Source organism: Dipteris shenzhenensis, chromosome 4 (assembly GCF_047967505.1).
Source record: "Dipteris shenzhenensis isolate YYH24624 ecotype China chromosome 4, Dip_SZ_1.0, whole genome shotgun sequence".
Classification (NCBI taxonomy): Eukaryota; Viridiplantae; Streptophyta; class Polypodiopsida; order Gleicheniales; family Dipteridaceae; genus Dipteris; species Dipteris shenzhenensis.
In genome coordinates this window covers 13903971-13976059 of record NC_141599.1, presented here as the reverse complement: position 1 = coordinate 13976059, position 72089 = coordinate 13903971, and the positions used below count along the sequence as shown (strand labels likewise).

General features: G+C 41.5%; 1 protein-coding gene across 1 annotated transcript; it reads left to right on the top strand.

Annotated features, from left to right (window-relative positions):
• The first annotated feature begins 21741 nt into the window (after window positions 1-21741).
• On the top strand, window positions 21742-56985 carry LOC147902494 (protein TORNADO 1-like). The gene is made up of 4 exons (XM_087373250.1): window positions 21742-22900; window positions 23075-24390; window positions 24709-25831; window positions 56639-56985. Exons 1-4 carry the CDS (start codon window positions 21742-21744, stop codon window positions 56983-56985), a joined length of 3945 nt encoding a protein of 1314 aa, XP_087229376.1.
• Window positions 56986-72089: the final 15104 nt, after the last annotated feature.

The window sequence follows — 72089 nt, the reverse complement described above, 5'->3', positions numbered from 1 at the left end:
TCTGGCAGGTATTCTTCTCTAGCAAGGAGAGGATCGGTTCATGTATCTCGTTTTGATTTGCTTCTTGACAATTGCTCGAAACTAAACGACTCTACTTTGAGGCTGACAAGCATGCTTTGTCTTTGGTGTTCTGCATTGAGAAATTTAAGCATTATGTTGCTGGAAAGTCCTTCATTATAATCTGTAGCAATGGTCTTGCAAAGCAGGCTCTTCAATCACCAAATCCCATAGGCCGGTTGGCCAAATGGTTGGCAGTTTTAAAAGAATATGATTTTTCTTTCAAAATTGTAAAAGGGGGTTGTTCCAAGTTGAAGAATGGTTTGATTGATTTAGAGGAGTGCCTCGATGTAACCCTTGTAGCGGCCATAGAAGTTGAGGATCCATGGTATGGTGGAATCTACAGGTTTTTGACCTTTCGTCCAGAAAGTACTAGCTATGAGAGAAAGAAAATCCATAGAGATAGTAGGCGCTACACTCTCTTTGATGGGGTGTTATACCATCAAGGCCTGGATGTGGTACTAAGATGGGCCATTGATGCAAATGAAGTACCTAAGGTATTGAAGCATTATCATGATGGATTTTGTGGAGGCCACTATGTCGGTGACTATAAAGCTAAGAAGATTTTACATGCTGGGTATAATTGGCTGACCTTGTTCAAGGATGTCACAATGTATTGAAAAACTTGTGAACCATGCCAATTCTTTGGTAGGAAGGATTTGCATCCTGGGCAACATCACCCAGTGATGTCCATCCACCTGTTTCAGAAGTGGGGAATAGATTTTGTTGGGACCCTACCCATGACTACCCGCAAAAAGAAGTATCTTTTGGTAGCCACTCAGTATGTCACTAACTGGGTTGAAGCTATCGCCCTCCTCGCTGCAAACGGTAAGGCAGTTTCAAATTTCATATTTGAATGTATCTGCACAAGGTTTGGGACACTGATGGAAATAATATCTGACCATGGGAGTCCATTCTTAAATGAAGCAGTGGAGTTGCTCATGGATCGCATGGGTATTGATCAGCGCACTTCTAGCATCTATCATTCAGCATCCATGGGACAAATGGAGCAGACCAATGGCCTCCTTTGTAAATCCATGGGAAAAATGGCCACAGAGAACAAGAGCCAGTTGGATCGGAAGGTCATTGAAGCTATGTGGGCTTACAACATCACTCATAAAATGACTATAGGTCACACTCCTTTTGAGTCGGTGTATGGTACTGAGGTAGTTTGATAGGTTTGTTCCAGGGGTAGACTATGTGATGCTTACTGATTGCGGGGAGCGGGCCCGTTTGGTCACTGAAGGGTTCAAGCAAGAGAAGGGTGTGGAGTTTGATGAGATATTCTCTCCGGTTGTGAAGATGACCACACTTAGATGCATGCTTGGACTAGTGGCATTAGAGGATATGGAGCTTATGCAGATGGATGTTAAGACAGCTTTCTTGCATGGGGATTTGCATGAGGAAATTTACATGGTGCAGTCGGAAGGCTTTGAAGAAAAGGGCAAAGAGCATTTAGTTTGTAAGCTGAAGAAGAGTCTCTATGGTCTTAAGCAAGCACCTAGAGAATGGTATCAAAAGTTTGATACTTTCATTCGGTCCCAGGGTTTTAGAAGGAGTGAAATTGATCACTGCCTCTACACTAAAAGGGCTAAGGATAATAGCCTGATAATCCTGGCACTATATGTGGATGATATGCTATTGGCTAGCAAAAATACCTATGAGCTAGATGCATTAAAGGCCAAGTTGCATGAGGCCATTGATATGAAGGATTTGGGACTTGCAGGTCATCTTCTTGGTATGCGCATCACGCGTGATCGGAGTAGGAAACTGCTTTGGCTTTCACAGAAGGAGTATGTTACAAAAGTATTGCAGCATTTCAATATGGAGGGGGGGAAGGTAGTGAGTACTCCATTGCCTCCATATGTGAAACTGAGTCATACAGATAGTCCCAAATCAGATGAGAAAAGGGCCATGATGGCCAAGGTTCCTTATGCATCAGCGGTTGGGAGTCTTATGTATGGTATAATAGCTACTAGACCAGACATTGCATTTGCAATGGGAGTTGTTAGCAGGTATATGGCTAATCTAGGAAAGAGGCATTGGGAGGCAGTTAAGTGCATCATGAGGTACATGAAGGGTACCAAGGAGATGTGCATCTGCTTTGGTAGAGAAGACATGCATGTACTTGGGTACACAGATTCAAATCCACTTCTGGTTATGTGTTCACCTTTGCAGGTGGTGCAATGTCGTGGATGTCTCATGCACAAAAGCGCATTGCTTTGTCTACCATAGAGGCTGAGTATGTTGCAGCCACAGAGGGTTGCAAGGAGGATATATGGCTTGATCAGCTAGTGGGAGATTTGGGGATTCATACAGGTGTATCGACATTGCATAATGATTCCATGAGTGCTATAACTGAATCCGGTCTTTCATGCAAAGACTAAACACATTGAGGTCAGGTACCATTTCATCAAGGAGGTACTTGAGGACAAGCGCATAGAGCTTGTCAAGGTTCATACAGATGGTAACCCTGCAGATATGCTGACGAAGAGTGTACCTAGTTAGCGGTTTGAGTATTGTCGTGTATTGATGGGCATTGGATAGTATGATCACTTGTTGTTCTCCCTTAAAGGCACACTGTCCTTTAATTGGGAGGTTGTGGGGGTTAAAGGTCACTGTGCCTTTGCCCCGGTTATGTACAATACTCAAACACATATATAAATGAATGAAAAAGAAGATTAGGGGGTTTTGCACCCACCAAAACTAGTGTGGCTCTCTGTCTCTCTCTCTCCCTCTTCTGTTTTTGCTTCCGTTGAGAGCACTCTCAAGGTCTACACAAAATTCAAATATTCACCTAGAAGCACATCGCATCGTGACTCCAAAATGGCCCCAAAAATAGTTTTACGATTGGCTACACCCATATGTGATAGGTTATGGACTAGCTGGCTTCCAAGGATGTCATAAAGTGTGCGTGCATAATCATACCATTAGACCTGAGTGTTAGTGAGTGGTGAGGGGGACCGTCCCTCTAGAAATCTTTGCCAAAAGTCCTGAGAGTTGTTACTAAATAAAATGTTCAGTAGCTCCTCCTCGTTCCAACAAACGAAGTCTAGTTTCTTTTTGCTACTAGCCGATGATACTCGTGTAGCATCTCTGGTTTACTCGAAGGACTGTTTTTGGTTTCAAATCTGAGCTGATGGCATAAAGCCTTACACTCATCATTTTCCAGCTATTACAGGGTACGGTCCTAGGGGTTGGTGGGCGGGTGGAGTGGGTGGTGTGAGGGAAAGCGTGAAGCAGCCTGGTGTAGTGAATGGGTGACCAAGGCAACACGATCCTCTAATCGGGGTATGAAGTCAATATAAGTGTACAGATGGCTAAAGTAAGTAGGTGAGTGATAGCGGTCAAAGCATATATCATGGTAGGTGAAGTAAGAACTCAGTGGGGTGGAAGGTGATGTGTGACAGGGAGTGGAAATGCTAAAGAAAAGATAGATATGATTAGCCCCTAGAGGGAGAGGTGCTACAATAAAATCAGTGATGCAAGATGTGAAGGCAAGGGATCCCATGATGTAATCAACAATGCTAGAGCCTCCCCCATGTGCAAAGCATGGGAAACCACTTGAGGTGGACCATCTATCAAGACCATTATAAATAATGAGATCATGCATCCTGCCAAGGTCTAATACGGCCTACCCATAAGATGTGATCGGACCTTGTTTGTTAGTCGAAACCCATAGCATACCTGCATTCTCAAGGTAATGTCTAGCAATATCGAGGAATCATCCCTAAAGTTAAGAGGAATCATACATGATGGGCGCTTGTCCTCGCATTGAAGTCCCCAAGTAGGAGAACTTCTCCGTGGTTAGAAAATTCAATAATGGATTGATAAAGAGCAGAAAATGGAGATGTCTCATCCTAACCTCGAATATCTCTAACAAAGTGGGAGGTCTTAAGGGGGAAGTAGCAAACTGCAACAACAGATCCCGGCTATCCATATGCCGAATCTGGATAATCTGGATCCAGAATCTGAATCCAAAATGGTCCCCAAAAGTGTGGATCTGTGAAGGACTGTGACTCCATCTGACCCTCGAACTCCCCCTGTATCCCCCGTCTCATCTCAGGCAGACTCCCATGTATACCTGCCGCTGACTACTAGTAGTGGGCGCTCTGGACTCTGATGTGTCTCTGTGTAAAAGACTATGTTGTGACCGGCATAAGATTCTGAGGAGTTCCCTGGTTCTGACCATAAGGTACCATTACAATTCCAAATGGTGTAGGATAGGGTCTCGGATATCTGAGTCTCATAGACCTTGCTTCCTTATGTAGGGGAGGGGGCTAGTGCCCTACGGGAGCCTGATCCAGCTGCTGCAACAAAGAGCATCTCTCCTCAACCTGTAGAGAGGTGAGGTCCTCATCCGTGGAGATCGTTGGCTGATCTCGAAGGACTGACCTGCGTTGTAAAGCTGAAAGTCATGCCTGAGTGTCACAGAACCGTATGATCAAGGGTTGCTCTCGGTTGGGGCCTCTCCCACCTGCCATGCCCTCTTGATCCTGTGCTCAACCACATTCAAAGTAGCATGTTGAGGGCCTTATTGGCTCTCTGCTGCTGTTGCTCCATGAGGGTAGCCAAAATGGTACCCTTGTGGGTTTTCGTTTGGCCACGTCAACCCATCTAGATGTCTCCTCAATAACATATTGCATGCTCGCAATCTGTGCCTCGAAAATTGGCATACTCCTTGGGACTGTGTGTATGGTTGTGACCTCCTGCCAGAGCTATGAGACATCCTGTCTAAGTTCTTGAATGAGACCATCCTACTCCCGAATGGCATGATCCTGTTCTTGTATGATGCGGCTCTGCTCCTGGTTGAAGCGGACCTGCTCCTGTGCAAAGTGTGTCAGCTCCATCTCATGCTCATGGATATTGTGTACCTTCATTAGTAAGGTCTCCTAGGCCTCTGGTGTGTCAGCCCACCCATGTCCTAGTAGCTAAAACTGGAATGGTTGTGACATGAAAGTATGGGGATGAGTCCAAAAGTTAGGCGGTGACTAGGTGAGCTAGGTGAGGTATGGGGATGATAGAGGGATGGATTAGGCAGTCCCAATGGGATGTGGGAGCAAGGGTTGACTAAGAGGGAGAGGGGAGAGAAAGGTTAAGGCGTAATTCGAAGCAATGTATGACACCTCCGAAGTAGGTGTCATAAACGGTGAGAGACTTGTAATAGGAGAGGAAGGGAAGGAAGCAACCGACGTCATGGGTATGACTATGTCACTAATAGTGGCTATAGTTGTAGCTGGGGATGTAGAGGTTGTAGCTGAAACTAGTGTTGAAGTGGAAGCCAAAGTCGAAAGTGAGGACGTAGAGGGAGCTGAGACTAGAACTGAGCGGGGGCTGAAGTTGAAGTAGAGATAGAGGAGCTGAGGCTGGAACTGAGACTGAAGCAGGGGTTGAAGTTGAAGTAGAGATAGAGGTTGAATGGGCCTTGCCTTTGCTTTGTTGTCAACCTTCACTTGTAGCACATGCTCACATCCTCAAGTTTCAGTTGTGTCATTTGCTTTTTTTTGTTGTTGTCATCTTTCTTGGATTTTTCCATCTCTTTCTCAGCTTTTCCCATTTATTTGGACTGATTTATGTCCCCTTGGTATAGGTCTTAGTGCTCGATCGAGAGTGGGAGCATAGGCTCCCCCCCCATGCCAAGAGGCACACCCAGGGTGAGGAGGGTAGTCGAAGGTAGGTAGGAAGGTCTGTGGGTGGAAGGGATCAATGGGAGGGAGCAATAGAGGCATAGCAGGAGGAGGTGTAGACGTGGAGTGAAGCGGGAGCTACAAGGGCAGAGTTGCAAGGCATAGTGGCAACCGGAGGTGGAGAGGATGAAGCGGCATAGGAGGGTGGGAGGTAGAGAGCCTAGACATAGGGGTGGGGAGCCTAGGCAGAGGGGCAAAAGGGAGGTGTGGAGGAGCAAGGAGCCTAGGCAGAGAGGCCTTGGCAGGAGGGGCAGAGTAAGGAGCTGAGGTGAAGCAAGGAGGCAGGAGGCAAAGGCAGAGAGGGGCGGAGAGCCTAGGTGGAGGCAGAGAGTCTGAGGGAGGTAGCGGGTGGAGCAGCGGTAGTAGTAGCACAACAGCAATAGCAGCAGTGGGAGGCACAGTGGCAACGAAAGCAGCAATAGCGAGCGGGCAAAGCTACAGTAGTAGCAGCGGGAGGAGGAGCAACAACAAGGGGAGGAGCAGTAGTGGGAGGAGCAACAGCATTAGGAGGGTAGTGTTGAGATATCGAGCTCCACTCGCGATATGCCAGGGTGACCGTTGTGTATTTATGTCATCGACTTGTTAGCTGGAGATGCGGTTGGTACACCGCCCACGAATGATAGCTATCCTTATCTACTCTAGTTTGTGGCTCAGTTAGTATGCCACCTTAGTTAGTTGAGTTTGGTTTGAGACCCACATATAGGGTTCTTCTATTTTCTTTGTACCAGAGTTCTTTTGGCTTTCACAACTAAGAAGAGAAAAACTGTTTTCAGCCTCCACCTTTGTGTGTATTCCCCCATTGTGATTGTGAGAAAGCCTCAAGTGAGACTCCTTCCCTCTCTCCCACTATCTTCACATGGTATCAGAGCCTTGTTCGTGGTAAGGAGCTCAAGAAAGCAAACCAAGTTCGCAGTGTCCTGGTAAGAGGACAAGTGTTGCTTTCCTTTTTCGAGTTTGGGAGCAAATCTCTGCAGGTAGCACAGCCGGAAGTGCAAGAGTGCACTGTCTCAGATTGAGACGCCCTTCACGGTGTGGCGAGAGGGCATTATATGCTGCGGGCCCCGTTTTGGAGGCGGAAGTTCTCCGCAGGCACTCAGAAAAAGGCCCTGTTTTTGCTGTGCGACCACTGTTCTGCAGGTCGGTGAAAAGTTGCCGCAGAAATTGCATCGTATGCCTGTGCGCAGAGACATTGGGAGTTGCAGATTCATGCTTGTTGCCTGTTGATGCAAAATCGTCACTAGGAAGTGACTGTGTGGTGAAATACCACTTTCGTCAGTCTTGCAGATCTGCCCGTGTGAGGCAAAAGCTGTGTTTCTTGCAGTGGCAGAATATTTTGCAGTGTTCTGTAATGGCATCTGATTCTCTTTCACAGATTGTCACTGAAAAGCTTGACAAGAATAACTTCCAGGCATGGAAGTTTAGAATGACGAATTTCTTGATGGGAAAAGGCTATTGGGAGTTCATTACAGGAAATGAAGAAGAACCTGTTCTTCCTAATGTTCCCAATCAACAGGAAATGCAGGCATTCAAAGGATGGCATGAGAGAGCCAGGAAAGTTATGTACTGGCTGTCTATCAGTATTTCGGACTCCATGATTGTGCATATTCAGGATGCAAGTACGCCAAAGGTGGCATGGGATACGTTGGCTAAAATGTACAGCACAAATATGCACAAATATGCAGGCCAGGAAAATGCAGCTCAAGCAGGAGCTCAAGCAGGAGCTGCACAATGTGCAGAGAGAAAATATGAGCAATAATGACTACCACATGAAGGTGAAGAAAATTGCGGATGCACTTGCTTCCATTGGGTCGCCAGTGGATGATGACGATTTAGTTTCTGTGACCTTGAATGGTCTAGGAAAGGATTATGCATAGTTCTAGACATCCATTGCTGTCCGTGAAAAATTTCCTGATTTTGAGGAGTTGATTGCTCTTCTAATTTCTGAAGAGCAGAGAAATGGTGGTGCATCTTCTTCAGCAGGAACTTCAAAAGAAGCTGTCTTCTACTCAAATGCTGGCAGAGGTAGAAGCAGAGGTAGAGGAGGCCGATCTGCAGGCCGTGGTAGAAATCATAATATGCAGCAAATGCAAGAAAACCAGTCCTATGCAGGAGGACATGGTAACTCTAGAGGCAGGGGGAGCCAAAGAGGTCGTGGTGGATGGCAGAGAGGCCAAAATGCAAACAGCAATGTTGAATGCTACTACTGTGGCAAAATGGGGCATATGGCTAAAGACTGCTACAAAAAGCAGAATGACATTATGAATGGAAAATTGCAGCAAGGCAATTATGCATCCTCCTCTAGTAGACAGGGTGATGATAGAAATGAGCATTTGTTTATGGTGCAGCATATGACAAATTCTGTGACAAGTGCAGAAGAAAGCAATGATGTGTGGTATGTTGACTCAGGTGCGTCAAACCAGATGACAGGTCATGCTGAATGGATGTAGGATGCAAGGAAAATGGAAAAACCAGGATTTGTGGAGACTGGTGATGATACTGCACATCCTATTGTGCAGATTGGCAAAATTCCTTTGTCTATGCAGGATGGGAAAAAGAAATACTTGTCTGATGTATTTCATGTCCCGAACATCACCAAGAACCTGGTCTCTGTTGGTCAGATGGTTGAGCAGGGCTTGCAGGTCAGATTTAATCCTCATGGATGCTTTGTTGAGGATATGAAAAATAAAGGTCGCTTGATAGCAAAAGGAAAGAAGAAGGGCAGGATGTTTACGTTGGATGCGGACATGCCTGAATTGAGTGCAGCAATGTTTGCACACAGGACCGGTGTAGTTGCAGATATTGATATCTGGCACAAACGCATTGGTCATGTTAATATACAGCGACTTAAATCAATGCAAGCCCAAAATATTGTTGCAGGATTGCCTAAATTCAGGGTTGCAGAAATGCACAAGGTTTGTGAAGCCTGTCAATTTGGGAAACAGGCAAGGAAACCTTTTCCTAGGCATGTTCAAGAGAGTAAAAAGCCATTGGAATTAATCCACTCTGATGTGTGGACTACTAAAGCTACATCTATTGGTGGCTGTCACTATTTTGTCACATTTATTGATGACTTCAGCAGAAAACTTTGGGTGTATTTTATGAAAAAGAAAAGTGAAGTGTTTGGGCACTTCAAAGCCTTCAAAGCTATGGTTGAAAAAGAAACAGGCCTGCAAATAAAATGCCTAAGGTCAGATGGAGGGGGAGAGTACCTCTCAAATGAGTTTGCAAGGTTCTTGCAGGAGCATGGTATAAAGCAGCAATATTCATGCAGTCATACCCCACAGCAAAATGGAATTGCAGAAAGGAAAAACAGGCATATTGGAGAGGTATCTCGGGCTATGCTAAATGAAAAAGATCTACCAGATTATTATTGGGCTGAAGCAGTTGCTACAGCAGTTTATATAATGAACAGGACTCCCACTGCAGCAATACATGGCATGACGCCAGAGGAGATGTATACTGGTAGGAAACCAGATATTTCTCATTTGAAAATTTTTGGTTGCATTGCCTATGTCCATGTGCCAGATGAGTTGAGGTCCAAGTTGGATCCAAAAGCTGAGAAGTGCGTATTTATTGGTTATTCTCTGCAGCAGAAAGGGTATAGATGCTATAACCCTTGTAGATGCATCAACTTCAACATAGATAAACATGGAAAAGAAAATATTTAGAAAGTAACTTAGCAAATGACAGTTGGTCAATATGACAACTTATGTGCCTTGTAGCACAGCTCTGGTAAGACCCTTAGGCAATATATTCTCTATATAATTTCTTATGCTTTGGAGGAACCTTGTAGGTTTTCTATTTCAATGTAATTTTTAATTTCAACCAGAGGACTTTGATCTTCCACTACATCACCTTGTAAATTTTCATTTTCTTTGTTTATCTTGCCTTTGGAGCCACCTTTTAGGCTAGCTATGTCATTGAAATATTTGATTTCATATCACTAAATCACCTTGAAATAATTTGATGCATTACATGAGAATATATATTTTGAAGAGGAATCTAAAAATTTCATGTTTTCTTAGTCATGGAGGTTGGCTATGTCCATGTATCTTTTATTTTAATTTTTAGGTTGGCTACGCCGTGGTCAAATTCCTCCTACATTTGCCAAAAATGGTCACCAAAATTATGAGAAGGAAAAGAAAGAGGGAAAAAGCTCCTGTAGGAGAGCAAAGAGTTGTTGTAGCAGAATCACAGTGAACTTGCCTATGAATGATTCAACTGGTTCCCACTCCTCGAGGTCCAAAGGGAAAACATCTGCCACCATGAATAAGAGCTCTTAGAAACCAAACACAAAATTTCCAAATGGACTCATTACACTTACAGGTGAAAAAGGTACATAGATAGAAAGGCTCGCAGTGTGATGGTATCCTAGATTGATTGAATGATGAAGCCGCATATCTTTTCCCATATAAACATGTTGCACTTTTGTGAGCCATCCTTTCTTTCCAAACTTGAACTTCAAGATGCACCCCATCCACTCATGCAAGATGTCACCTCTCTTGCTCTTGAGAAGCTTATGTGGACCTTTGGCTAATCCTTTCATCACTATCCAGTCATTTAAGATGTAGGTGCAAGGGATCCACTCATCCAATGCATTTTTGGTGTTGTGGAAGACACAAGAGGTCACAGCATTGTGTGGTCTTATAGCCTTTCTCCTCACCATGCTTGTAGAGGTTGCAACAGCAAGAATGGGACTCCTACACAAGGCAATGTAGCTCCAACAAAGGCACAAAAGAGGGAGAAGGAGAGGGACAGAGTAGCAGCAACAGAGGCGCAGGAGAGGGAGAAGGGCAAGGATAGAGTAGCTCCAACAGAGGCACAAAAGAGGGAGAAAGAGAGGGACAGACCAGCAACAACAGAGGCATAGGGGAGGGAGAAGGAGAGGGACAAAGCAACAACAATAGAGGCACAAGAGAGGGAGAAGGCACAAGAGAGGGAGAAGGAGAGGGATAGAGCAGCTCCAACAAAGGCATAGGAGAGGGAGAGGGGAGAGAGAGAGAGAGAGAGAGAGAGAGAGAGAGAGAGAGAGAGAGAGAGAGAGAGAGAGAGAGAGAGAGAGAGGAGCTACAGCAAGCAGGAAGGAGTAGAGAAAGAGGGGGGAGAGGAAAAATGCATGGGATTTGGTTCAAATCTGAGTGATTTGGCAGGTTGGACCAGAACAGTGGAGGGCAGAGGCCCTAGAAAGAGGGAGGGGAGGAGAAAAACTCGCCAGAAGGGCCCTACCATCACATTGAAGTCAGTTTTGGGCTCATGTGGGGGAGGTGCTTCTGGTAGGAGGGTCAAACATGGGTTAAGAGGGGGGGGATGGTTTGGGTGGTCCCTAGTGTAAGGGGAGCAACTAATAGGGGCTCTCTGCAGGCCTGCCCACCCTCCACCTCAACATACCATTGCCCCACACCTTCTAGCACTCTCATTGGTACACCGCCCTACTCTATAATCTAGATCAATTCCTAACAAGAGTTGTCATGGCTTATTTTTTGTGTGTGTGTGTGTGCGTGCACGTGCACGCATGCACGCACGCACACACACACACACACACACACACACACACATACATACATATACATATACATCTCTCTCTCTCTCTCTCTCTGTATGTATGTATGTATATGTGTGTATGTGTGTGTGTGTGTGTGTGTGTGTAGAAAGAGAGAGAGAGAGGGGACAAACACTAAAACAAAATCCTAAACAAGACCCTTGGGTGACATCCAGTGCATATTTTGACTCTCATTTGACATAGGAGGTGATGACTCTGATTATAATTGTCTTGAATTGGATTCTTGCCTAGTACCCAAATAAAATCCTTCAATGGACTTCAATACAAAGCTTTAATCATGGACATTCTTTTTTTATTTTTCCTTCTACCTCATATCCCATGCGCTTCTTTGATTTCTTTGCCCTTGAATGCCAAGACACTATGATTGTCTCCGTCGAAACTTGAGACGAGTCAACACTTATCCACTACCATGTGGCATAAATCTAAGGTTTCAAAACCTTAGAATGAAAAATGCATAATAGACAGAAGAAATCCAATACATAGAGATCTATTACTCTGAAAATACTCCACCGAATCGTGCAAGAACTGACAAGTAGGGGTTTTTGGGCGTTCGGAACGCAATGGGATAGACGGTTTTAGAAACCGTGGTCTCAATCACTGGGTCCAACACATGGACTGAAAAACGTTTTTGGAAACAGAGCTATTTGTAAACTCCACCGGAGTGCAAATGATAAGCAACATAGAAGTTTTAGGACCTCCTAAGTCCACCGGAATTGACAGATCTGCAAATGGTTGCTCCAAACTTGAGTTCCAACACCCGGGCAGAAAAACACAGAATTTGACACAGTGAGTTAGAAATCCAATGAAATGATCCCAGATTCAAGAATGAAGGTGTTTCCAAGCTCTTGAAGTGAAGTGGACACCAAAACAAGCAATAGTTGCTTCTACAAGTCAATATGGAGTCTTTGTCATCGAACGGAACAGGAAAAAGTTCAAAAAATGACTTTTTCTTTAAAAACACTTAACAGGCTCTCAAAACCACTTCGCAAAACCAAAGTGACTTTTCCAAAGGTTCCTCCAAGGTCTCTACACACTTGGATGCAAGTAAAGTCACCCACAAAGCTTCCCACAGAGCTTCTCCTTCCTCCCATAAAGCTATTGAGCTTCCAGGCATTCACGCATGCTCAGCTAGATCACCCGGGCTCTAATACCAGTTGAGAGTGCTCTCAACGGAAGCAAGAACGGAAGAGGGAGAGAGAGAGACAGAGAGCCACACAAGTTTTGGTGGGTGCAGAACCCCCTAATCTTCTTTTTCATTCATTTATATATGTGTTTGAGTATTGTACATAACCGGGGTAAAGGCACAGTGACCTTTAACCCCACAAACCTGTGCTCTCGTCGGAAATTTTCTTGATGTCATGAAGGCGCACTGGCGTAATCATGAGATGCAATCTATTTGTTTTGAATACCACATAGCTCGACACATAGCATGTTTGTACTGCTTTGCGCAATGCAATCTCTGGCCTAAGCTGCTTGAACACTTATCATTGCGTAGCCATTTATCGCAACTTTGCCACCTGTCAGTGACCCTACCCATGCAGCTTTGCCACCTGTCATTGGGCACCGTACCCATGCAGATCATTAAAATTTAAGGTTGGCTTGGAGAGACCACCGCACTGGTTCTTGGCGTAGTAATTAGATGCAATCTATCATTCTGAACACCACCACAGTGTAGTCTCTGGCATGATCACTTGTCATCGTGTAGCCTTTTACCGCATCTTTGCCTACAGCCCATGCAAATCATAGGTTGGCTTGGAGGGACTACCGCACTGGTTTTTGGCATAATAATGAGATGCAATCTATCATTCTGAGCATCGCCTCATCAACGCGCTGGCAAATAGAAGGAGATCTAGATATGATAGCCACTGCACTAGTTCTTGGAGTTATATATTTGTGTACCAAGGAAAATGTATTCCGTTGTGCAACCAAGCAAAATGCAATTGACGATATGGCCCTTTAGGGATCCCCTCTATGGGCAAGGGCCATATCGACATGCCATTTTTGTCTAGTGGCATCCTTGATATTGTATAATGCATGTCGATATGGCCCTTGCCCCTAGAAGGGACCCCTCAAGGGTGATACGTCAATTGCATTTTCTGGAAGTTTAATTGTATTTTTCTAGATGTATCTCCATGCAACCACAACGGTGGGTCATTGGAGTTATTTTAGCACTATTTTGGTCATAAACCAAGGAAATTGTAGTCCTTTCCTAGCATTTTAGTCCTCATTGCAGTAAATATAAATGAGGGAAAAAGTACAATTTATGGAGTGAAAATTGAGCAAAAGAGATTACAATGTACATCTACATCCAATAACAGGTTATATAAAAATTAGCAACTTATACCGAGCAAAAATTGAATAGAGGATCTTACATTTATAAAAACTCGGCAATTGCTGAGAGCCTGAAAGGCGAAAAGATTACAGCTAGTGACCATAACCATTCAAAGATAAAAGTTAACAATAGTGCATACTGAGAGCCTCAAATTGAACAAAGAGATCACATAAATGTAACAATAACTCAGCAATTGCTGAGAGCCTTAGAGACCAAAACATTACATCCAATGAGCCAAAAGATCGTTGAGAGCCTTGGAGGCCAAAATATTACATCCAGCCATTACTGAGAGTCTCGTCTCAGCAAGAGGGAATTTTTACAGCTCAGTTTTTTGCCAGTCTAGCTTGTTGCATTACAATTTTTTAGGGAGCCAAAGGAGGATACGATGGAGAGGCCGAGGACCATGCACATTGCTAGGACTTAGATTACACCCCTCCGAACAAGTCAAGAGTACTCTGCTCTGAAAAAACTGAGGCCTTCATCGACATCTAGGGGGAACCCATATAGCATAGTCATAAAGAGGCCCTTTGTGAGCATGTCATCTAAGGTGGTGACATGCAGATGTGTGGGGAATCGACTGTGGGAATGAAGGGTCTCCAGTAGTGCTAGCATTTCTACTCCAGGTGAGTGCAATGCAATCACCTTATATGAGAAGGCAAATAACATTGGGATCATAGAGCATTGAGGGGGGGTGGTAGTACACATGGTGAAGATGAGTGGGTGAGCAACAAATGAGCACAGGAGCAGATGAGTGACGAGAGTTGGAGGAGGGAGCATGGGGCAAAGTAGAGTAGGGGCAGAAAAGAGCTGGAGGAGGGGTGTGGAGCAAAGTAGCAGAGCATGTGGAGCAAAGTAGTAGAGCAGGGGCATATGAGAGCAACGTAGTAAAATGTCAAATACCATGGATCTTATAGAGATCTTATATATATTATAAAGTTCGAGCCACCATGGTGGCTAGAGCCCGGGGTTCCATCCATATTAATTGCAGGCCACCACGGTGGAATCTTAGGTGCCACCCCAGATGAATCCTACATGCAAGCCCGGTGGTGGTAAACTAGAAGTTGAGTAATTGTGGGCCACTACGGTGGCTCGTAATTAACTGCTAGACCGATGGGTCTTAGCCGCCACCATAGACGTGGTTGGGAATCTTAGATGCCACCACCTCTAATCACTCATTACCATGCAAATCAGTATTGCTGCCTTGAATTAATCAAAATTTGGGCCAACCACCGTGGTGGCTCTCACCTTGACAGTGTAGTTGGGCTACAAACCGCTATTCCATTCCCTTAACTATTTCATCTTCTATCCCTCTCGACCATTTCATTCTCCCTTGCAATCAAACTGCAAACTCAAGCCTCCACTATTCCATTCCCTTCACTGTTTCATCTTTTATCCCTCTCGACGATATCTTTATCCCTTGCAATCGGACTGCAAACTCAAGCCTCCACTATTTCATTTCCTTCACTGTTTCATCTTCTATCCCTCCCGACCATTTCTATCTCCTTTTCACTCTTTCGACAACTTCTATCCCATCTCGTAATGGACCCTGCACAGTCTAGAAGCTCCTCACACAATCTTTCCTCCCCCTCTACAGCACAGAGTACGAGAGCCCCTCTTCCCTTGATCTTGAGATTATGACACATGGGAGCTCCTCTCTTGCTCTTCAAAAGCCCAATTTGGATGCTCTCCAGAACTTTGCTAGGTTGGTACAGGAGGTGAACGTGAAGGAGGGCCAACTAGTCTATCAAGGTCAGAAGATTACCATCAATGAAAGTGTGATTGAAAATGCTCTAGGAATTTTTGGACATAGTTTACAAGCATACTTTTTCAAGAAGTAGTGGAAGAGAGAGGATATTCTAGATGTATACCCCAACGCTCAAATTAGCAAAGATGGTGGATTCAAGATTTTGAGCTTGCCAACAGACCTCCAAGATGTACTGAAGAAGACCATTCACTTCTTTCATGATACGAGAGGAACTTGCAAGTTCTGGCAGGTTCAAGCAGCAGTAGAGCAACTGAAAGGACATGATGTATCTTTCTCAAGGGCGATCTCCAAAAGCGTGTTAACCAATCTGAAGAATTGTGTGGATGCCAAATCCCAATTGTCATCTTAGTTTGCTGGAGTTGCAATGTAGTTGATGGCATCTACCCTCAAAGGGATTTTTGAGCAATACGATAAGCAGATGTCTCAGTTCAGTGACTTTTCTACAAGAGAAAGCCACTGATGCAGCAAAGGCAGCACAACCTGAGAAAAGTCTCAAGAAAGGTGCAGAAGCCAAGGTAGAGGAGGCACAAGCAAGGGCCTTGTAGGCACTAGAGCAAGCTGAGGCCGCTACAAAAATGGTCGACATGGAAAGGCATAGAAGAGAAGAAGCAGAGAAGCGCATGAAGGAGCTCCGAGATAGGCTCAAAGAATGGGGACATGGTGGACAAGGAGCTAGAAAAGATGTGAAAGGATCTTGAAGATCAGAGATCCGAAAAGGAGGGTCTTCACAAATGGCTTTGCAACATGTAGAACGCATTGAACATTGAAAAAGACCAGATGATGGAGGAGCTGAAAAGGCAACTATCTAGGCTAGGAAGGATGTAGAGAGCAGCCGCGGTGGAAGAATTTGCACCAGCCACGGTGGAGCAATTTGCAACAGCCACGGTGAGGGTTGTTTTTTTTGAAACACTGTTGGAAGTCCAAAGAATAAGCTACAAGGCCCTACGAGAAGATTCTGATAGGGCTGTGCATGAGCTTGTCGTGACTTTCGATAGTTATGAAAAGCAGTCCGTCGTCCTGAGAATTTCCAAACTAGAGTGAAAGTCTTGGAAATCACCCATGAAGATGTTTTTGAGCAATTTAAGCAGCTTCAATAGAGGCTGAGGGATTCAAATGAAGCGTTCGTAGCCTTAGGAGGAGGCAGGAAGGAATCAAGAAGTAACTTTGTCATGTACAGAACAAGACTGTGGTATTGATAGCCATAATAGTTAAACTGGATGTCTATCCTGCTATGCAATAGGGTTTGAAATGCATGGTCTGCCATACCCCCATCATAGATGACTGCTGTGTCTGATGGCCTATGTGCTACCACCCTGTGCACACTTTTTGCTTTGGGGTGTTTATCCATACAAAATCGCTATGTAGAGAATGCCATTTGCCATTTCCTAGGTCATGGACAAATCAAATGTGCCTGCTTGCTACAGCTATCTATGATGAGAAAGTAGATGCTGCAGCTTAATTTGCCATTTGGGCAAGGAGCTCAAACTGAAGAAGGCCAAGACTGAGCCTGACTGCGAGAAAAAGGAGCTTGAAGGGAGGATCCAGCCCCCTTCAGGAAAGGAGCAAGAAGGGCCAAAGCTCAAATCAAGGAAAGAGAAAGCGGCATGGAGGGACCGGGCCCCTGTAGGAAGGAGGGCCGAGCCTACAATTAGGGAGCTCAACAAGTAGTCCTTGAGATGTAATTTGAAGGAAAGGAGTCTTTGAGATGTAATCTGAAGGAAAGGAGTCTTTGAGATGTAATCTATGTGTAATCTATTGAGTTGTTAATCTTCTCCAGAGTTTACTTGGGCAATGTTTTCTTAGCTATGTGACTAGATAGTGTCCTTTGATCCACACCAGCACAGTGATAATAATGAGATGAAAGATTTTGATTTGACAAGTAATGTGAGACAAAAGATTTTGATTAGATTACTAATGTGAGACTAAAAGATTTTGATTAATTAACTAATGTGAGACGAAAGATTTCAATTAAACAACTAATGTGAGACAAAAGATTTCGATTAGACAACTAACATGAGACTTAAGAAGGTCGGGCTCAATGAACTCAAAGATTTTGATTACCAAACTAACATGAGATTGAAGATTGAGAAGGTTGGGCTCAATGAAATTTCTCCCTGTTTAAGTGCAGTGTAGACACAACTAAGAGCCCATTATGAAATCTAGCCCCAAAACTTTGTACACCGATCCAAACTCTGTACACCGATCCACCTACAATGAATATATGGCATACCCAAATAACTTTGGAATGATTTTGTTCTATTTGAAAACGATGTTGGATGGCATCCTTACTGAAACAAACCCGGAGAAGGAGGAGAAAAATAGCTACAAGGAGGACATGCTTCGGTGGTGGGTGTATTACTTGGAGTCGACAGAGACAATGAATATTAATTTCCTTGACTATTGTTTTTCCTGCTCCTTTAAGGTACTTGTCAAGCTCATGATGTAGGTTTCTTTTGGTAGGACATGATAGAGGCACGAAGATGGATAGAGGGCAAATACTTGGATGAAGAGGACCCCCAGCAAAATGAGGAGTTATTATGGGCGTACAAGTCGGTAGAGTCAAGCAAGCAGTGTATAATTTGAGTGTGTGAAGAGGTCTACCATTGTGCATTCTCTGTGCATTAGACTGGTCTAAAGAGCTAGGAGATGCTTGCTATAGAGAGGCTGATAAGATAGTTGGGAGTTTGGAATTTGCTTGAGCCGCAAAATGTTATTGTATTTTGAAAAAATAAAAATCTTGCAAACATTTCTTGGACTTGTGGACTTTCTCATGGTACTCGTAATACCTGATTTTGTATCGACCTGCTTCCATGTTAGTGCTTAAATGTTTTAAGTATCCTCGTGGTTGAAATTTAACGATTAACAATAACCAATCTAAAGGACGTTGTTTTAGTATAGCCTTGTGCAACAAATTTTAGGATAGTACGACAGTAGTATAGGGATAGCATGGTAGTAATGTAGGATAAGTTATCACCAGTGTGGTGGTTAGTTGCACTAGGATATTAACAACCACCAGCAGGGTGGTTTGCTTCTATTATTACAAGATGAATGGATTTGTAGGATGTGTGGATTTGCCGTTATGAGAAACCAATGCGGTGGATGTTGGGATATACTAAAAACAAGCATGGGATGAAATTTGACGATTAACAAAATGATAAATAGTTTAAAGGGCACTATTTTAGTATAGCAATGTGCAATAAATTTTAGGATAGCATGGCAGTAGTATAGGGATAGCACGGTAGTATTGCAAGATAAGTGATCGCTAGCGCGATGGTTGGTTATGGTAGGATATTAACAATTAGCAGCGTAGTGGTTTGCTTCTATTATTACAAGATGAATGGATTTGTAGAATGTGTGGACTCGTTATGGGAAACCAACATGGTGGTTGTTGGGATATACTAAAAGCAAGCATAGGATTTACCGTTTGGGATTTACAAAAATAATTTAATAAAACTAGCACGGTGGTTGTTTGGGATATACTAAAAAGAAGCATAGTCTCAACTACAAATTCCATTTTCTAGGACAAGTGGACATATTGTTTCCTTGCAATGAGACTACATACATTTTCTTAGTACTATCTCAGTCGTCCTTTTCCACTGCTCCAAGACACCCCAAGATGTGCTCATGCATGTCTAAATCCAATTTGAAGACACTCTTTCCCTTTGTATACTTTTTTGTATTTTTTAGTCTACACTTTGTATACACCTTTTTAAATTGAAATATAATTTTAGATGAATTTGTAAATATGTATTTTAAAAACATGTTTGTGAATGTCACATTTGGCTCACTAATTTGGGTCCATAGGAATGGTTTATAGGGGAAGGTTTGGAAATGTCTCAAGCCATTTTTGGCACTTTTCAAAATTTCAACTTTTGGGGGCGAGTGGTATCAATGCAAGAGTTTTCAAGAAGGGGACAATCGTGGTAGGTATAGAGGGGTAGCTTTTTAGGTAGGGAGCCCCTCCAAATAGGAGAAGAAGGTGGTTTTTTTGAGGGATGCTTGAAAACATGTAATTGTTGATCCTAATGTGCCTCATTGAGTTCACCAACTTCAATCATAGAGATCCTTTAATCCTACAATCTTGGGGGTATTGCAGTACATGTCACAAAATTTTGAGGATAACTATGTATCCATGTCTCTCAAATGGTTAACATTAGGTCTCGAAATTGACATCCTATAGTGATAACCTTTCACCTTGTTCTATATTCTCTTTTCCTACTTTTGCACCACTTTGTGGGCTGCAGTCACTCATCTAGGGCCTTCTAAGTCCTTAGTAAAACTACATATGATTTTGGGAAGATCTAGACATTCCTACCACAACAAAGATAATCCTAAAGTGAGTCCTTGGATGTCAATGGCATAGCCGCTACATGACACACAAGTAAACACACCATTTTGATTATGGTTCTTGTGGATTCTAGTTTTGGACATCCCATCAAATTGCCTCCAAATTGCATAGTGGCTTTATTAAGAGGTTAATGGCCCCTTAATGCACAAAACAGTCCATTGCACGATCCACCAAATGTAGGAATGGCTCCAAGAACTCTTTTGGCATCAAAAAACAAAAGGGGTAGGATGTAAGGGGTGTGCTATCTGCAAAGATGGTTTGGACCTTATTAAGCATCTTCACAGCGGATTTAAAATGTACCGAGAATGTATCTCCTCAATCTTCTAAGCCCCAAAATATTCATCTAGAATTTATATCTTATTGTTCAATAATGGGATAAGATGCTTGTATAGATGAGGATTGATGCACCCTCATGTCTTTTTTATTTTCATCCATGCCCTTGGGTAGATAGTATCCTCTTAGGAAGCTTCCATTGAGAAAATTGTTGAGTTCATTTCCATCTAGTTGTCCAAATTGATTGCTCCATAGTGGGTCATCTATTTAATCCAAAAAGGTCCCAAACTCCATACTTGAATTTTCCTTTGTGCTTCCTAGTGTTGTATAGTAGAGCCACCTAACCTTCCTTGAATTCGTTTTCTTAAGAATTTCTATCAAAGCAAGCATTGCTTCTCATTTTCTCTATGAATGGCTAGCAAACAAATCTAATCTAGATTTTCTAGCCATACCACTCTATTTTGTCATGGCATGGACTTCTAATCTCTCCTAGATTGCTATTGTAAAACTTGGAAGTGTGAATTCCATTGAGATGACAACTCTTTGAATGCATAAGTGAATCTAAATGGATTATGAGTTGTATGATGTTCTATACATGCACAAGGTAATGTGAAGCTTATGTCCTCAATCCTACTTTGTATGCGGGCCTATGTACTTTTGGTGATTATGTTGGAGAGTGTTTTGTTGGTGGCTTTGGGGTAAGGATTGCACATTTTTTATGGACTTCCATGATCTTTGAGAGTCAATGTACATTTTGTAATATTTGCTTATGCAAATTTACTGATCAAAATGTTGCTAATTAGTTCCCAATTGTATTCGATTCCTCTTGGTTGTTTTGAATACTATATAGGGGCGTTTTAGCCAAGCCTTCCTCTACCAAGTGCAGTTAGTGTGCTCTCTATTGCCGACCTAGTTATGGAAAGGTGCAATGTTGTCAAAAGAGTTTGGCCAAGAAATGATGTCTTCAAGTGGTAAGCCTTGGAAAGGCTTTGGTTTGACTTTTGGACATTGTGTAATAGGTGAAGAATTTTGCCACGGCAATAGGAAAACCAAGGTTTGACTCCTAATTCTAATTGAGTGTGAAGGTTGCATGTGAGGGGAGAATCCACTTGCATCATGAATGTGGTTTTTTTTCCAATTTTTCATATATGCTAGACCAAGACTATGCATCTTATTGGAAGTGACTCCATCCAAATGCTAACTCTCTACTACTATTCACCATCTTGGAAGTGATTGGATCCAAAACCCAACTCTTAGGTTCGTCGTCTTCGTTATCCTTTCTCTCTTTATTGAGAGACTTGAATACAACTGCTCTTCTTTGAGTGGCCTTTACATTAAGTTCTCTTCACGCTCATATTAAAGTACCCTCCATCAACTATAGAGAAAATGCTAGCGATATGGAGATATGATAACTAAAACAGTAATGAGAATATGTAGATAAAGAGGATAACTTTACTGAAGCTTTCGTGTTATTAGTCACTTTGATACAATTCTTTCCGTCTTGGATGATCCAATGCAACAGCTTAGCTTTACTTTACGTAAAGTTGGAATTCCGACTGTTCTCTACGACTACTAGCATCTTGTTCTCAAAGCAAGGCAACCAAAACTAGTTCATAAGCAAATTCAGTCTGCTGCAGCATTCAACTTCTTGATCAATTCTGTGAGAATACCATACAATCAGTATTGGCGTACTGAGCTGCAGATTTCAGAGCAGTGGCTATGGACGAAGAGAAAGCATTGATAAGCCCACAGTTAGGCCTGAATGAGGAGCTCTCTCCTCCCGGCAGCCCCCCTTCTCCTCATCGAGACCCTTTCCTGCATGCATTCCATGATCTCTGGGTGCCTGAAGATCACTTCCCACAGTTTTCTTCCCCCACTTTTCACCCCCTCCACATTACCTTGCTCAGCAACACCCATCCTTCCCATCTCCTCCAAGTTGTAGCCCGCCTCTCCTCTCCCACTTCTGCCTTTCAACGCCTTGTCTTCCTCAAAACTTCCTGCCCCTCCCTCAACCATGACGCCGCCAGCCTATCTGCCCGCTTAGAGTTTCTGCATGGCGTTGCCACATCCCAGACGTTGCAGGAGGTCGACCTCACGGGAATGGATCGGCTGCAACCGGACGAAGTACGAGCATTTTGTGATCATTTGAAATCTAATCACGTCATTGAAAAGCTCATCGTCTGTGACCAATGCACTGTAGGCGACGAAGGAGCCAAACATTTCGCAGACATGCTGTCCGAGACGCCCAAATCTCTTAAGCACCTGGATCTCCGGCATACAGACATTGGACCTGAAGGAGCTAATTGCATCGGTAATGCTTTAGAGAGGAATCATACGCTCGAGCATTTGACACTGTCGGATAATCCTATAGGCGCAGGGGGCATCTCCGCTCTATGTCACCCGCTTCTTCCCGACGCAAGAGGGGAGCAAGCTAACGTTTCTTTGAAATCTCTGGATATAGGAGGTGGCAATAACAGGATGGGTAGTGCAGGCGCGAGAGAAGTTGCTCTGCTTGTTTCCACAAACTCCACGCTTCAGAGCTTAAGCTTGGCCCATGAGGATAGCTTAGATTGCTCTGATGTTTGTGTCATACTTGAAGCACTGAAATTGAACAGGTCGCTTCAGTCCATAGATCTCTCTTTCTGCGGTGGTGTTTCCGGAAAATCAGTATTCAAGGCCTTCCTAGACGTTTTGTCGATCAACGTTGATTTAAAGGAGATTCTGGTAGACGGAACGCCAATGCACGACAGCGATCATTGGGTCCCCATACAGTGGCGGTTGAGAGGAAATGCGAGACGTTCAAAGGAAGTGCTTAAAGACTTTCCAAGGAGGAAGCCGACGTATGCGCGGGTCTTCATGTGCGGTTCTGCTCTTGCAGGTAATTAGAGCGTAGATGAATGGCTCCAAATTTTTGAGAAGAATGAAAGTATGGCTCCTATGTCATACAAATTATAGCTGAAGTCCTTGAAGCTTAAAATTATCAAAGGCATTGGTCTCTTATCTTGCAATCGTTTGAGTTCTAACGTTTGCGGGGAATCTTCTGCTCATGTAGGAAAATCGACTTTGAGGAAGTCCATCTCGAATTTCATGGAATCAGGTCCTTCTTCTGATCGGTGGAGTAGATTCCAAGCGTCTTTGACGGAAACCTGGATCCATGTTCTTCTACTGCTGTTCCATTGTGTGGGAGCCGACTTTTTCTGTCCAGGCGGAAAAAGCATCAGAGGCGTCGAGATAGGCTCTTTCCAAACAGGCCAGGTAAACGTTGCTCTCTGGGACATGCCAGGCAGAAAAGATGTTCACGGTTTCCTTGAGTACACAGTGCCTAGATCAAGGGGATCGGAGAATCCTGCTGCATTTTTGGTCGTTTTTAGTGTCCTTAAGACTACGGGAGAGAAAAGCAGAGAGGATGTGAGGAAGGAACTGACGTACTGGTTGCGCTCTATTGCTTCAAGTAACAGTTGCTCCATAGCTGGAGGGTGTAAGCCATACATCATAATTATAGGTACCCACATGGACCACTTGAAAACGTCAAATTCATTGGAAAAGGTGATGGACGACGTGGTTAGGTCCTTGCAAGATCAATTTCGAGAATTCTTGAACATACAATCCTCATTCTACCTGATGGATGCTAGATTCTCATCCTCTGTCAAACCACTGGTACGATCTATCGAGGAAACCACAAGATCAATTCTGCAAAGTGCACCAGAAATTTATGAGGCATGTGGGGAGATCCAGACTATGTTAGAAAATTGGAATGCCAATCATCCTGAACAGCCCATGATGGCATGGCAAGACTTCGACAGCCTTATGTGTGCAGCAGTGAAGAGTTTAGAGGATTGCACATTAGAAACAAAGAAGGCAGTAGCAGGGTGCTTGCACGATGCAGGCGTTGTGCTTCACGTTGCGCAAGCAAATTTTGTAGTTGTGAATCCCAAGTGGTTTTGCAACATCATGGGTCAGTTCTTTAAACGGAGTTCCTTAAAAGAAAACACAGAACTGGCAGGTTCTTTACAAATGAATACTGTGGAAGAGATTCTGAATGCTTCCTTCAACAACCAGAGGGCCCCTAAGCTACATCCAGAAGTCAGAGGCTTCACTGTAAAAGATGTAATAGAGATAATGCTAGGTTTGCAGCTATGTTGTAAGAATGATAACAGGAATGCGACTGAGATTCTCATGCCAGCATTACTAATATCAGATGTCGGCGCAGTCAGTAGGGACGTGCAAGGACAAGCACACAGGTTAACGTGGATCAGGGCAAACACACAGAGCAACCAGGCTGCGAAGTACAGGTACATCGGAAGGCGGCTGGAATGCGAAGATAAAGACTGCACCATGCTCACCTCCGGTTTCTTTTCGTACGTCCAGGTACCAAATTGATCTACCTGCAGGTGGAGCCTATAAATTCTTCGCAGCACATTGCTTTAGTAAGAGTAAGAGTCATCTTTCTGCTAAATGCTCGCTAAATTTTGCAAAACAGAGCGTATAATTAGATCTTCTTCAGAAATGTCATTAGATCGGAAATCTAAAGAGAGAGGACTTGAGGGGCAGAAAAACAATCGGTGTAAAGACTGAATGTTTCACTGTAGAACCCAAATTACCTTCAAGGAACGATACAAAGCTTGTATTTAGAAGCTTGGAATAAATTCAAACTCTAGTTCTTGCGCTGTTGATTCTGGTTTGCAGGTATCAACGTGGAACTGCTTTACAGGATCTCGAAATTTTGGCGGTGCAATATGCATACTGAAGAAGGACGTGATTTCCATTCTATACAATGGCATAGAGGTAATAATCGAATTGGAGAGCGAGGATCGCCAAAACATGGACGTGCTGGTAAGATCCTCCAAGGGATTGTCAAGGACGGTGAAGTTCGTGGAGGAGGAGATAGTGAGAAGGATCCAGAGACTGTGTGCTGAACGACAGCCGGGCGTGATTCTGAGGGAGGGCATAATAAGAACGGAGTGCGTGAGGCGGCTGATCAACTACAAGCAAAGGAAGGACCAATCAGTACGAGTGGACGATCTGAAGGAAGAAATACTGGCCGACATCACGTACGAGCATGCATGGAAGGAGGTGAGGGCAGGCAAGCAATTGATAATGGGCTACGAAAGCGAGCTAGGGGTGAGTGTATTGGGGGAGGAAGCGGTGAGGGTGATGAAGAGGAAGGGGGAGTATATAAGGAAGGTGGAGGAGGAGGTGAGGGAGATAGGAAATGGGCAGAGGGGGGGAGGAAATGGGCGGAGGTTGGAAAGTTTGGAGGACGTAAATCATGGCTGCATGGAGAGGCCAGAGGGGCTGGGGTGGCGGAGGGGAGTGGAGGAGGAGGAGGAGGTGGGATTAAAGCTGGGGAGGCTGGGAGAGAGAGTGTTGGCGATGGTGGAGGGGCTGAGACGAGAAGTGGAGACGGTGGTGCCGGAGATTTGTAGTATAATGGAGGCGACGATGAGGGTGGTGGTGGAGGGGCAGCAACGCTGTGTGCCCTATCTTTTGGTGGTGAAGGGCGACGGCGCCAGCTTTCCGGCGGCGATGCTCAGCCAAATAGTGCCCGGGCTGCGCGGGCAGCGCCTCCACTTTTGGTGCGAGCACTTGGGCGGTCCTCACGAGGTGGCGGAACAGCCAGGTTTGGAGGTGGTTTTGGCCACCCCCGACGCCCGCCGCCTCCAGTCCCTCGTCTCCCGCAGCCTCCGTTTTATCGGCATCCTCGCCCGTATTCTGCTTGCCCCCTCCCCCTCCGCCCGCGCCGCTGCCTCGCAGCTCAGCCACTCCGTCGACCGCTCCCTCGCCCGCCTCGCCTCCTCCACCCTCCCCCGTGAGCTCCTCCTCCCCCGCCGCCAACCCAATTCAGCTCCCGCAGCAGCTCTCATCGCCTCCTCCTCCTCCTCCTCCTCCTCTTCTTCTTCTTCTTCTTCGACTTCTTCTGCGTCCTCGCCCGAACAGTGGCTCGTCGACTTCTTGAAGGGCAAGAGCATCCCGCGCCTCTTCCGCCTCCACCGCGTTGTCTACCGCGTGAAGCCCCACATGGGCCGCGTCGCTTGGGTTTGCTCCCAGCACAAGGAGCAAGGCCTCGCCCTCGGCACCATGGAGCTCCTGCCCGTCATGCTCCCTTCGTAACTCTTCCTTTTCTTCCTTTCTGATTATAATATTATATTATCTATCACCTTTAGGAGTGTCTCTAATTGTTTTGGGCCTGGCGGGATTTTATTTAGTCCATCCACCATGGAAAACAAAAATAGGGTTTCCTTTTAATCTCTTTAGTGTTCAGAAGGCAGACCTCTATTCATTTGCTTTTCCTTGTTTAAATAAGATTCTTTGTATGTGAAGTTAAATTAAATCATAAGCTCTTTTTAAATGTTCAGATTATTCACATCATCATGTCTATCACCAATTTCTACCACACCATAAAATTGTCACATCCAACAAAGAAAACCAAGTTTACATTAGTTTCAAAAAACGTTTGCTTTGACATAATGCTTAAAATTATTACAATTTAGAATAACATCACCACCTAGCATTTACCTACCCACACTCATGTCAAAAATCAACACGACAAAGACACACATAGCTTCTTTAGATCTCACTTTTCTTATTATAATTATTACAATTTAGAATAACATCACCACTTAGCATTTAACTACCCACACTCATGTCAAAACCCACACTCATGTCAAAACTCAACACCACAAAGACACCCGGGAAGGAGAGATTAGGCAATGGGCAATGGGGAATGGGGGAATGGGGAAAAGGGGGGAATGGGAGAGGGAAGTTTGAATTTTAGAGCGGGAAGTTTGAATTCCTTGAGGGAAGTATATTGACTGTCACCTCTCCCTCTCCCTTTTCAATCAGACCCTCCCTCTCATCGTGTTCCCCTTCCTTCCTCTCTCCCTCTCCCTCTCCCTCTCCCTCTCTCTCGTGTTGCGCACCCCTTCCCCTTTCCCTTTCCCCTCTCCCTCTCCCTCTCCTTTCTCCTCCCTTCTCTCCCTCCGTCTTTCTCCCCCCGTCTCTTTGTTTAGATCTCACTTTTCTTATTACAATTATTAAAATTTAGAATAACATCACCACCTAGCATTTAACTACCCACAATAATGTCAAAACTCAACACCACAAAGAGACCATATAGCTTCTTTAGATCTCACTTTTCTTATTACAATTATTACAATTTAGAATAACATCACCACCTAACATTTAAATACCACACTCATGTCAAAACTCAACACCACAAAGACACCACATAGCTTCTTTAAGTTCCCAACTACAAGCTTCTAATTACATCTTTCTTACTAGATTACTTATACATTAAAAACAAACAAAAGTGTACAAAAATCGTCCTCATAGATCCAATTTCACACACACCTACACATACAAGTGTGCATACACACCTACACATGTGCATGCGTGCACACACACATGCACACAGATGCACACATTCACACACACATGCATGCATTCACACACATCCTTAATACACTTAATAAGAACAACTCATCCATGATTTAACACAAAAACACATTGTTTGTTTGATGCATTCTTGATCCACCAATGAAGAAAGGGACACATTGCCCATGGCCCAATTGCCAATGTAATAAATGAAAACATGGCTTACATTGCCAATTTTACTCCAATTTTATAGCAAGGAATGTAGTCTACTTAATATATTCTCATTTGCAAAAAAATTATGAAATTAATCTAATACCATATTCAACAATATGCAAAAATGTACCTTTAAATTATTTAGTAATATTCAACCATTTATTGAGGACTATGAGTTGACCATATTCAAACAATATCCAAATGTCATAGTCTACACCCAACTCAAGGTCGATGAATCTATTCTACACGCTACTTCTTTTTAAACTTCACTTTAAGCACCCTTCATAGGGAGGATATTTTTCTTTTTCTTCTTATTGGGTGGAAGTTCATAACTTGCCTCTCCACTAAAGTGCCTAAACAACTAATACTTATTGAGTCTTCTTAACTTTTTGCCTTCTTATTGGGTGGCAATTCATATTGGCGCTCCATCAAAATTTTTTTGAAATGTACTCTTAAGCAATGGAATATTTGAAAGTCTACATTTTGATGTTGGCTTCACAAACACTCAGGCCATGTAAACACATGAAAAGGGTGGCACTATGCCCCTTACGATCTGACAATTCTATCTACCAATATACTAATGCATGGACTCAATTGAATTCATGGCAAAATCCACCCTAGACACGACATCGAAGGGAAGTTCTTCAAGTTCTCCATTTATATAACATGAAGTTGTATCTAATGAGCTTTCTTGCATAATACCTTAACATGAATTTCTATGCACCACATCTTTCACAATCTCCCATGAGGCACTTGTAATCATGGAATATCAAGTCTTTGCAAGTGGCACAATAAGGCATGATTTCCACAACTATTTGACCCCATTAAATGCATGCTCATGTGCTACACATTCGCCTATTCTTGTTGATGAAAGCACATTTTACAAAGACAAGAATATCTACTCCATGTAAATCAAATGAGGCTGCGTTTCTATGTGTAAGCTTGCATATGAAGAAGGGTTTCAGCTTCTCAAAGGATCAAGACAATATAGACACCTAGATGTGCAACTTTGAACCAGCTCATAAAGAAATCCGCCTACATGAACAAACAAACATGAGAATATCAAAACATGAAATTGCTATGTAGCACACACGTCATAAGATTGCAGCAATGATATTGACACATAGCACAAGATCACAATAAATATATAGCACATATAGCACATGATCACATTCCAAGTAGCTATGCCAAATACATTTGACATAAATTATTTTATTGTATTGCAAATGGTTTATGTAATGCACTATGTTGTAATTCTATATTCCTGCTATGAAAATCATAAGTTGTACGTGCCCTCAAGACCCTATCACATCTCAAGAGGACAACTTTTGGTTTTAACATATGCTATTGTGAGGATCACTCTCTCATTTTGCTCACTAGCTAGAAGTGCTTCTTCATTGTTGCCTCCCTCAACCTAAGGGTGTCGTATTCTCCTTGAATTGGTCCATGTGATGCTCACTTTGAGAATAATTGTATTTGATTGATCTAGTAATTTCTAAATGAACTTTAAAACTTTTAGCAAACTTCCATGTAGGCATATTCTACTAAGAGAGTTGCTCTTCCCTCTCCTTCAAAAGCTTTGGAGGACTGCTTCTACAAATTACCAAGAACCTTACAAGCTCTTACATAGTGGTATTGTATTGGAATTTTATTACACATAAAAGAATTGTATCGGAGTTGTAGGGAATCATGCACATCTTGCTAATATTGCACCTCTCCATGTACATCTTGGTTATGACTACTCCCTACCCACCCTCTATGTGATTTGAATCCTGGATGCTTTGATTGGCTCTCAAGATTTCTTTTAGCTCCACCTCATTGCTTTGGTTTGTTCCACCACCACAACTTTACTTTTCCATTATTGGGTCCTTACCTTTTTTAAGGTCTTGGCAAAGCACATAGAGAGATTGTATAAGCATACTTATGCATAAATAAGAGACTTTGCGAGTCAAACCAACTATTTCATTTAAAGGTTTCTATAATCTTTCATGACCATAGAGCACATAGAGTTATGGTCTAAGCATACAAATGCATAATTGTTTTGCAATTGTGGCATAGTTGAAAATGAGAAAATATGCATGTCCCACTATAAAAGTTATGTCCAATCCTTATGAAACTTTGTGAGTGTACGGGACTATTTTATTTGAAGGTCTTTGTAAAGTTTTTTAAACCATTAAACCCATAGATATATGGTATGAAGATAATTATATACAACTTTTTAGAAAATATACACCATGCATAGTTGAAAATGAGAAAATGTGCATGTCCTACCATACAAGTGATGTTTGATCCCTTTTGAGACTTTGTGCATATAGGGGTTGACATTATTTGTTAATTTCTATGACCATCAGATACATAATGGTATGGAATGTGTGTATTGATGAATAATTTTTTGAAAACTATGAGCATGGCCAAAGATGAGGAAATGTGCATATACCACCTTATAAGTGATGTCCAATGGTTATCAAACTTTTCAAATATAGGGACTACCTAATGAGAAGGTATACAAATTTTCATGACCATCGGGCACATAGAGGTAGAGTATAACCATGTTGATACCATAGTGACTTCAAATCCCATAGGTATTTCTAAGTATGATTTTTTCCCGAGTTCAAACCCACGAGCTTATAGTTTTGAGATTGATTCCAATGACCTTTAATGATATACCCTTTCCTAGAGAAATGGTGTTGTGCACCCTTTTGATGCTTCCACCCCATACCCTCTAGGTTTGTCTCTAAGGTCTGCACAAATAGTTACCAACCACATAGCTGCACCAAAAATACAATACCAACATAGAATGTGCACCCAAACCACAAACCACAAAACACTACAGATATGGTGTTATTCTTGTCATACCACAAGTACATTCCTTCAAGCACATACCAAAGATGTAAAGCTACATATTGTAGTCATGATCATATTTATGCTTCAAAAACAAGCAAACATATCATAGTCAAAGTGTTTTCGACAACATTCAATGTGGGCCACTACATTGGTCAATTGAAAATAGCATAAAACCATAACATTAGAGATGCACCATAGGGTATGGAGTTCCCACACACCTTAAGGACTACTACATACCACCTAACCCTTGAATGAATGATTGGTGTGTGTAAGGCTATTCAAGGATATTAATTTGAATTAAAAACCCTCCATTTGCTAATGATATCTCCTTCCCTTGCCAATTCAAACTTGGCATAATTGGCCTCCAAACCAATGTGATCCCCACCTCTCTCACTATCATCTACATACTTGAGGCTTGCTCTTCTCCTTCTCATCATGATGTTGGTCTTCCCCCTCAATATAATGGAGAAGCTCTTCATGTGTCCCACGAAATCTCTCGACACCAATATTTTGGCTAGTTGAAGACCTCTTGCCTTCACTGTTATTAGAAAATATAGTATTTCCTCCTCCTCTTCCTATTCCTCTAGAGGAAGAGTCTATTTTGGTGCACCGCATCATGTATATACTCATGTTTGGCATGGTAATCCTCTCTCTCTCTCTCTCTCTCTCTCTCTCTCTCTCTCTCTCTCTCTCTCTCTCTCTCTCTTTGTGTGTGTGATAATTTGGGAGGACCAATTTTTTTTAATAAAATTATATTGATCATTTGGCTAGATAGAGTTTTATAAATACATCATTTGTCCTTTTTATAGTTCATCAATCTGAGCTATAGTTTGAGAGTTATGATCATCATCAACCCTTTTGCTAGTGGAAGGGTCCTAGAAAGATGCCAAAATTTATTTTTGAGTACACATTCAAATACAACACAAAAATTACATCACAATTTAATTTTACATCTCCGCAATCTAAGCTACGGTTAGAGAGTTATGAGCACTTTTGGTAACCATCATTATGATAACTTTCCATGGTTTTTGAAAGGTCACCTCCATTTGAGATGATGAGGTGAAGGTCAAAAGGGGGGGTGAAGTGGATGCTCCAAAAGAGAAGCGATGCAAGTTGCAATGGAGAAGGGCTAGTAATACATTAAGAGCTGATCTTAAATTAACGTCTTAAAAATACCCATAGGATGCTTTTGTTGGCCAAAGGGTCTCTTGGACTTTTTCTTTGTTGTATTGAGCCTCGAGAAATTAAACAAATTTTGGTTTGAAAAAAGACCATAGGACCATTTGGTCAGCAAAAGGGTCCTTTGTCCTTTTTTTCTTGCATTATGCCTCTAATTATTAAAAAGGAATTGCTCATAGGACCCTGCCACTGGCTAAAGGTTCACTTGGACTATTTAAGAACTAAATTTATTGAATTATTTTTTATTTTAATGCAACAAAAAAAAGCTCATAGGACCCTTTCATCCAATCTCAAGGGCTTTTTAAGGACCAAAATTCATTTATTGATTTTCAATTTGAATGCATCCAAAAAAAACTCAAATGACCCTTTGCTAGCAAAAGGGTCCTATGAGCTTACTTTTTACTACAAGAAAAGTGATGTAAATTTTTTTCTCTATCTAACTGCGTAATCAAAAGTAAATTTTTGCATCCTTCTAGGACCCTTTCACTAGCGAAAGGTTCCATAGAGATGTGATGAACATAAAAAATGGGTCATAACTCTCAAACTGTAGCTTGGATTGCTGAGCTGTTAAAAGAAAAAGTGATGTAATTTTTGTGTGCCATCTAACCATACATTTAAAAATAATATTTTTCATCCTTCTAAGACCCTTTCGCCAGTGAAAGGGTCCATGGAGACGTGATGATGGTGAAAAAATGGTCATAACTCTCAAATTGTAGCTCAGATTGACAAGCTATAAAAACAAAAAAAATGGAATTTTTGTGCTCTATCTAACCATGCAATCAAAAGTAAGTTTTTAATAAAGGAAAAGTATGTTTTTATTTTTCCTATGTAGCCATGAAATCAAAATTAAGTCTTTGCATCCTTTTAGTGTCCTTTCGCTAATGAAAACATCTTGATGAGAAGTGTGTGTGTGCGTGCGCACACATGCGTATGTGTGTGTGACACACCCACACGCATACATACACACAAATTTGAGTATGTGATTTGAGTTTTGGACTCATCTTGTTCCAAAGACATCCTATGATAATTACAATAGTAAAGGGTGATTCTTGGACTTGGGTAAGACTCCAAGACTTTATGACTCACATTGCACATGGTTGAGTACTTCCTTCAAAGAACATTCCCAAAATTCTTTATAGAGCCATCCTCTCCTAGATTTCACCATTGACCATTGCTTCGATAAAATTTTTCAACTTCTAAAGAGTTACTGTTGCATCCATGTGTATCTTTTTAGTGTTAGAAAGGACTTTAAACCTCACTTAACTATCGTTATCTCTAGCTTCTAAATCTGATAGAGTTAGATCTCTCTCTAGGCTAAGAAGCTTGGAAAAGTGGTTAAAAACCAATGACAAGCATCATCACCCATTAAAAGGGAAACCTCTCTTGGATGTTCTTCTTTCTTATCAATCTAAAACATTCTCTTGTGGGTTTTTTTATTTTCCCTACCAATTCCCTACCAACAACCAATCCTTTTGTGAATGTTATTATGCTTAATCTTGGCTTCCTCCCATTTCCTCAATTGTGGTTTGATCTAGACAAGTTTAGATGACCCCCAAGCCTACCAGCCAATCGTTTTGTGAATGTTATCATGCTTAATCTTGGCTTCCTCCCATTTCCTCAATTGTGGTTTGATCTGGACAAGTTTAGATTGAGCTTGAGGAGAGACTAACATAGAAACATTCTCTAGCTTCTTAATCTCCTTCTTGATTATGTCATATGATGTTAAGAAGACACATACATCGGTTGGAACCAACCACCAGGTTGGTTCCAACCACTAGTCTATTGGTTCCAATCACTAGGCTAGTTTGTTATATAACTACCAAGCTAGCTACCTAGTGCCAATAAGCTTATTTTTTAACTTTTGTGCTAGTTTCTAACCATTAGTCTAGTTGCTAAACTAGATTGGTGCAACAAACAACTTGGTGGGGTTAGAACTAGCATGGTGCTTATAATGAGCCTAATGGTTGGTCTAAACTAGCATGCTAGTGGATTAATCAAGAAGCTAGCTTGCTACTTTAAACATGGGGCTCTATTAAGGCAAAGGATGATGTAGTTAGGAAGAAAGATCCTCCCAATGCAAATGGGTTTTCATTAGTTTAATGGCACTTCAGAGGTTTCCTACAATAAGTAAAATCAAGACGGGTACATCATGTTGAGGTTGCAACATGAGCCAAATGCCCTATTAGTTTGAATTTTGGAGATGAAATGCAACAAGGGTTCTTTGTTTTAGAGAAATTTCTGGTTGATTGGGTATGTTTTTTGGTGTATTGTCCATTGAAGAGGGGGGAAAGAGAATTGCCATCTTGGCAAGGGCAAGCCTTTGAAAGTGAGGAAATTGATGAAGGATGAAATGGGATGTATGATTGCAATAAAAGTTAAGGGGGAAACCTCTAATATCTATTTGTGCTCCTAATAGATACAAAACGTGAATGTGCCACCATGCAAGTTATGTTTGATCTTATGAAGCTATGGAAGTATAAGGAAATTTCTCATTGAAAGTTTCATGTGAATGTGCCACCATGAACGTGATGTTTGATCTTATGAAACTTTGGAAGTTTCTCATTTGAAATTTTCATGACCATTAGACATATAGAGGTATGGGATAAGAAACTAAATGCACGATTTTTTAAAATTATGCACCATGCATGGACAAAAATGCAAAATTGTGCATGCCTCTTCATGCTAGTGATGTTCGATCCTTGTGAAACTTTGCTAGTATAGGTTCGATACACAATGCACATTTAAGGTCTTTTAAAAGGTCCATGACAATCAGTTATAGAGAGATATGGGATAAGCATATTAATGAACAATTTTTTGGTAGTTATAGCATGCATGGTTGAAAACAAGAAGATGTCCATATCCAAGCATACAACTCATGCCTAATGGTTATGAAACTTTTTGAGTATCAGAAATTTTTACATTTGAAGTGTTTTTCAAAGCGTCATGATCATTTGAACCACCAAACAAGTGATGTCCTGATCCTTATGAATTTTTTTAATTATAAAGGCCTTACCCACCATTTCAATCTCTCTTAAAAGTTTCATAGCCATCAGACACATAGAGGTGTTATAGGCACAATGTTTGGCATGAATGCACCCTGCATATTTGAAAATAAGAAAATGTGCATATCTCAATGTGCAAGTCATGGTTTATCCTTCTCGACTCATTCAAAAGTCTTTTCAAAGTTTCATGAACATTGGACATATAGGGATCTAGTATAAGCAAACCTTTAACCGACCCATACTATTTTGGTAGTTATGTGCCATGTATGTCTAAAATGAGGAAATGTGCATGTCCCACCATACAAGTCATGCTTGGTGCTTATTAAAATTTTGCATATATGGGCCTATTTCATTTCAAGGTCTCTACAAAGATTCATTACCAAGCAACAACCGAAAAATATCCTCAAGAACACCAAGGCATCTTCTACATTTCCCATCCCCCTTCCCTACTCTGAAAAGAGGATAATGTTTGGATTAAATCAAAACATGGATACACTAGTGATCTCAATTTTAGACAATTTTTGTTCAAGGAGTAAAATTTGGCAAATGTGTCAAATTTACTTCAAAAAATATAACTGAACTCATGTAGTACTTGTGCAGACATTAACTTTCAAAGATTTTGAAAGTTAATGTCTGCCAACAAGAATTTTCATTTTTAATTCACTTGGGGTCTCATTGCTTGAGCTCCCCAACCAACTAGATTATCTTTGTATGAACTCCCATGCCATCTCTTGCATTTAAGAAGTTATGGAAAACTATCAATGCCGTACAATAATAGATTGTCATCAATAGCAACAAATTAGTGCACAAGACAACCAACACCCATAGCAAAAAGATACAACCATACAGCTTAGTAGTTTTGCATATAAGATTTCCATGTAATATAAGTAGATTAATGAAGACAAAGTACTAGGTGGACATTATACTAGCACTGCAATTAATATATTCACACTTCAATTCTCAGTTTTAGAAGAAGCAACTATAACACTTAGCCACCACAATATAGTCTACCAAATCCTGTAATAATCTCAATGCATCCCATTTCTCTCGAAGAAAGCAATGCACATAGTACATGTTGATTTCAACTACAAGCAATACATGGTTCAATTCTAGCTACAATCGAGGAAATATAATTATGTTGAGGAACAAAGACAACATAAGAGAGAAACTTTCAATACTTGGGTAAAGCCTCATGTCCATTGAATACCAAGAAGGTTGGAAGATTCTAGCTTGAGAACTCCAATATTAAGATAAGGAATATGAGAAAATATATAAGAAGAGTCGATTGTGCCTAACATGACATCTTCCATTTCATCCTCTTTCCACTACTGCAAATTGTCACAATGGCAAGCATGTTGCACTCGTTGATCAATATACTCTTCTACCTAACCATTTGGAACTCTATCAAGTTCAAATATGTCTTCTCTAAGGGTGAGAGTTCTCCATAGCTTATAAGGATTTGAAATATCACATTGAGATAGGGACCTCCATCAAGTATTGTGCCAACAAGTTTGAACCTTTAAATTTTCAAGAGAATGGTAACATTGCCGAACATCTCCTTCCCATAGGGCAATGATCCTGAAGGCATTGAGCTATCTTGAAAAAGTGGTTGCATATATAGGAACTAGAACATTGACTCTTCGTGGCTTGCTTCAGCCATCTCCTCTAGAGTTCCCATCTTAGTCTTTTAGAACATATCTTATAAAAAATATAAGATTTCACCTCTAAAATTGTTTTAAAATGTTAAGGTTGATGTAATTATAGATTTTTTCACCTTATCAAAGTTATTAATAAACGTTTTTTGTTTGGGACTTCATTGTATGCATTCTTGGAGTTATGAAGCTTGCATACATGATAAGATTATGTAACTTTCTAATATTAATTCTTTGTATGAATCTTGAATTTTCAAAGATTACATACATAACAAGCTAATCAAGTTGATACATTAGCCAAGATGAATGAGCCAAATCTTGATGCATGAAATATAAGTCAATAGATGTGTTGTTCTTAAATCTTTCTGCACTATATGGGTGTTATTTTTGAAAGTTGAAGGTTTTGGAAATTTGAAAATTTTTTAAACTTATGACAAGGCTACTGAAATGGAAGTCCAAAGAAGTAAGATGTTACTCAAGTTGCAATGTTTGTGAAGAATTTTTTGGGGCTAGCACAATATTTATTTTGTTAGGTCCAACAATATTAACAAAGGTGCTTAACTATAGACACTATCTCAAAACTACCTTAGAAAAGCAACAACAAAAAAGAATGTCAAGAGTCTAATGGTTGGGCTTGATAAGGAGTTTCAAGATAGTCCCATGAAGCCCCAATAGAAGAGTCCAACATGAAAGGTCTCACTGTACAAAGTTTTAGAGCAAAAGGAGTTGAGATTTCTACATTAAAGAAAGGGTCATGTAGTTGATCCACGAGGTATTAAAGTAGTTGATCTTGAGGAGCGTGTAGTTAATCATGAGGTATCAAACATATGTCCATTTAAACATAATAGTTTTTGTACATTTTGAAATTATATTTGATGTTTAAGCTATTGTTAATTTTTTGTAAGTATACTTTTGCACCGATATGCCGTGGACCAAGGCACACAATCTGACAATCTTGATTATAACATTATTAAGGTGGATCTAGCAAGATAAATTTGAATTATGATGTCCTTTTTTGTGCTCAATCTAAAATGGTCAGTGTTTTATCCATGCCTTTAGACTATAAACTTCATAGTTATTGGATTCATCTTTTCTTTGGATTCATGTATGCAAGGCATGCCTAGTTATTGGATTCAGCTTTACTTTGAATTCATGTTTGCAAGGGATACCAAGTTACATTAAAACCTTTAATTGATAATTTTTCAAATTTCATCTAATGAAAAACTCTTTATTGCAGTGATTTATTATGCAACTAAATCACACATTTTGAGTTGCAATGATTTTTGTGATGCATATAAATTTGTAGACTTGTCAATGCAATTAATGAAGGAGACTGATATCATAAACATCAATCTTATCGAAGACGATCATTCTATTGAGAAAATGGTGGGTATAGTAGCTTTTTATTATTAGTTTCCAAAATAGTCTTCATATATAGCTCTTTTATTAAATTCTTTTTGTACGGAGCTAATAATAACAGCATGATATCAATGCATTGGGAGCACAAAATCATCAATAAGAATTTCAATCAAGTTATGATTTTGTAAGCATATCTGTGCATAAACAAGAAGAATAAAAACCATTAATGTTACTCTTTTGGATACCATGCTTTATTGTTTTGTAGCTACTGCTGCAAGATTTATGTTCTTTTAGTATTTGGCTATTTAATGCTTGTAATTATTGAAGGACTTCAAAAGGATAAAACAAAAAGTTAGTAAGCATATCTATACATTAATTTTACTCTATATACTACACTTTACTGTTTTGTACCTACAAGATTTGTGTTCTTTTAATTCAAAGGACTTTTTTTTGGAGAAAAATAGTGATTGTATTATATACAATTCAAAAGATATACAATCATAATAGAAGTACTGTTTATCCAAGTTCTGACATCACGGTAAGTAGCAACAAGAAAAGGAGAAGAAAAGAGATCATTTTGAGTCCTGTCTCAAGCTTGTAGTAGATGGTTGCTTTGAACTGGCAATCTTCATTGAACGACTTGAGGTCCTCTTGTTCATGATCAGTGAATCTTCGAAAAGAAAGGTTCGAGGTCACTATCATAGATCCACTGGGAGGCCTACTATCCATTCAGCAAAAAAATGTTATGCATTAGTAACATTCAAGTTAAACTGAAATTTATTTCTGGAACCACAAGGTGTGTGCCCAAACAAGTGCCCAGTGGGAGTGTTTGACTTTTGTTGCATCCCCAAAAGGTATGGCTTTCCAAATTACTGGCTCTCCTAGCTGCATCTACACCATTTTCCATACTTTTCTGGTGGACAGGCATGCCACGAATAGATGGAAGACATCTTCTTGGGACCCTAGATAGCGTCGACATTTTTCGTCACCTTTTCCAACCCTCAACCCCCTTACGTTGGTCCACATCGCTTTATGCATGATAAGCCAAAGCAAAGTTGACATCTTCTTGGGGATAGATTTTGACCAAATGTACAAAAATCTCCACTTGCAGCAATGAGCGAAGTCAGAGGTGTTCCATCCAGCATTCAAATTCAAGATCATGCCTCCTATATCCTCAAATGGAGTGGGTACAAGAAGAAGGTGAGGGGAAAGGATCCAACTATACTCTAAGGTGTAGTTAAGAACTGCTCCCCCTTCCACTGTATGTCTCCTTCCTAAAGAGCTAATCTACTAGTTACAAACAACGCATCTTGATTCGTAAGTCTAAATTCCCTTTTGATTTCAAGCATAGTTTTCCATATGAAGTTATCACTATGCCACAGCTATCCCCAAGATTGCAAGCCCTTGTTAGATAGAAAACAATATCTGAGGAAGTCTTTGTTGCTTTGGATAACATTTCTATGAATTGAAGAGTTCCAAATGGAGTCAAGACACATAAAAGAGCCTTTCCTAGAAAACTTAAGCTGTGATTTGATTGACTCGAGAGCAGCCCAAAGAGATTTTCATAAAGAGATTCCCTTTGTAGAGCAGGGCTTTGAGAAAAAAAATGTAGATAGAATTGGATATCTTTTCCACCCCTTGGCTCTGACGTTTTTGAAGTTCCTTGCTAGCAACATCACCCAGTCAGGACTTAGGAGAACTTTGATTATCCATGTTGCAGCAAGCTTCGACTTCACCACCGATTGCTTGATGTCCACTACTCCTAGGCCTCCTTCACTCTTAGGTCTAGAATAGAAGCTCTATCTGACTTTTGCAATCCTGTTTATGCCACCCCAAAGAAAGGATCTACACTTGGAGATCAGTTTATCCAGCCCTGCTTGACTTGGGTGCCAACATAATAGGTAAAAAATAGTAATAGGGTACAGGTAGTGATTAAGAACCATTTGTCTCCCAACCAAGTTGGTTTGAAATCCTCTCCATTTCTCGAGTTTGGAGCTGAATTTGTTTAACACCCAGTCCCACCACCCCTTCATGGACACGTCGAAGCCCATGGGAATGCCTAACAATCTAAAAACCATGCCTTTAGGAATCACCTGATATCCCATGCGTTCTAGGTCCTCTTGTAACCTTCCACTAAGTGTGCAGTATCTCATTTTGTTGTGGTTAACAAGAGAACCTGATGCTGTACAAAATGTCTCTAGACACTCCATCACTGCACGCACATCTCGAGGGGACTTCCTAGTTGTGAGATTAGTGTTGTCTACAAATTTATGCATGACAAGCTGCTTTCCAAAAGCCAGTTCAATTCCTTTGACCGTGCCATCTCGCATTTTGTCGATGAGCAACTAGCCCAAAGCATTAGCCGACGACGATAACATAGAGGAGGGGGGCAATAGGGCAGCCTTGTCTAATAGATCTTTTCAAAGGGAAGGGTGAAGATATCTCACCATTGATGCACACCTTGGCTAAGGCATTTGAAAGTAGAAGTTTGACAAAAAAAATGAAATTTGGACCAAGTCCCATGTCTCTCATGGATTGGGTTAGGAATTCCCATATAGGTGTCGCAAATGAGAGCTCATAAATGGTACACACAACATCATTATGATTCCCTTGCTCTACCTTGTAGCTTTGTGCAAAACATACAGGTATTGCAAATGTTACATGCATGAACATTATGATGTCCCTTGCTCTACCTTGTAGTTCTATGCAAAATTGGGTCTACATTGTCAACCTTTCTTTGTTGAGTATCAACTATGCAAAGATGTATTTGGGAGAATCTTTTATTGACCATAGTTTTAGACTTAAGAGTCACCCCAAAATTAATTGGTATAAGCTTTATATGCAAGCATGTATAAAAATTTTGGTATTCAATATACTCAGTTTTAGTAGAATATACTGGTGTTGCAAATGATAATTAAAAAATGTTACATGAAGCATTATTATGCTGCCACCTTGCTCTATCCTACATATCTATGCAAGATAGTGTACGCATCCTTCCTTTTTTGTGTAGATGTGTAGAGATGTGTTTTGGGAGGATCTTTGACTTGCCATGGTTTTGATGTAAGACTTAAGAGTCAACTTGATGTTGATTTGTATAAGCCTTTTCAATTAATGTAATCATGCAACTTATGCACTGGAAGTTTTGGTATTCAATATACTAATTTTTAACCTAATATGGTATGCTAGGAAGTCTTAGCCGATGAGTTTCGGTAGAAAATGTATTAAGTTGGAGGTCACACCTCTTTATTTATGAAATTTCATCAGGTTTAGGAGTCCATTGTTTTTTCAGGCGAGTTACTTTCACTAACATAAGTGTGTAGCCTTTGATTTAAAATTTCATTTAAGAACCATGATTTATATGTGGAATAAACCCATTAATTCTTAAATGCAAGATGTGTGTTATAGAATAACCATATATCATAAAGAGTTATTACTTTCTCAAGTGAGTGATTTTTACTCATGGAAGCTCTTTCATTTAAAATTTTAGGGATTGTAGTTAGAAAGCATAATTTATATAGACAATGCCACAAATTCTTAAATGCAAGTCACATATTATTGTAAAAATCATGAAGATGGATCTTTCAAACTTGCTTTTTGTATATACCCATTTTTAGGGCTTTCTTTGAGGCATTTAAAGCTAGAGCCTACTATTCTCTATAAGTTTAACATATGTATTGCATGTAGTTGATAGGCAATATTTCCAACAATGTTAATAATGTATGACTTGTCTTCTAATGTGCCTAAAATATCATGACCTAGTCTGTACATAAAATAGGTGAGAGGCAGCAATTCAATAGCCATGCATAATGGGTCACATTACTTGCTGCTACATACTTTTTCTCTCAACTCTAATCCAAGTCCTTATCTCCTCCTTTTTCCCTTGTTGGCTATACTCTTGACCTAATCACACAACTTTGAATTGGACAACATGGAGATGTTTCTTTTAGCCAATATGCATGTTATGTCCCCATCAATACAGCCATAGCTATAGCATTCTACTACTATGTGGAGGTTGAAACGTCTTCCCATTCCAGCCCACTTACAATTTGACTCAATAGAGGCACAAATTGGATTGAACCTATCTAGTTTCCAATTCCCTACTTACAAACTACATGGAATCTCTCTTACAACCTATTTTGTTGGCTTTTCCAAACTGGCCTATTGTAGGACCTAAATGCTTAGGTGTAGGAGCATGTATCAACCCAGGTCTCTTTCTTTCTACTGGAGATGGAATCATTCAAAGTGATTATGGATGGAATAAGTGCAAGCTATTTAAGGGTCAAACTAAAGTTTGATTTATGGATCTTCTCATACCTTTATTCGAGCTTACATGTATGACACATGCAGTGTGAAGATAGTGGGAGAGAAGGAAGGAGTCTCACTTGTAGCTTTCTCACATACACAATGGGGGAATACACACAAAGGTGGAGGCTGAAAACAGTTTTCCTCTTCTTAGTTGTGAAAGCCAAAAGAACTCTAGTACAAAGAAATAGAAGAACCCTATATGTGGGTCTCAAACCAAACTTAGCTAACTAAGGTGGCATACTACCTGAGCCACAAACTAGAGTACATAAGGATAGCTGTCATCTAGCTATTATTAATGGGTGGTGTACCAACCGCATCTGCAGCTAACAAGTCGGTGACATAAATGCAGAACGGTCACCCAGACATATCACGAGTGGAGCTCGATATCTCAACACTCCCCCTCGAGCTCAATCCCAATTCCTGCACACCAAGTAGGTCTCTGAACTTGCACAGCTTCTCTGTGCCCAATGCCTTCGTGAATATGTTAGCTACCTGATCCTCTATGCTGACATAAACTAGATCAATAAGACCTAGTAAAACCTTCTCCCGCACATAGTGATAATGCACCTCAATGTGCTTTGTTCTAGCATGATAGACTAGGTTATTTGCCAAGTGTATATTGCTCATATTGTCACAATAAATGACAACTGGCCCATCTATAGACTGATGCATATCATAGAGTAGCTTATGCAACCAAGCTACCTCACATGCAGCCATTGCTGCTCCCCTACTCAGCCTCTGTGCTCGACAAGGCAACTATAGGTTGTTTCTTGCTACTCCAAGTGACTGCAGCACTCCCAAAAGAGAACACATATCCATTGGTAGATCGTCTATCAGAAATACTACTAGCGCAATCAGCATCAGTGTATCCATGCAACTGTATCTGAACACCAGTCTCATAAAATAGTCCATACTGCAATGTGGACTTCACATACCTGAGTATGCATCTAGCCGCATCCAAATGCGGTTTCCTTGGAGCTTGCATAAACTAACTTACCAATCCAACAGCATAGCTCAAATCTGGCTTGGTAATAGTCATATAAATCAAACTTCCTACTATGCGTCTGTACATAGTAGGGTCTTCCAGAAGCTCACTTGCATCTCCACTCAGCTTCACATTCTGCTCCAAAGGAACTAAAATAGGCTTACAGCCTGTCATCCCATATTTGGACAGCATGTCCAATCCATACTGCCTCTGCAAGAGTTGTATCCCACTTGGTGATCTAATCACCTCAATGCCCAAGAAATAATGCAGCTCTCCCAAATCCTTCATCTCAAACTTCTACTTCAATAGCATTTTCACATGAAGGATATCTTCATCACTATCACCTGTGATGATCAAATCATCAACATAAATGACAAGCAGCATATGACCTTTCTCTGTTTTTCTCACATAAAGTGAGAAATCTACCTTGGAAATCTGAAAGCCAATAGTGACAAGATACTATCCTATCTTGTCAGACCATGCTCTAGGTGCTTGCTTCAAGCCATTCAAGGCTTTCTTCAACCTGCAAACAAACTCAGGATGAACAACATGAACATAACCTGGTGGCTGCTCCATAAAGACCTCTTCTTGCAAATCACCATGCAAAAAGGCATTCTTTACATCCATTTGATGTAAAGACCATCCCTTTGATTCAGGCATAGCAATGACTGCTCTTACGATTGCCATCCTTGCAACCGGATTGAATGTTTCTTCATAATCAATGCCATATGTCTGCGCATACCCCTTGATAACTAATCTTGCCTTGTATCTGCTCACAAAACCATCTGCATTGTGCTTGACCTTATAAACCCACTTACAGCCAATTGCATTCTTGTCTTTAGGGAAAGGCACCAATTCCCATGTAGCATTTGCTTCCAAGGCATCCATTTCTTCATCCATGGTTTTCTCCCATTTTTCTTTTCCCATGGCTTGCTCAAAAGAAGTGGGTTCTAGTTCCTGTATCACTTTGACCATATAGGCATAGTGAATGGCTGTAAATCCATCATATTTCAGCCTATCCAGAGGATATCTAGCTCTGGTAGACCTGCGCAAAATAGACTCATTTCTAGGTGCTCTCAAAACATCCCTGGTCTTCCTTACTCTAGGTGTAACAATAGAAGGAATACCCAACTCATCATCAATGCTCTGTTCTGAGCCACTGGATTCACCATCCACATAAGAGTGACCTGCATTCACATCAAATATGGGCTGATCTACCTTCTCTTTTCCTTTTCATGATATCTGCGTACCACTATCTGCATTGCTTTGAGGAGATTCTCCTAATCTCAATCTGCCTATCCATGGTGAAGTATGTGAACCACTGCTAGAGGACACTGCAGGTCCACTAATATTTTGTGATTACTGTTGTGAATTCTGTGCAGCATTACCATTTTGTGCATCTACATCATCAATCACATTTACTGGTTTATACCAGCTACTCATGTCATCAAAAACAACATCTCTGCTCACTGTAAACTTACGAGTAGAAGGGTTATAGCATCTATACCCTTTCTATTGCAGAGAATAACCAATAAAGATGCACTGCTCAGCTTTTGGATCCAACTTGGACCTCAACTCATTTGGCACATGAACATAGGCAATGCAACCAAAAATTTTCAAATGAGAAATATCTGGTTTCCTACCAGTATACATCTCCTCTGGTGTCATGCCATGTATTGCTACAGTGGAGTCCTATTCATTATGTAGACTGCCGTAGCAACTGCTTCAGCCCAATAATAATCTAGTAGGTCTTTTTCATTTAGCATGGCCCGAGATACCTCTCCAATATGCCTATTTTTCCTTTCTGCAAGTCCATTTTAATGTGGGATATGACTGCATGAATATTGCTGCTTTATGCCATGCTCCTGCAGGGACCTTTAAACTCATTTGAGAGGTACTCTCTGCCTCCATCTAACCTTAGGCATTTTATTTGTAGGCCTGTTTCTTTTTCAACCATAGCTTGCTTTGAAGTGCCCAAACACTTCACTTTTCTTTTTCATAAAATACACCCAAACTTTTCTGCTGTAGTCATCAATAAAAGTGATAAAATAATGATAGCCTCCAATAGATGCAGCTTTAGCAGTCCACACATCAGAGTGGATTAATTCCAATGGCTTCTTACTCTCTTGAACATGCCTAGGAAATGGTTTCCTTGCCTGTTTTCCAAATTGACAGGCTTCACATAACTTATGAATTTCTGCAACCTTGAATTTAGGCAATCATGCAACAATATTTTGGGCATGCATTGATTTAAGTCATTGTACATTAACATGACCAATGCGTTTATGCCAGATATCAATATCTGCAACTACATTGGTCCCATGTGCAAACATTGCTGCACTCAATTCAAGCATGTCCGCATCCAACGTAAACATCCTGCCCTTCTTCTTTCCTTTTGCTATCAAGAGACCGTTATTTTTCATATCCTCAACAAAGTGTCCATGAGGACTAAATCTGACCTGCAAGCCCTTCTCAACCATTTGACCAACAGAAACCACGTTCTTGGTGATGTTCGAGACATGAAATACATCAGACAGGTATTTCTTTTTCCCATCCTACATAGACAAAGGAATTTTACCAATCTGCACAATAGGATGTGCAGTATCATCACCAATCTCCACAAATCCTAGTCTTTCCATTTTCCTTGCATCCTGCATCCATTTTGCATGACGTGTCATGTGGTTTGATGCACCTAAGTCAACATACCACACATCATTGCTTTCTTTTGCACTTGTCACAGAATTGGTCATGTGCTGCACCATAAACAGATGCTCATTTCTATCATCACCCTGTCTACTAGAGGATGCATAATTGCCTTGCTGCAATTTTCCATTCATAATGTCATTTTACTTTTTGTAGCAGTCTTTAGCCATATGACCCATTTTATCACAATAGTAGCATTCAACATTGCTGTTTGCATTTTGACCTCTCTGCCATCCACCACGGCCTCTTTGGCTCCCCCTGCCTCTAGAGTTACCACGTCCTCCTCCAAAGGACTGGTTTTCTTGAGTTTTCTACATATTCTGATTTCTACCACGGCCTCCAGATAGGCCTCCTCTACCTCTACCTTCACCTCTTCCAGCATTTGAGTGGAAGACAGTTTCTTTTGAAGTTCCTCTTGAAGAAGATGCACCACCATTTCTTTGCTCTTAAGAAATTAGAAGAGCAACAACTCCTCAAATTTTTCATAGACGGTAATGGATGTCCTTAACTGTGCATAATCCTTTCCTAGACCATTCAAGGTCATAGAAACCAAATCATCATCTTCCACTGGCGACCCAATGGAAGCAAGTGCATCTGCAATTTTCTTCACCTTCATGTGGTAGTCATTGATGCTCATATTTTCTCTCTGCACACTGTGCAACTCTTGCTTGAGCTGCATTTTCGTGGCTTGCGTATTTGTGCTGTACATTTTTGCCAAAGTATCCCATGCCTCCTTTGGCGTACTTGCATCCTGAATATGCACAATCATAGAATCTGAAATACTCATAGACAGCCAATACATAACTTTTCTGGCTCTCTCATGCCATCCTTTAAATGCTTGCATTTCTTGTTGATTGGGAACATCAGGAAGAACTGGTTCTTCTTCATTTCCTGTAATGAACTCCCAATAGCCTTTTCTCATAAGGAAATTCATCATTCTAAACTTCCATGCTTGGAAGTTGTTCTTGTCAAGCTTTTCAGTGACAATCTGTGAAAGAGAATCAGATGCCATTACAGAACACTGCAAAAAATTCTATCATTGCAAAAAACACAGCTTCTGCCTCACACAGGCAAATCTGCAAAACTGATGAAAGTGGTATTTGATCACACAGTCACTTCCTAGCGACGATTTTGCATGAACAGGTTTAAGGATGATTTTGTAACTCCTAATATCTCTGGGCATAGGCATACGATGCAATTTCTGCAGTAACTTTTCACCAACCTGCAGAGCAGTGGTCGCATAGCAAAAATAAGGCCTTTTTTTGAGTGCCCGTGAAGAACTTCCACCTTCAAACGGGCCCCGAAATGGCCTCGAATCAGAAAAATAAAGTCACCCAGGGCTTTGCCTCTTCCCGCAGCATATACTGCCCTCTCGCCACACCGCGAAGGGTGTCTCAATCTGAGACAGTGCCCTCTTGCACTTCTGGTTGTGCTACCTGCAGAGATTTGCTCCCAAACTCAAAAAAGGAAAGCAACACTGGTACTCTTACCAGGACACCGCGAACTTGGTTTGATTTCTTGAGCTCCTTACCACAAACCAGGCAGCTTGCGGCTTTCTCACATACATAATGGGGGATTACACACAAAGGTGGAGGCTGAAAACAGTTTTCCTCTTCTTAGTTGTGAAAGCCAAAAGAACTCTAGTACAAAGAAATAGAAGAACCCTATATGTGGGTCTTAAACCAAACTCAGCTAACTAAGGTGGCATACTAACTGAGCCACGAACTAGAGTACATAAGGATAACTGTCATCCAGCTATTATTCATGGGCGGTGTACCAACCGCATCTGCAGCTAACAAGTCAGTGACATAAATGCACAATGATCACCCTGGCATATCACGAGTGGAGCTCGATATCTCAACATGCAGACAACCTGTAGCCACCTATGTAATTCTATAATTGATACTAATCCATCTACTAATTCTAAGGAGGTTAGGAAAGTGAAGTGCACATACAATTTCTACATTTTGGTAGACAAGGAACGTGACACCTTGTTTGTCCCACATGATTTTCTATTGCACTAGGAAAGGTAACAGAAAATGATCACCAAATATAGCAAATGTCAGTAGACTAACATTGGGGGTGGTCAAATGATGCTTCCTCTCAATTTAAATGATCACATGGAATGGTCCATCCATGGCAAGGGGGAACGTGATGGATGTGTTACCATATTTAAGGGAGCTCTTTATTTACATCAATTAACATCCCCTCAAGCTAGCATGTACAATGCCTACAATATAGTAACATAGCTTTCATCTAGCCTCTTCAATAAGGGTGCAATCAAATAGAGAAAAAAAGCCATCAACAATAATTTAGTGCCTAGAGCATTCCACATGGTGAAAGTGGATGGAGTACAAAGGAGAAACTAATATAACTATGACAAAGCATGTAGTTTGCACATGATATGGGTATTCTCAAACAACCATCTTGCTCTTAGACCATGATGTCTTTCCAATTTTTGCAGTGCATACATAAAGCGAGATCATAACAATTGCAATTGTGAAACAATGGGAGCTATGTCGTGTTTCCCCTCTATCCCTCAAAGAGATAAACAAGGAATCACAATTTCAAGAGGCAGGGTTTGATGACGTCACTCATACATTGGAAGAGGGGGAAAATTCATAAGATTAAGGCTGGATGCTTATCACGCTGCATGCTCCACGCTTAGATGCTTCACCCATAGCTTTACTATACCTTATGCACAAGTCAATTGCTCAAGGTCACCTACACACCATAGCTTCAAAGTTTATCTTAGGATACATACTATTTAGGTGGAGGGACTTATCGAGCGATCAAACTGCTATAGAGATCCATCACAAAGGCATGCTGGGGGTTTTTGTTGAGACCTTGCTTGGTTCCCCTCATGCTAGTCAGAGACTTGGGCACAATGTTCAAGCTCAATGTGCACGTACCTATGAGAAATGAGATGTATTAGTTAGAGGTATATTGTACAAAAAACATCCAAGAAAGCCACATATATAGATTGTTACATAAGAGTTTGTATACATTTATCTATTCTCATTTAGTTAGAGTTATGAAATTTTAAATGCAAGTTATGTTTGGAGGAAAGAAGGGTGATATGGTCTTCAAAATGGATGTAGAAACCCACAAGCACATCATGGGGTTCGGGGGTTTCCATTTTCTGAGCAGAAATCCCCGAGCGGCGAGCGGCATGTCAGAGAATATGGCCAAAAACATTATTCTTGGACCTAAATGTAGTACATCACGTCACCAATATTATTCCAAGGAATATGTATATTTAGTATTTAATTATTCAATGTGAGGGAGACTCTGATCATAATATGTTTAAAACACATGTACCAAACCCAACAATATTACAAGATAACAAAAATATCAAAGAACTAGTAGTTAAAAATGTCAGGGAATCTTTCATTATTATATGTTTAAAACACATATACCAAACCAAGCTATATTATAAAATGACAAAACAGTCAACAATTACGCCATGTAGACACTAACTCAGTTGCACCATTCACATAGTGACAATTTGAGGTGTAGCAAAACTATAGCAGAGTGAAAGACCCATGCAGACATGTCATGACCACAAAGAGTACACAAAACCACAATCTGGTGAGCAGTGCCTCGACACAAAATGTTTTCTATCCATAGAAGGCTAGAGTAGTAGGTACGTATGTCCACATCATGGGATTCTTGAAAGTGCATTGTAAAGCTCTTGTTTTGTCATTGATGCTTGGTGGACCTCTTTGTGATTTTCTACATCTAGACCCAAGTACTGCAATAGTATGTAGTAAATGTGCTTGCAAGGAATGTAATGATCCAATCTTTCAGACCTAAATAGGAAGTCTTCGCAAGTGCAAGATGGAAAAACAGATATGGTCACTGTATATTAAAACCCCCTCATGCGAGACCCAGTTGTACCAACAATAAACTCCACGTGCTCCTTAGGCTCCACCTCATTCACATGAAGCACCTCACATTCCATAGCCCTTGCTGAATCCATCCTTGCCTGCATCTTTACTTATTTTTTTTGTAAAGACAACTCTCTGGCCCTCTCAAAATTCAGGCCTCGCTTGATTCTCCAAACGTTTTTTATGGCCCTGCTCAAATTTCCCTGACCCTTTTTGAAGTGGTTCTTCCAGAACAAATCCTCCTTCTATAAGAATATGCAACTCTTCCAAGCTGATATTAGTTCCTTCAGCAACCTTCCACTTTGCTGGCGCTGGTTCTTGCAATGCCTCAATTGCTGTTGTTGGATTCCAAGAGTGGTCCACGCTATCCCCACAGAACCAGATCATTTGTAACTTTACACCTATCGGTGTTCTAATCCTCCCAAAAAATGAAGGTGCAGGGACTCCCAAAGCTCCTTTTCTTCCCTTTGAGTCAATTAACTTGTTACACTTCCCCCCCCTTTGATGTAGATACCCTTGGCAGCGGACTTGACTCCCTGCCTATGTACGTCGAATCGCCCACTTTGTCTGATGTATTTGCACCTCTGCCGCACCTTGTTCACAACCATCAAGATTGTTATTGTCAATCACAATTGAACCTGAATGTCTTCTTCTTGGCACTGGTGTGCTAACTGTTTGATACTCAGGTCTGTGGGAGTCATCTTTATGGATTGCAGAGGACATGGATTTTGGTCTTTTCTTTTGTACTATTCTAATATCTCCAAGGTCAATCCCACCTTCGTGTGCCACTCCAAGTTCTGTAGCCACATCATTTGTAAGGTCAATAAAATTTCTTCTCGAATAGGATTTTTTACTCCACAATGATTCTCTTCTTCTCAGTTTTTGCAATGTCGGACCTTCACCAATTTGTTTGCCTCTCATGTAGGATCCTTGTTTACTACTTTGCAAGATTGCTACAGTCATGTCAGTGATGCATGCATCATACAACGACACATACTTGACGCCATTGTTTGTGCTCAACCAACTACCATGGATTGATTCAGACAGGTTAGTCCTAGGAACAAGGTAACGTTCTTCAGCCTCCATCTCCTACACAAGAATAAGAAATCAACTTTGGTAAGGAGGAAGCAGTGATGCAAGATTTCAATGGATTAACAATGTTAAAATTTTCAAGTCACTCACTTTCAAAATGTATTCTCCCCAGTGGTAAACTCTTGAGTGCCACCACATGAGCCATGTCTGAATAAAGTGGATGTTGCCCTCAATTGCATGACCATTTTCAAGCCATTCACACAATGATTTGAATACATACATGGCAGCCTCCTTGGTTGGAGAATTCTTCCATTGTCTACATCTCATCTTGAACTCCTCTTGGTCATGAGGTGGGATGCATTTTGTAGCATGCTTATGAAGATTATCCTCCCAATGCCACAAACAAGTGCGCTCCTTTCCCATCATCACATTCTCTGGGCCCCCATTAAAGACAATCCTAACAGCCCTCCGATTCGCCTGAGCTTCATCCCCCATGAAACCATGAAACTGTGCTTTATGAAAACCCTCTTTCCCCATGACTTGGTTCAACAATTCCCAAAAAATCACCTGACTCTCTGTGTCCTCACCTTTGAAATCCCCAATGGCTATTGTTTGGAGTTGTTGAAGATGAGGGTTGTAAACATGGCAAGCCATTGTTGACCAACCTCGAATCCTCTTCACATGATCAAAGCAAACCCAGCACTGCCCAAGCTCTCCATTGGGTTGCATCTTGTTGACTAGGTCCACACCAGAACTAGGACCTTTTGTAGACATCGTGAAAATGTGGCATCTATTGAAGGATGAAAAAGATAACTGTCCTGGGAAAACAATACTTTGGATGTATTCGTATCTACTCCTTGACTTCAATTCCAAAATACTATCAAGGCTTTGTTCACCTCCACCCTTTTGTTCATCCACATCCTTCTTCCATCTAGACACCCTACACACATGCACAAATCTAAACTCATTAAAATCAAAGGTAGGAACTGTGCATTCAAGAAGAAGAGTAATGAAAAAGTACTGAACACCTTACCTCTTATTGTCAAGCAAAGGCTCCATCTTTTTTAGCAACGAATCCAGTTCAGTGTCAGTCAAAGGATTGGATTGATCATTGTTTGGAATGATAGCTTCCAACACCATCTCTTCTGCCACCATTTTTTGCAAAGCCTTAGGCCTAGAAGAATGCTTACTTTCCACCATTTTAGAAATCTTTCCTTTTAACTCATCCAATTCACTCCTAGATGATCCCTCTGCCACCACATGCATATGAAAACCAATGTGAATCGCACATCTACTCACTGGATGCTCCATGGTGTCTCTTGGAAGACATATGTACAATTTGCAAGGACACCTGGAAATGCAAAGTGGACTAGTCTTGCAATGATAGCATTTGAGAGTACCACCGGTGACTTGGTGGATCTCTGGAATCTTTTTTAATCGTCCCTTCCAATGACTCTCATTTCTAACACCTGATCTCAGAAAATAAGGACACATCTTACTATCACATTGCAATCGACCTGCACATTTCCTCAATCTAACAATCCCATTGAAGCTAGCAATATTTGTTGTAACATCCTCACTCCAGACATGACCATCAAACTTGTTTTCCAATCCTAGTGTCTTTTGCTCCTGGAATGTTGGAGGTAGCTCAAATTTGGAAAGAAATAAAAACAGAATTAGAAGGTGGCAATTTATGTAACAAGTCAATGACACTGTGGAATGGCTTATCTTTGTCTCTTTCTGTTGAAGGCAATCTATCCCCAGTCACAATGAACTTATTTCCGAATTGAATGTCCAAGGTATATTCCCTCCCATCTCCTCTCATTGCAAATGGCACTTCAAACACAACCTCTTGCTGTGACACATCCATACATTGGTGAATCCTAATGGTAGAAGAAATCAAATTGAAGACCAAAACTATTTCATTCTCCTCAAGCATGCACACACCATTTTGAGCAACTATTTGTAGTAACAAAACGCCATTCTCGTCATGAAGCAAAGCACTACTCTCCATTTCCATAAGAAAGCTTTCGAACAAGGATAAATTCTTTTTCTTTTGCAAAAGAAGCTTCGAAATCTCTGAAAGCAATTGTTCTAGACTTTAGAAGTCAGGAAGTATCCACCGTCCGATGCCCCATAAATAATGCAGAAAAAGGAAGGGAAAGTTTTTGAAGGTGGAGATACCTCACATGCCAGGGAAGTTCAATGGTGCCAAAGCAAAAGAACAAGAATGACCGCAGCTCACAAAAGTAAGTGGTTGAGGTAGTATTGAACGTGAAACACGCACCTCAAATGCTATGTGGAGGCAGGTGCGAACAGAGCTATAAAACTTGGAGGCAAGTGCTAGAGTAGTGATTTAGTATGATGACAATTCTTAAATTGCATGGCACTCATGAAAGGTGTTGGTATAGTTATAAATGCCATGAAAGGTGATGGAGTAGTGAAATGTGGTGGAGTAGTGATATAGTAACGCGATCTTGAAAAGTGTGTGCCACCAATGAAAGGATGGGATATACTTTTACATGCATGTATTCTTCTAAATTTTAAGGGGGTGATTGAAAAACATATTATAATGCATGTTTTGCAAAAGATAGATGACAATGTGAAAGATTGATCACATACATCTGCATAACTACTGAGGAATATTTAGCTAATGATGTAGAAAATGTTATTTTTTAAATCTATCAACTTTGCATTTAAATAAAATTGACTCAAAACTTAGTGTATGGCTTGAGTTGTTTTTGTTTAAATATTATATTTTGATATTATAAATGTTTTATTTCAAATTATGAAAAAAAAAATGAAATTCATTTGCATTGATAATTAATCCAAGACAATTATAAAATTTGGAAAAAATCATTTTTCAGAGTGAGAAAGATAACGTTCCAATCATGAATGTGACTACAATGTCCATGGTTGAGCAGTGGATTTGAAACCATCAACCTCGAGAAACTCCCATTTTTGTACATATGATGGAGTGGACATGCATTTACTCGCCCTCTACCAGTCAATATCATCACTCCAAAGCTACGACAAGTGGTCTTCTACTGCAGCAAACTCTAGCCATCCATTTTATGAGCGAAATTAGCCGTGTCCAAGATGTTTGCACTGTCCACAAAACAGCATTGTGTCTAAGAGCCTCTCTGGCCTACCGTTGACGGTCCTCTCATAGGCTTTGGTTCGTGAACTGCTTCTACTTTTGGCCTGTGCTTCAGATCTTGTCCTTGGATCTTGTAAGCTCACCTCCACTTTGCTTCATGAAAGATTGCCAAGTAGAGTTGAGGGCATGATGATTCACAGAGAGACTACTATGAAAAGCTCATAACTGAGAGGGGAGGTGGGAAGCGCTTACAAGGAGAGGCTGCTATGAAAGCTCTAATTGCAAGGCTCCGGGATGAAGAGCTTACAAAGAGCTTGAACGCAAGGCTCTCTGCATCATCTCCTTCCTTGTCATCATGTGAGTCATCTCGGCAATGTTTTCGGATTATCTGAACGAGGACTTCCTTTTGATGTTTAGGAGGGTGGCGGGCTAACGGTGCTTGTGACATCCAACAAAGGAGAAAGATGATCTCCTTTGATTCATCCAACAGAGGAGAAAGATGATCTATTTGGATGATCTTCTTTAAGTCTTCACTGAAAGGATGAGGCCTCTATGGAGCTGGAATCTACAGCTCTAGCACAGTAGAGCTATGGCTTTTGCTGTCAGATCTCTCAGTCCCCTTCCTTTGTGTTTCTTTCTCTCACATCTTGTGATTAACCTGAGGAGGTGAATCATCTTCTTGATCATGCATCTCCCCCTATTCCGCCAGCGGAATAGGGGGAGATGCATGCCAAACTCCTTTGAGGAGCCACTAAGTTAAAGGGAGTTTGGCATGCATCTCCCCCTACTCCGTCGGCAGAATAGGGGTATGTGTCCAGTGAGGTTATTCAAGGAAAGCATCAGATATGATGTCAAAGCCGAAAGATTTCCCAACGTTGCTGGGATCTCTCTCGTGAATTTGTTCTGATTAAGATACGAGGGCACGAGAAGCAGGGGAGGTGAGAAAAGGAGAAATGGCGATGGAGTGAAGAAGGTGGGGGAGGAAGAGAAAGGTGACTGAGATGCATGCCAAACTCTGAGTTTGGCATGCATCTCCCCTATTCCGCCGGCGGAATAGGGGGTAATGCATGCCAAACTCCTTGGAACTTAGTGGAGTTTGGCATGCATCTCTCCCTATTCCACCGGCAGAATAGGGAGGGGTGTCTCTGTGTGTTAGAGACAGAGAGTGAGTGAGTGACGAGATCCTCTCCCAGACGGGCTCTCAAACCGACGAGATCCTCTCAAACAGAGTAAAGCCGTCCTTCTTTTCCAACCTTGGTGTTGCTACAGACAGTGGGCAATCGTCTGCTACGATACCAATGGGCGCAGATGCAGGATGTTTGTGGGGAGCACCAATAAAATTAACGAAGCTGACCTACAATAAAAAGCTGACCTACAATAAAATGCAGGATGTTTGTGGGAAGCAGGGTTAGAACCATTGGAATACATGCATGCATCTTCCCCTATTCCGCCGGCGGAATAGGGGGAGATGCATGCCAAACTCCTCGGAATTCGAGGAGTTTGGCATGCATCTCCCCCTATTCTGCCGGCAGAATAGGGGGAGATGAGGAGTTTGCATCTCAAAGGAGTTTGAGCTTGTACGGTGTGTGCACTGCCAGGGAGGTGTGGAGTGGTGGTGTAGCTGCATCTGAACGAACATCTGAACAAACTCTAACAAACAAATTGTGCTGATTTTTGGGTTCGCGAGATCCGAAGACGGTAGCCGCGGCAAGCAACAAGTGTGTGCTCAAAATTGAAGACGAGTTTTTGATCGATCGGCGATGAAGAAGAAGATGATGATGTTGATGATGATGATCTGCAGAAAGGGGAGACGAGTTTCGATCGATCGGCGTGAGCACTGAGCAACAAAGGTGGAGATGATCGGCGATGGTGATGATGAGATGATGTGTGGTTGTGGTCGTGAGCAGTGAGCGTGGGAAGGTGGAGAACCCGTGGGGGAAGAGATCTTGGAAGGGAATTCTGTCGAAGCACCGGAGCTCAGTTTTTTGGGAAAGGCAGGAGGAATTCTGCGAGAGAGAGCTCAGTTTTTTGGGAAAGGCAGGAGGAATCCAAACTCTTTTGAGGAGTTTGTTGATCCCATCACTCCCGCTCACCCGCCTTCTCCTCCTTCTGGGACAAAGCTTTAAGTGAGCAGAGGCAGGGATGAAGATGTGGGTGAGGAGTTCGGAGAGGAGAGGCATGGCAAAGGAGGAGGAGAAGAAGGAGCGCTAGCGAGGTCTGTGAATCTCGGGGGGATGCTAAGTGGGTTCAAAAAGCTTGTGTTATTTACTCACTGCCAAAGTTAATGGCAGGTTGCTAGCTGGATGGATAGAGGCTCGAGAGCAAATAGACTTGGGAGGAAAGCGGTGGCCAATGGCAATGGCGTCGACCTGCTGTTGCTGCTGGTGGTTGGAATGGCTACTGCTCTACTGCTCTATCCGAGCTTGTATCCAATCGATTTTACAGGAAGATGTAAGAGAACAGACGGACGAAACGATCACAGGAAGATCTCGTCACCTTGAAAAGGTTCATTGCAATAGGATAAGGTTATATTGCTGCTTAACTTAGACAATCACAAACCGAGATCAAGAGTTGTACCCGGGGAACTATTGTTATCATATGCATGTTTCGTAGATGCAAGCAAAGGCTCGAGAGTTTGTAGTAGGTACCTCTGCTATCCGCTTACAGAGCATCCCTGGGCGTATAACGCTTTCTCCCTGGGCATCCCGAGTTCCACTACGAAGTATTTAGACCCACTTGTGACTGCGTGCGCGTGACTACGAACTAGGGGATGAGGGATTTGTGCATCTTCAGCGGAAGCTTTTGAGAGAGCTGACGGGCAAATGAAGATGACTTACGTATCCATGTAACTACGGAAGAGCAGGTGAGGGCTTTACAATTATTTATTTGGGATCCGAGAAGCTAATTTATGCTATGTTTCTTCGTTGAAATTCTCCCTTCTGTGTGCATGCCGACGCAACGTGTATTCTTGGCATTAGATAATGTGTCCAATACATCAAAAGAATCTGCACAAATTCTTTTGAGAGAAGTGCAGTACAATCCAAACAGTAGGGTGTTGGTGACTGCCCGTAGTGAAAACGTCTTCCTGCAACTTGGCATTCATCCAAGGCGATGTGTACCTGCTCCGAGTTTAAGAAAAGAGGAAGCGATGGCATTAGTTCTCCATCAAGTATCTTTGTCGAGGCCTCATGGCAGTGCTCTTTCCGCAGGCCAACAGAGGAAGATCGAACAAATTGTGGAGCGTTCTTACCCTTTCCAATTGTTAGCTCTGAAGGTGTTAGCTGGTCAGATCCAAGTCGACAAAGCTTGGGAACCGGATCTTTAGTACTCGGACGATGAAGAACAGAGACTTTTCTCGGTGATTGAAAGAGGCTTTTCCACAGTCAGATGAACTAAAAAACATTTTTTTGGTTGTGACCTTGTACACCCCCGAAGAATTCTGGACTGTGGGCAGCGTATGCCCATGGTTTACAGAATCTCTAGTCCTGTAATCTCGTGAGGCCATTTGAGCACTCCTCTAGCTACATTCTATCCTGGCCCTTGTGTGCAGTATTCTTCAGTTTCGAAAGGAGTGAGTATTTAGTTTAACTCACAACGTATTCGTCGTGTTCCTCCCTCCACACCCGCGGTAGTGCATGGAAAGGGCGAAGTGACGCTCACCTGATTGTCCTCCATTCGGCTTGTGAAGGCATTCCTTCGTGGCCATTCTGTCTCCCATCCGTCCCGCTCTCCCCGCTCTTTCGCCAAACTTCCTCGCCTCCAACTTACATTGCCAAAGACGAACCCGATTTTATCAAAGCCGGGGGTAGCGAGCTTCGCAGTTTTTGTTTCGCACTTTCGGGACTTCGTTTTAGCTCTTACCTCTTACCTCTAAAATATGCATCGGGTGTGACCCCCGTATGGCGATTTTCGACGGCAAATTCTATAACAATTCTAAGCGTTAAGGTCTACCACCTCGTACCTAGTCTTAGTTATTCAACGTTTGCGTCTCTAGTGCACTTCATCCTCAAAGGAGTTTGGCATGCTCCCCCTATTCCACTAGCGGAATGGGGGGAGATGTGGGCATCCTCTTCGATGCTTGTTAGTGAGAGTAGCTAGATGACGAGGCTCCGTTGATTTCAATGCCCTCTCTGTTTTCATCTTCGGACTTCTTCTTCTTCTTCTTGTTTGTCTTTTGCCCCTTCTTCGCTCAGTCTGATCTTTCTCCCTTGCTCTTCGTCTTCTTCTTCACATCTTCCCCTCACCTTCTTCCTCGGACTTCACCTCCACTCCGGCCTTTGCTTCCTCCTTCAATCCTCCCTTTTCTTCCTCCTTCACTTCGACCCCCTGCTCCCTTCTCCTCTTCCTCCTCTCCTCCTTTTGCTTCCACATTTCCGCAGTTCCCTGCTCCTCCCACAGCTCTCTCCATGTGTTGAGCTTCATCACGTCTTATAATTCCCCAGACGCGTCTCAATCCGGTGTCTCGCACGCCAAACCGTAATTTCTTTTATTGCACACACGATCGTTGTGCCTTAGTGCTTAAGTTTGGCTGTTGGTGGAATAGATTAAAACATCGGGATCGGAGGCTCTTGGTGGATAGCATTGCGGATAGTGGGAATACTAGATACATAATCATACAGAGGGCAATCCATTTTAACGATAACCTGATATGAGAATTGCTCATGATAGAGCTCTCTTGCATGGTTTTCATTATTGTTTGAGATTGTTTGCACTGGTCTTCCAATAGCAGGAAGACGTATATTTTGCAAATGTATAGACATTCCATAGCTTCTGAAGGAATTTTTGGGTGCTGCACCAATTGTAGTATACACTTCTGGTGAAGCAGAAGGCTTGTGTTCGCCTGACCTCACATAGGCAAAAAGCCAATGTGAAGGGGTGGTTCCTTAGGATTTTCTCCTTTTGTAATTTCGATTTGGGTGGAATAGGGGGATTGTGCATTAGTTTTTTCTCACACTATGGTTGCTCTTTGATGTTCTTACGCTCCTATGTCAATACATAGTCATGACTTTCTTGAATCTCTCTTTCCAGAGTGTTGGTTGGAATATTGGAAACTGAATTGTTTATGGTATCAGCCCAAGCTCCAAGATCACCAGGTATTTCTCTTTTGGTCACTTGCATTCTTTGATTCATTGTTCATTCAATGGCCTTCTTTTCCTCAAAGTACAATAAAAAATGAATGGTGCCTGAGATCTAATATCCAATTTTCTTTTATGTATGCTAGAAGTCATGACTAGGTCAGGAAAGAGAAAATCTCCAATAGGTGGACAGGCTGCTGGTAAGAAGAAAAAGACTACAAAAAAGAAAGAGCAAGCACCAACAACACCATCCCCCACATCTGCTGACACACAAGACAAATCTCCAAATGTAGAGGAGGTTGAAGAGATGTCGGTGGAGAAAGAGTCTGCTAGCAAGACGGATAGTGGAAAGGCTAAGGTTGATACGGAAGGTGATGAATTTGTCCCTGAATCAATGGATAGTAATGTTGGAACTGATTTTCTTGAGTCCATAACTATCAATAGAGGAATGGTACCTCCCCGTATCCCTTTGTGTAGATTACTTATTAACCCTAAGGTGAGACAACTTAGGAACGACCTCTCCATTCTCAAGAGAGCATTTGATGGGACAACCAAAGAGGTGGACGATGAGATAAGAGCTTCATGGGATAAGCATTGGCATGCTGTGAATGATGAGTTTGAGCATGAGCTTCAACAGACTCCTACATGGGAATTCTTGTCCTGCAAGATGTTATATGTATGGGAGGGAAACCATCAAATTGCCTCATGGATGGAGAGCATTGGGGAGGTCTTTGTTAATAACAAGGCAAGGCATATCAGGATTCATGCACATATTATAGCTCCAGAGCCTGACAATGAGTTGAGGTTGATTGCAGCTTTACAAAGGTTTAACTTGTGAGTATCATCTTTCTTTCTTCCACTAGTTGTTTCAAGAACATATTTCTATTTTCAACTTTAATGCTAAAATAGATTCCATTGTCCAGATTGAATGAGGAGGCAATTGTCACAACAAATCTTAAAGATTACTTGTATCATACAAGTACACTTGTTAGTTGTGATGCACAAGTATTTCTAGAGGATTTCACGGAAGAAGAAAAGAAAAATATTGAGGCTGTACGGCAAAAGGAGATTGGTCAAGGAAGAAGGGTTTGGTATCCCCTCACAAAGGCCATTCTTGGTCGCATGGTTTATGCCGTGAGTTCTTATACTTTCTACCTCATGCTTTCTTTCTTTCTGCTTTTACTTCATCACTTCTTCTATATAGTTTGAATTATAGCTTTGCTACAAACTTGCTTTTTGTAGGGCAAGTGGAAATCCGATTTTGAAATAGCTTGTAAGAAGCTGCCTCCTGGATTGGATAAAGATGAAAGAGTTGTTAAAATAGCTGGTATTAAAAGAACAGTCACTCAAACATACAAGAGAAAGGTGCATAGGGTGAGTGTGCATTTTCCTTTGTCTAGTATTACTATGTATTGCTTTCAAATGTCACGCTGAATTTCTTTTGTGTGGTTTTCACAGATTTTGTCAATAATAAATCTTGCACATGGTAAAGATTGGTTTCACAAATTATGGTCCTTGCCATATGAAGACACAACTGCTAAAATTACACTAGACAAGTTGTATCAAGTGGCCATTGCTTCTTGCAGCAAGGCTAGGTAGCTTTCATTATTATCTTTACTTGGGTCTGATTTGAATTTGAAGAATAGTTATGGAATGCCATCAAGTGACCATGCCTTCATTGGGTGGCTTGCAAAGGAAGTTTTTATGGACCAAGTTCTTGAAGAGTGTCATAGGTTATTGTCACAGGTTCAGGCTTCCTTTGTTGGTGTTTCTCCTTTGGAGTTGCCAGAGCATCCTACATTATGCGAATATTTTGAGGATATTGTGGCAAGACATCGGAGTGATTTGTATGAGCCTTTTGCATCCTTCATGTCTGTGGCTACTGTGCCTGCAAAACATGTTGACCTTGTGAATGCAAGTAGAAGAGTTGTTTATAGGTAAGCATTCATCTCTCATTGCCTTATTCTTGAATTTCTATTTCATAGTGTTCTTATGCTTTCAACTGCCTGGGTTTTGAATAGGTTTATTCTTCATTTGCTGGAAACAAAAAAGATACAGACCATTCCATCTATTTGCAAGGCATGGACAGTGCTCAATCCTCCTACATATTGCATGTACACACATAAAGTCTTTCGTGAGGACATGACTGCAAAAGGAACTATAAGGCTTTCAGAGTGGGAGAGAAAGCATTGTCCATGGTGGATAGAGATGAGTAGTGGAAAGTGTGTGGAGGAGGAGGCATTAATGCTAGAGAGGTATATTTCTCATGTTGGTTATTTATGTGCCTCTTGTTCTTAACTAGTTTTTTGTGATTGACTTGCTCCATGGGTTTCTTGATAAGGCATTCGAAAGGTCAGTGTTAATCTGATTCTGCATCCTCTGGAGACATGATGGAGGAGCAGCGTAAAAATATGGAGGAGCAACAAAAGATGTTGGTGGAGAAACAAAAGGAAAATATAGGGAATCCTGATCCTACAAAACCAGGGAGAAGAAAGCATACTGACTTGGATGGAGATGGTAAGCTGCAAAATCTTTGTTGAGGTTTTCCAATTCCTTTTAGTCTAGTATTATCATTTGATATGCATTATGTTTGCATACTCCGGAAGTTGATGACTCTGGGATAGTGAGAAAGCCTTTCTCCATTGAATTTATTTGGGTTCCACTGTCTTTTTTACCACGTTGGAAACATCCCCTCACACCTAGGACTTGGGTAAGGGTATGGGAGTTTGACTATATCAAATTGGGCAAAGAGATAGTGCAATCACAGCTTGCAGATGGATATCAAGAATTACACGATTTTTTTGCACTTCTACACCAACAAGGGAAGAAACGAAACTCTAAACAATGCACATGGAGTGTGGACTGTTGCATTGTGGATCTTCCCACAGGGTATGCTATAGGTGATAAAGGAGAGGTTCCACCTTGGAATGTTATCACAAAAGATCATATCTCCTCTTCCTTGGCCGTTGCTGCAGCTGTGATGGATGACAATGGGTGGACATTGGTTTTCTGTTCCCCATCTACTCTGCCTACTATGGAGCGCTATGCAATAAGATTAAAAATGGAGGTGGCTTGCAGGTAAATTTATTTGTGTTGAACACTTCATGAAGTCTTGCGGGTTATAGGCTAGGGTCTGATTCTGGTACATATTGTTTTGTTTCAAGCAGATGGATCGTACAAAGCATGGAACCTCAAGGCATTTCAGACACACTTGGGATTGGTGTGAAGGTGAGCCTTCATATGTATGTTTGCTTCTACTTCTGTATCATAAATCACATAGAAATTGACTCATGCTTTTTTGAATAGTCTTATGTTTTCCATGCTATGGCTATGAGGAGGATAGGACAAAGACCCACATTTAACATCATGCAATCAGCAAAGGGTGTGGCCTCCATGATGAGGATGAGTTTAGGTGGCAACTTGCTTCCACATTACTTGCCTTTAGTCCATCATTCCATAAGAGTTGGGAAGGGAGGTGCATGGCCTGGATCTCTTGAGAAGAGTCTTGCATTCATACTTATGTTCTTGGAGATGTTGTGTCCTCCAAATGGTTCCATTCTTGAGATGGGGGCAGGGACAGGACCAGGATTGAGGGCTGCACTCCACTCTGGTCGCCCTTGCTTGGCAATAAACAATGACCCAGAGATATGTGCTGGACTACTTCTAGGAGTGGTGGATGCTATTTATGCAGGTGTGGGATTGTCTACACAGCAGCATATGCTCATGGATGTCGATGCTGAGGAGGAAGAAATCAATGTTGCTGTGCCATTGGACTAGTGAGTAAAAAATGTTGTTCTTTATTTTGAATGAATACCTTTCATTTACACATGTAAGGGAGTTCAAGAGTTTCATTTTGAAGTGAATTACCAACTTACGCAGAGAGTATGGCCATGCACATGGAAAGGAACGACAAATCATATAACTATGAGTTGAGGGAGAAGAGGCGACGACGGACTTTATTTGTGGATGACTCCGCCGATGAGAATTAGTTCATGGTTATACCTTATGGTCTACTAGACATTGGTGCTATCTCGCATACACAATATTTATTTGTGGCTATCATTTTGATTCTGAAATTTTGTGACATTATGCATATGAGACAATAGTTCGAAATTTTTTTTTTGGGTGTACTCTAGTTTCTTAATAGGCAAGTAAAATCTACATTGGAGGTACATATTGTTTTGGCTTTTGGAAACAATCTTGAGCTTCTATTTTGTTGGTTGACATTATTATTTAATGTAAGATTCTATGATATGCATTTCTTCTCCTTCATACGTTGTCACTCTTACTTGTTATATTACCTGCATCTGGTAAACTTGTTGCATGTGGTTTGTAAAATCACTTGGTGGCTTACATATAGATAAGCAAGTTGAAGTGCACACGTACATTTATTGGTTGGATTGGTTCATTGAAATTCAAAATTTAAATTACGCTTGTAGTGTGGAATCCTGGATTCATGATCTAGATTTAATGTTTTTTCGGTTAGGAATATATTGGGCAAAACTTCCACATCTAGTAAAAGTTTTATGCAATATGCTCAAATCTTGTTCATGGATGGAATCACATACATGAGTGGCCAACTTAGAGAAACAATCTACTTTGGGTGTGAGGAGAATAGAGAAAAAAAATAATGAATTTAAAAATATGAATGTTTCGAAAGATAATGTATCATTCTAGGGGGGTTGCAAATGACCTTGACCTGTTTTAACATTTTCTTTAAATGCTATACATGGAAAGTTTGTATTGTTAGAATTGAATAAATATAGTTGGTATTTAACATATGCCACCATAATAGTGTTTCAATATGATTCCTTGAATGAATATACATTAAAAAATGTTGCAAAAAGGCTTGCTCGGACTTCTCCGCTCGTGCCTGTAAAACCCATGGGGTTCCTTGGAGTCATGGAGGACAGAACCAACCATAATTACTAGGAACCACCAAGCCATTAGGGGAAACATGACTAAAAAGTGGCCTCTTCCATTAGGGACTTAAAAATATGGGTTAAGCTCTTGGTCAATGAGGAGACCCAAGCATTAAAATAATGGATGGTTTCTTCCTTCTCCTCATTGGTGGAAATGAATGGTCCCCATCCAAATTTATTGTAATTACCAAATTAAAGGGCCTTAGGAGGATGATCTAATGGATATGATTAAAGTAGGATATGAGCATATCGGTGACGTTGGATTGTGCTTGATCCAATGGCATGGGTAGACTACCACGGGCGAGAGACTAGCTCTTGGAGATGCATGGTGGATGCATGACAACCTATAATAGTGGCAGATACAAGATGGTGATGGCATGTTAGAATGGCCCTTGGACTAAGTAGATCCATTGGATGGGATCTACGATCCAACCATGCACAAGTAGCACAATATGTGCACCCTTGGATGGGAGGATGGAATCTTCGACAATCCACAAAATGTGCCATTCTGTCAGCCCTTGGATCACATCCAAATCATACAATGCATACTCTAGCACATAGTCAATGGTGAGCCATTGGGATCAACCTTCCAAAAAATGTAGAATCCCGTAGGATAGAATAGATGCATCTTGCAAGAGGTGTGAGAGCACAATGAAACAAAATGGTAGTGTTCTATTATGGATTGTGAGAGAGAGGACTCTCTCTTATAGAAAGGGGGAGAAGGTAATACCTTCCCTACATAAGTGGCAATCAGCCCCTACATCAGTGGGAATCAGTCCCTACATCAGTGGGACTGGCCTAAATCAAAGGAACCTCCCATGTGGGGGCCTTTGGCTTACATCATCACTTAGGTCACACACTAGACACATCATAGCACTTGATGTGCCTTTACAACACACACAAACACACATGTGACTCCCCTAGATGCACACATGCACCATAGAGCAAGCCCTTGATCATACTTATCCCAACATACCCCCCTTCAAGCGGTTGCCTCTTGTAGTGTCAAGGATACATCTAGTCTCATAGTTTCTCATGCCATCTCATGGTGGTCAAGGATATCTCTATGGCTGGGATCTCATGCTAGCAAGGGTTCCCAAGGGTGTGAGGTTCATAGAAATGGGATAGACAAAACACATATCACATGGTCTACATCATATGGTGACCAGAGGTGATTTACAAAAGACATAACATATGATATTCTTTTTGGAGTACTACTCCAGGCAGAGAACCTCAAAATTCGACCAAGTGATGATAAACAAAAATTCAAAAGACAAAGTGCTTAAAAAGCATAGTCTTTATTTTCTCCATTTGCTGATGGAGTTCTTCCTTTAGCCAGATTTTCTTTGTTGTTGAAGTAGTCCTTCTTGTCTTTGATCAACCAATTAGCTTCTTCTTTTGTAGACTTCTTTTCCTTTCCATTCACAACATTCCATATCTCCATAAACTTAGCTTTTGTTTGCCAAGTATGGAAACTAGTTCCATCAAACTTATCAGAAAAGGTCTTAGCTTCCATGGCAAGGTCTTACCCGAGGGCGGTGTCTAGTGCCTGACAAGTGAAATCTGAGCAATAAAAAATAATCCTTCAAAGAGTGACAACTTGAACACTTTGACTTGGATTTCTCTATGTGACTTAAGTAAATGTCAAAGCATGAGGCAATTAGTCAAAACAACATTTATGCAAGATGTCCAAGCAAAGGTGACCAAGAACATGCTAGAAAATGAGCATAGCAAACTGAAAATAAATCTTGGTCAAACTACCAATCAAACTTTGACTGCCCAAAGTCAAACTTAGACTAGCATGGTCAAGCTTTCATGGCCAAAGAGGTAGCTCAAAAATTTGCTCCAAATCATCATGTAGAGGCCGAAACTCAAAGGGATTTTGCAGTGGGGAGGAAGGAAATCATGTAGGGCTTCACCCTCAGAGAGGAATTTGCAAATGATAAGCACGTCGGCCAACATTGTAGAAGAACCGTGAACTGTTTTTTTGACGAAATCGACCCGAATCTTGCTCCAAATGAGCTCAGACTTGATGAGCAACAAGGTAGTAATGTTGCCCAACTCCCTCTGGAAGGAATTTGACAATGTTGCTCTCCATAGTGAGAACCAGGAAGAAGGTCGATGCAGATTCTGAGGCAATGCCGCCTTGAAAATGGCGAGATAGCTTGTATAGCTTGTTCTGTAGATTCGCCTTGACCTTGGGAAGACTCTCCTGAAAGATGACCTTCATGTGGTAGTCATTGATGCTCATATTTTCTCTCTGCACATTGTGCAACTCCTGCTTGAGCTGCATTTTCTTGGCTTGCATAATTGTGCTGTACATTTTTGCCAAAGTATCCCATGCCTCCTTTGGTGTACTTGCATCCTGAATATGCACAATCATAGAATCTGAAATACTGATAGACAGCCAGTACATAACTTTTCTGGCTCTCTCATGCCATCCTTTAAATGTCTGCATTTCCTGTTGATTGGGAACATTAGGAAGAACTGGTTCTTCTTCATTTCCTTAATGAACTCCCAATAGCCTTTTTGAGAGTGCTCTCAACGGAAGCAAGAACGGAAGAGGGAGAGAGAGAAACAGAGAGCCACACGTTTTGGTGGGTGCAGAACCACCCTAATCTTCTTTTTCATTCATTTATATATGTGTTTGAGTATTGTACATAACCGGGGTAAAGGCACAGTGACCTTTAACCCCCACAACCTCCCACTTAATAGACAATGTGCCTTTAAGGGAGAACAACCAGTGAGCATACTATCCAATGCCCATCAATACACGACAATACTCAAACTGTTGACTAGGTAGACTCTTCGTCAGCATATCTGCAGGGTTATCATCTGTATGCACTTGTCCTCAAGTACCTCCCTGATGAAATGGTACCTAACCTCAATGTGTTTGGTCTTTGCATGAAAGACCGGATTCCGTGCTAGCTGAATAGCACTCATGGAATCACTATGCAATGTTGGTACACCTGTATGGATCCCAAAACTCCCACTAGCCGATCAAGCCATATAGCCTCCTTGCAACCCTCTGTGGCTGCAACATACTCAGCCTCTGTGGTAGACAAAGCAATGCACTTCTGTGCGCGAGACATCCACGACACTGCACCACCTGCAAGGGTGAACACATAACCAGAAGTGGATCTCCTACTATCCACATGCCCTGCATAGTCTGAATCTGTGTACCCAAGTACACGCATGTCTCCTTTACCAAAGCAAATGCACATCTCCTTGGTACCCTTCATGTACCTCATGATGCACTTAACTGCCTCCCAATGCCTCTTTCCTGGATTAGCCATATACCGACTAACAACTCCCACCGCAAATGCAATGTCTGGTCTAGTAGCTATCATAGCATACATAAGACTCCCAACTGCTGATGCATAAGGAACCTTGGCCATCATGGCCCTCTCCTCATCTGATTTGGGACTATCTGTATGACTCAGTTTCACATATGGAGGCAATGGAGTACTCACTGCCTTCCCCCCCTCCATATTGAAACGCTACAATACTTTTGTAACATACTCTTTTTGTGAAAGCCAAAGGAGTTTCCTACTCCGATCATGCGTGATGTGCATACCACGAATATGACCTGCAAATCCCAAATCCTTCATATCAAAGGCCTCATGCAACTTGGCCTTTAATGCATCTAGCTCATAAGTATTCTTGCTAGCCAATAGCATATCATCCACATATAGTGCCAAGATTATTAGGCTATTATCCTTAGCCCTTTTAGTGTAGAGGCAGTGATCAATTTCACTCCTTCTGAAACCTTGGGACCGAATGAAAGCATCAAACTTCTGATACCATTCTCTAGGCGCTTGCTTAAGACCATAGAGACTCTTCTTCAGCTTGCAAACTAAATGCTCTTTGCCCTTTTCTTCAAAGCCTTCCGGCTGCACCATGTAAATTTCCTCATGCAAATCCCCATGCAAGAAAGCTATCTTGACATCCATCTGCATAAGCTCCATATCCTCTAATGCCACTAGTCCAAGCATGCATCTAAGTGTGGTCATCTTCACAACCGGAGAGAATATCTCATCAAAGTCCACACCCTTCTCTTGCTTGAACCCTTTAGCGACCAAACAGGCCTTATACCTAGGCACATCATCACCTGTGACCCTCATTTTGTAGACCCATTTACATGGCAATGATTTCTTTCCATGTGGCAAAGAAACCAAGTCCCAAGTCTTATTCTTCATAAGTGAACTCATCTCTGATTGCATAGCATACTCCCACTTGCGTTGATCCTCACGCATCATAGCCTCTTTGTAGCAAGAAGGCTCTCCGCAATCAGTAAGCATCACATAGTCTACCCCTGGAACAAACCTATCAGGTGGTCTAGACACTCTAGATGATCTTCTCAAAGGCATTTCAGCTTGCTGTCCCATTTGCATATCAGCCACATTTGGCTCATCATTTCCACCAATAGATGATCCATCATCTACCCTTGATTGTATACCTGTGGAAGTACTTGGTGGTACCATTTCTTGCACATTTGGTGCATGGACAGCTTGCTGTCTATCAACATATGTAGGTGGATTCACATCCTGGAAAGTGATTCTCCTCATTTTCACATCCCTCATGGGTGCCTTATGCATCTTCTTCTCATTGAAGACCACATCATGGCTACGTATGATCTTCTTTGCTTCTAGATGCCAAAGACGATAGCCCATCTCTCCATTTTCACCATAACCCAGAAAGATGCATTTCCTAGACTTAGGATCTAGCTTCTTTCGAAGCTCTTTTGGCACATGTGCATATGCCTCACACCCAAATATACGCAAATGAGAGTAAGAGGGCTTCTTGACACTCCATGCCTCTTCAGGAATACCACCATCCAAACTCTTACTAGGTGATCTATTGATCACATGCACTGCAGTCTTCATTGCCTCAGCCCAAAAACCACCAAAAAGACTTGCATTGGAAAGCATGCATTGCAACCTTTCTTGAATGGTACGGTTCATCTTTTCTGCAACTGGATTTTGCTCTGGAGTACGAGGGGATGTGTATCATAGAAATGCTGAAAGTCATGAGAGAGATACTCTCCACCATTGTCAGTCCGTAGGCATTTAAGCATTCTACCTGACTGATTCTCAACCAAGGCCAGCCATTTCTGAAATACACGGAACACATCACTCTTCCGAGCTATAGCATAAGCCCACACTTTCCTAGTTGCATCATCAATGAATGTCACATAGTATTCAGCCCCGCCTAATGACCATGTAGGCATGGGACCACATACGTCTGAATGCACCAAATCAAGCATTTCAAACTCTTTCTTTCCCCTTCTTTTATGGGCTGATTTAGTCTGCTTCCCATAGAGACAATGCTCACAAAATTCAAAATCAGAGAAACTCAAATGCGGTACATAACCCAAATGGCATAAGAGTTTCATTCCATTTTGGCTCATGTGCCCCAACCTGCAATGCCACAAAGAAGTGCTTGGCTGTTCGTTTATTGCAACAACATGATCAAATACCCCTGATACATGTAAGGGATACAAAGTCCCACACTTGGCACCCTTGGCCAAAAGCATAGAGCCCTTCTGAATTTTCCAACTCTGAAAGCCAAAAGTGGTGTGAAAACCAGCATCATCTAGCTGACCCACTGAAATGAGACTCTTGGTCAGCTTAGGCACATGTCTCACATGTTTCAAAACAAATGCAGACCCATTTGCAAAAGAAAACTCTATGTCACCTGCTCCCACTATGTCACATGCATAGTCATTTCCAAGATGCACACAACCTGTCTTTCCACTGTCATAAGTGGAGAACCATTCCCTATGGGGAGTAACATGGAATGAAGCACCAGAATCCAAAATCCAATCCTGGGAATATGCATCATCTGAAGTGGTAAGCAACTTTGTAGATAAACTAGACAGGAAGAGAACATCATTGTCACTATCATGTGTGACTGCATTGATCTCCTCAATCTTCACTTTTCCTTTGTCCTCCCTTGGACTCTCTTCCTTTTGATTTGCACCCCAATTTGCATTCTTTTTCTTATCCTTTTGCTCTCTTTTCAGCTTGTAGCAATCCTTTTTCATATGGCCCTTCTTGCCACAATGGTAACACTCAATGTTCTGTGCCCTAGATTTGCTATGAGACTTCCCTCTTTCTTGGGACTTCCCCCTGAACTATGATCTGCCCCTTTGCACATTTAAGGCTGCATCTTGCTTGTTGCCAATTATAGACTTCCGTCTAATCTCCTCGGCCAACAAGCTACCCACAACATCATCAAATTTCAGTACTCCACCAGGTGCAGAGTTACTGATAGCTATACGGAAGGTATCCCATGAGGATGGCAGTGAACATAAGAGAAATATTGCCTTAGTCTCCGCATCAAAATTCATCTTCTGAGCCTGAAGCTGGTTGAAAATAATATTGAATTCATTCAAGTGAGAAGCAATGGAGACCCCTTCCTTCATTTGCAGCTCAAACAACCTCTTCATGAGGTAAACTTTAATAGAGGCAGTTTCCTTCTCATAAGTGGCACACAGTTTCTTCCACAAATCTTCCGTAGTTTGCTCATTTACTACTGTGAAATAAACTGACTCTGCAAGATGAAGTCTAATAGTAGACTTTGCTAATGCATCCAACTCATTCCAATCATCCTCAGACATATTTGCAGGCTTAGCTTCAATCCTTGTCAAGGGTTTAATCTGCTTCTTTTGAATAAGCACATCCCTTATTTGTTATTTCCACAAAGAAAAGTTTGTCCTATCAAACTTTTTAATGCTAAAAAACTCCTTTCAGACATGGAAGAGGATGCCATGATGCAAATAAAACAAAATCCCAAATGCTAGTGCCTGCAAGAGAGAATCACACCAAATACCAGGTGCACCCAAATGTGTATGCCACAATAGAGTGAAATATCACCAAAACTCAAAGCTCAAAGCATCTGACTCATGTGCATATACTATGCATCCATATGAGCAAATCTGGCCCAAAAGAAAATGCCAACTGCAATGGCAATCCAAAATGCCAATAAGTGCCAAATGACTCAAGCATAAACACTGTCCACTGGCATATGCATCAATAATATCTCATCCAAGAGAGCATAGCACTATCACTGCATCACCTGCAATATGTCAAAGCTGTCCCTCAGCATAAAATAGCATCCATGTGCAAAGCGTCCATAAAAATAGCATCCCACAAGGCAATTTGGGCCTATCAATCCATCCAATAAGGACCACAATGCATCCAAATGGCCTATAAATCATCCACTACAACCCAATGCACACCACAAATGAGCGCACATTGCTTAAACTGCAACCAGAGTGATCTGCATAAGGTATGCTCAAGAAATCATAGTCCCACGGTAATGACTGCTACTGAAAATAGAACCTGAGATGCCTCAAAACATGGGCGCCATTGCATAATCGGACTCAGCAAGAAAATCTGCAAATATCTCTCTTCTGCCAGAACTCCAAAATCCCAACCGATGAGTGAGAAATGGGAGTCAATACTTATCCACTACCATGTGGCATAAATCTAAGGTTTCAAAACCTTAGAATGAAAAATGCATAACAGAGAGACGAAATTGAATACACAGAGATCTATAACTCTGAAAATCCTCCACTAAATTGCACAAGAACTGACAGGTAGGGGTTTTTGGGTGTCCGGAACTCAATGGGACAGACGGTTCTGGAAACCGTGGTCTCAATCACTGGGTCCAACACACGGATTGAAAAACGTTTTTGGAAATAGAGCTATTTGTAAACTCCACCGGAGTGCGAATGAGGAGCAATATAGAAGTTTTAGAACCTCCTAAGTCCACCGAAACTAACAGATCTACAAATGGTTGCTCCAAACTTGAGTTCCAACACCCGAGCAAAAAACGCAGAAACTGAGACAGTGAGTCAGAAATCCAATGAAATGATCCCAGATTCAAGAATGAAGGTGTTTCCAAGCTCCTGAAGTAATGTGGACACCAAAAGCAAGCAATAGTTGCCTCTACAAGTCAATACGGAGTCTCTGTCATCGAACGGAACAGGAAAAAGCTCAAAAAACGACTTTTTCTTTGAAACCACTTAACAGGCTCTCAAAACCACTTCGCAAAGCCAAAGGGACTTTTCCAAAGGTTCCTCCAAGGTCTTTGCACACTCGGATGCAAGTAAAGTCACCCACAAATCTTCCCACAAAGCTTCTCCTTCCTCCCACAGAGTTGCTGAGCTTCCAAGCATTCACGCATGCTCAGCTAGATCACCCGGGCTCTGATACCAGTTGAGAGTGCTCTCAACGGAAGCAAGAACGGAAGAGGGAGAGAGAGAAACAAAGAGCCACACATTTTGGTGGGTGCAGAACCAGCCTAATCTTCTTTTTCATTCATTTATATATGTGTTTGAGTATTGTACATAACCGGGGTAAAGGCACAGTGACCTTTAACCCCCATACTTTTCCCATAAGAAAATTCGTCATTCTAAACTTCCA

Excerpts from the sequence above, each read along its gene's own strand:
- LOC147902494 (XM_087373250.1), top strand. The coding sequence starts at position 21,742 with ATGGACGAAGAGAAAGCATTGATAAGCCCACAGTTAGGCCTGAATGAG. Across the intron at positions 22,901-23,074 it reads GTGCGGTTCTGCTCTTGCAG|GAAAATCGACTTTGAGGAAG; the intron begins GTAATTAGAGCG and ends CTGCTCATGTAG. Across the intron at positions 25,832-56,638 it reads CGCCTCCTCCACCCTCCCCC|ATAATGTGTCCAATACATCA; the intron begins GTGAGCTCCTCC and ends TCTTGGCATTAG.